At 42.9% G+C, this 72,089-nt stretch overlaps 3 protein-coding genes and 1 pseudogene across 3 annotated transcripts; 1 reads left to right on the forward strand and 3 right to left on the reverse strand.

Moving 5' to 3' along the window:
- The first annotated feature begins 34,164 nt into the window (after window positions 1-34,164).
- LOC137345339 (histone H3-like) lies at window positions 34,165-34,575 on the forward strand. The gene has a single exon (XM_068008833.1). It carries the CDS (start codon window positions 34,165-34,167, stop codon window positions 34,573-34,575), a length of 411 nt encoding a protein of 136 aa, XP_067864934.1.
- Window positions 34,576-35,318: 743 nt separating this feature from the next.
- Window positions 35,319-35,690, reverse strand: LOC137345242 (histone H2A-like). The gene has a single exon (XM_068008710.1). The coding sequence runs from the start codon at window positions 35,688-35,690 to the stop codon at window positions 35,319-35,321; it is 372 nt and encodes a 123-aa protein (XP_067864811.1).
- A 27,881-nt stretch (window positions 35,691-63,571) lies between these two features.
- On the reverse strand, window positions 63,572-63,982 carry LOC137345340 (histone H3-like). Its single transcript, XM_068008834.1, has one exon. It carries the CDS (start codon window positions 63,980-63,982, stop codon window positions 63,572-63,574), a length of 411 nt encoding a protein of 136 aa, XP_067864935.1.
- A 703-nt stretch (window positions 63,983-64,685) lies between these two features.
- Window positions 64,686-67,339, reverse strand: LOC137345243 (histone H1-like; annotated as a pseudogene).
- Window positions 67,340-72,089: the final 4,750 nt, after the last annotated feature.

Here is a 72,089-nt window from a genome sequence, read left to right on the forward strand (position 1 = left end):
GCAACAGCCCCGACAAACAAATTTCTCTGCAGCACCTGTGGAAGAGCCTGTCACTCCAGAATTGGCCTTTATAGCCACTCCAGGCGCTGCTTCACAAACCACTGACCACCTCCAGGCGCATATCCATTGTCTCTCGAGACAAGGAGGCCCAAAAGAAAAAGAAAAAAGAAATGTAAAAAAGTATACTTGCCATAGATGGAGTGTAAATGAAGGTTTACCAAGCGAAATCCTGGGATGGAGGGATTTCCCTATGAGGAGAGATCAAATAGACTGGGCCTGTATTGACTTGGGTTTAGAAGAATGCGAGGTGATCTCATTCAAACATACACAATTCTTACAGGGCTCGACAGGTTGAGGCAGGAAGGATGTTTCCCCTGATTGGGAATCTAGAACCAGGGGACACAGTCTCAGAATAAGGAGCAGGCTATTTAGGATTGCGTTGAGGAGGAATTTCTTCACTCAGAGGCTGGTGAATCTTTGGAATTCTCTACCCCAGAGGGCTGTGGAGACTCAGTCATTGTGTATGTTCAAGACGGAGATTGATAGATTTTTACATATTAAAACATCAAGGATTCCAGGGATAGTGCAGGAAAATGGTGTTGAAGTAGATCAACCATGATCTCATTGAATGGTGGAGAGGCCTCAAAGGGCTGAATGGCCTACTCCTGTTCCTAGTTCTTATGTTCTTGTGCTGTGGTCAGGGTAAGGGGAAACAAAACTGTGCTGCTGTACTGCAGTGCTGTCCAACACTGACACTTTGTATCACCGGGTTCCCACTGTGGAAATGACAATGATGAAACTGTAAAGTTCTAACCCTCACCTGTTCTTGTCTTACAAGGAATACTTCTCCTTTGTGCAGGAACCAGAATAGATGTGATGTTTCCCAGTACCAAGGAATCGTGCAGCCCAGCTCCTTCTAACAAGCAGTAGGTACGTGATCATTCCCAGAGTGTAAAGACACAGACAGCTCACCAGTTCCACTGTCAGGGACACCAGAAGGAATCAGTCTCACACTGATCCCATGAGCCAGACACACATTTTCAACCCCAACAAGGTAAACAGAGCTCGAAAAATAGACATTGTATCCAGTTCAATCTAATTCAGTAATGCTGACAGGTAGAGACATGAATCCCAGGTCAACTATCAGATTGAAACAGAGTCATGGAGTCATTTGCAGCACAGAGGAGGCTATTCGGCCCATTGACTGCATGTTTACTCTCCACAAAGCAATGCAGTCAGTCCCACTCCCCGGCTCGATCCGCATAGCCCTGCAAGTCTATTTCTCTCAGGTGACCATCCAACATCCTACTGAAGTCAGTGATTGTCTCCGCTTCCACCTCCCTTGTGGGCAGTGAGTTCCAGGTCATTACCACCCCCTGTGTAAAACAGTGTTTCCTCATATTCCCCCTGAATCTCTGGTCAAAAACATTCAATCTGTGTAACCTAGTCCTTGTACTATTTGTTAATGGGAACAGTTTTTCCCTTTCTAGCTTCCCTGTTAAAATCCTGTACACTTCTGTTAAATCTCCCCTCAATCTCCTTTGTTCTGAGGAGAACAAGCCCAGCTTTTCCAACCTTACCTTGTAACTAAAATCCTCCATTCCTGAAACCGTTCTGGTAAATCTCCTCTGCACCCTCTCAAGGACCCTCCCATCCATGCTGAGGTATGGTGACCAGATCTGGACAGAGTACTCCAGTTGGGGTCTAACCAGAGCTTTATAAAGGTTCAGTATAACTTCCCTGCATTTGTACTCAATGCCTCTGTTTAGAAAGCCCATGATCCCATATGCTTTACTATCCACTCTCTCAATATGTCCTGCCAGTTACAAAGATCTCTGCACTTGCACCCTCAGGTCCCTCTATTCCTGCAAACTCTTTCGAACTGTGCCAATAATTATATATTGCCTCTGCCAATTCCTTCTGCCATAATGCATCACCTCACACTTGTCAGTATTAAATTCCATCTGCCATCTCTCTGCCCATTCTACTAGCCTGTCTATGTCCTGTTGCAGGCGGTTCACATCATCCTCTCTGTGTTCCTCACCTCCATGTTTGGTGCTGTCAACAAATTTTGAAATAGGCTCTGCGCAGGCTGAGCTACAAATTAAATATTAGATAGATCTGACACACTGTCTCCGATTGAGAGGTATAGAATTCATTCCAGGAAGGTGCCACTGGACTCAGATAAAAAAATAACACTTAACCTGTGTATCAGCAGAAACAATATTCATCTCAATCGTACAACCTCACAATCAGCTTGGATGCAAGTCCAAAATTCTGTGCAGTATCAGATTGAGTGATGCTGTAAAATAGTGAAACCCCGAGGGACAACTTTGATCACAGTTCAATAATCATCCACATTATACAGCTGCAAGATGTAGTATCAATTGTTTTTGGCCCAGAGCTACACATTACATCCCATTTCAAACTGAAAGATACAGTGTCAATTCCATCACTGTAGATTGAGCTCCAGGATACTTGCCAGTCTAAAAACCTCATGCACTATCATTAGTGCTGTAAAGGTTGGGTTAAAATTACGTATCACTGGTGTGTTTACAGGAGATTGAGTCAATAGTAGTTAAAAACATGTTCATATTAGTCATAATTTAAATTAAATGTGAAGTAAATACCTACTGAGGTATTAATGTTAAATATATTCGAGAGACCAAAGTGAGATACAGATGAAATACATCTGACAAAAGAGCAGCAGATGTACAAACACTCCCCGTAGCCCTGCAAGTCTATTTCTCTCAGGTGACCATCAGGGAATGACAGATCCCTCATTCGAACAGTACCACAGACTAATAGGTAAAGACTGAATGCCACACTCACACTCTACTGAGATAGACAAAATGAACAACACATTCACACACAGTACCAGAGACTGAAAAGTACAGAATTAATCCCAATTGTACCCAATAACAGATTCTGACAGAGAATGAATTTATCTCTCTCTCTCTCTCACTGAAAACACACACACACACATTCAGATGCAGTATGACAGACTTACAGATAAAGAAGATAGTGCCCAGCAACATCAAACAACATAGACTGACAAATACTGAATGAATTCTACATTCGCAAACAATACCAGACACTGAGAAATACAGAATTAAACTCAAACTTATACACAGTAACAGAGAATGACACAGACAGCATTAATCACTCACTCATACTTTAGTACAAACTGACACAGGCGGAAAAAATTCCAACACACAGAAACAGTACCAGTGACTGAGAGATACAGAATGAACCTCACATTCACAAACAGTAGGAGAGACAGACAGGGAAAGAATCCAACACTCTCATAGAGTAATGAACACTGAGAATGAATCCAAAACACACATAAGCGCGCACACACAGACATAGGCTTTACCATAGATAGACAGATACAGATTGAATTTGACACTCACAGTAGCAGAGACTGGTATATATATAAATATAAAACAGATGCCATGCGCACATACTGTAACACAGACTGACAGTAACAAAATTAATCCCACACATGTATCTAATACCAGAGACTGACAGATGCAGGTAAAATAAAAATACCCACACAGGCACAGATATTGTGTGATACAGAATTAATCTCTCATTCATATTGTCTCAGAGTGTCAGAGGCAGAATGAATATCACACTTACAAACTGCAGCAGGGACTGATAGATCAGAATCAATTTCTCTCACACAAAGATACAATAGCAGAGACAGTCAGCTACAAAATGAATCCGGATTCCCATTGAGTGGCAGATACAAATTGAACCACTCACTAACATACTATAGCAGAGCAGAGTGAATACAGAATAAATTCCACTCACAGAAAATAACAGAGAGAGATCCAGAACTAATTTCACACTCACACACAGTAACAGATTATGAGAGATAGAGACTTAGAACCGAACCACATAATGTGCGAGAGAATGACAGACAGAGAACTAATCCCACACTCACACACAGTAACAGACACTGACAGAGACAGAATTACTCTCACACTCACACACAATAACAGACACTAGAGATACAGAATTAATCCCATACTCGCACACAGTAACAGACACTGACTGATACAGAATTAATCCCACATTCACACACAATAACAGACACCAGAGATACAGAATTAATCCCATACTCGCACACAGTAACAGACACTGACAGATACAGAATTGATCCCACAATCACACATAGTAACAAACAGTGAAAGAAACAGAATTAATCCCACACTCACACACAATAACAGACACTACAGATACAGAATTAATCCCATACTCACACACAGTAACAAAGAGTGACAGATACAGAATTAATCCCACACTCACACGCAATAACAAACACTACAGATACAGAATTAATCTCACTCACACACAGTAACAGACACCGACAGATACAGAATTAATCCCACACTCACACACAATAACAGACACTACAGATACAGAATTAATCCCACACTCACACACAATAACAGACAAAGATAGATACAGAATTAATTCCAAACTCACAAGCAGTAACAGATGCAATGTGAGTGTGTGGGATTAATTCTGTCTCTGTCAGTGTCTGTTACTGTGTGTGTGAGTGTGGGATTAATTCTGTATCTGTCAGTGTCTGTTACTGTGTGAGTGCGGGATTATTTCAGTGCCTGTCAGTGTATGTTAATGTGTGTGTGTCTGTGGGATTAATTGTGCATCTGTCAGTGTCTGTTACTGTATGTGAATGTGGGATTAATTCTGTATCTGTCAGTGTCTGTTACTGTGTGTGAGTGTGGGATTAATTCTGCATCTGTCAGTGTCTTTTACGGTGTGTGAGTGTGGGATTAATTCTGTATCTGTCAGTGTCTGTTACTGTGTGTGAGTGTGGGATTAATTCTGTATCTGTCATTGTCTGTACTGTGTGTGGGTGTGAGATTAATTCTGTATCTGCCAGTGCCTGTTACTGTATGTGAATGTGGGATTAATTCTGTATCTGTCATTGTCTGTTACTGTGTGTGGGTGTGGGATTAATTCTGTATCTGTCAGTTTCAGTTACAGTGTCTGAGTGTGGGATTATTTCAGTGCCTGTCAGTGTCTGTTACTGTGTGTGTGTGGGGGGGATTAATTCTGTATCTGTCAGTGTCTGTTACTGTGTGTGAGTGTGGGACTAATTCTGTATCTCTTAGTGTCTGTTACTGTTGGTGAGTGTGGGATTAATTCTGTATCTGTCAGTGTCTGTTACTGCGTGTGAGTGTGCGATTAATTCTCTATCTGTCAGTGTCTGTTACTGTGTGTGAGTGTGGTATTAATTCTGTGTCTGTCAGTGTCTGTTACTGTGTGTGAGTGTGGGATTAATTCTGTATCTGTCAGTGTCTGTTACTGTGTGTGAGTGCGGGGTTAATTCTGTATCTGTCAGAGACTGCAAGTGTGTGAGTGTGGGATTAATTCTGTACCTGTCAGTGTCTGTTACTGTGTGAGAGTGTGGGATTAATTCTGTATCTGTCAGTGTCTGTTACTGTGTGTGAGTGTGGGATTAATTCTGTATCTGTCAGTGTCTGTTACTGAGTGTGAGTGTGGGATTAATTCTGTATCTGTCAGTGTCTGTTACTGTGTGTGAGTGTGGGATTAATTCTGTATCTGTCAGTGTCTGTTACTGTGTGTGAGTGCGGGGTTAATTCTGTATCTGTCAGAGACTGCAAGTGTGTGGGTGTGGGATTAATTCTGTATCTGTCAGTGTCTGTTACTGTGTGTGAGTGTGGGATTAATTCTGTATCTGTCAGTGTCTGTTACTGCGTGTGAGTGTGGGATTAATTCTGTATCTGTCAGTGTCTGTTACTGTGTGAGAGTGTAGGATTAATTCTGCACCTGACAATGTCTGTTCCTGTGTGTGAGTGTGGGATTAATTCTGTATCTGTCAGTGACTGCAAGTGTGTGAGTGTGGGATTAATTCTGTATCTGTCAGTGTCTGTTACTGTGTGTGAGTGTGGGATTAATTCTGTATCTGTCAGTGTCTGTTACTGTGTGTCAGTGTGGGATTAATTCTGTATCTGTCAGTGTCTGTTACTGTGTGTGAGTGTGGGATTAATTCTGCCTCTGTCAGTTTCTGTTACTGTTTGTGAGTGTGGGATTAATTCTGTATCTGTCAGTGTCTGTTACTGCGTGTGAGTGTGGGATTAATTCTGTATCAATCAGTATCTGTTACTGTGTGTGATTGTGGGATTAATTCCGTATCTGTCAGTGTCTGTTACTGTGTGTGAGTGTGGGATTAATCATGTATCAGTCAGTGTCTGTTACTCTTTTTGAGTGTGCTATTAATTCTCTAACTGTCAGTGTATGTTACTGTGTGTGAGTGTGGGAATAAGTCTGTATCTGTCAGTGTCTGTTACCGTGTGTGATTGTGGGATTAATTCAGTATCTGGCAGTGTCTGTTACGGCGTGTGAGTGTGGGATCAGTTCTGTATCTGTCAGTGTCTGTTACTGTGTGTGAGTGTGGGAATAATTCTGTATCTGTCGGTGTCTGTTACGGCGTGAGAGTGTGAGATTAATTCTGTATCTGTCAGTGTCTGTTACTGTGTGTGAGTGTGGGATTAATTCTGTATCTGTCATTGTCTGTACTGTGTGTGGGTGTGAGATTAATTCTGTATCTGCCAGTGCCTGTTACTGTATGTGAATGTGGGATTAATTCTGTATCTGTCATTGTCTGTTACTGTGTGTGGGTGTGGGATTAATTCTGTATCTGTCAGTTTCAGTTACAGTGTCTGAGTGTGGGATTATTTCAGTGCCTGTCAGTGTCTGTTACTGTGTGTGTGTGGGGGGGATTAATTCTGTATCTGTCAGTGTCTGTTACTGTGTGTGAGTGTGGGACTAATTCTGTATCTCTTAGTGTCTGTTACTGTTGGTGAGTGTGGGATTAATTCTGTATCTGTCAGTGTCTGTTACTGCGTGTGAGTGTGCGATTAATTCTCTATCTGTCAGTGTCTGTTACTGTGTGTGAGTGTGGTATTAATTCTGTGTCTGTCAGTGTCTGTTACTGTGTGTGAGTGTGGGATTAATTCTGTATCTGTCAGTGTCTGTTACTGTGTGTGAGTGCGGGGTTAATTCTGTATCTGTCAGAGACTGCAAGTGTGTGAGTGTGGGATTAATTCTGTACCTGTCAGTGTCTGTTACAGTGTGAGAGTGTGGGATTAATTCTGTATCTGTCAGTGTCTGTTACTGTGTGTGAGTGTGGGATTAATTCTGTATCTGTCAGTGTCTGTTACTGAGTGTGAGTGTGGGATTAATTCTGTATCTGTCAGTGTCTGTTACTGTGTGTGAGTGTGGGATTAATTCTGTATCTGTCAGTGTCTGTTACTGTGTGTGAGTGCGGGGTTAATTCTGTATCTGTCAGAGACTGCAAGTGTGTGGGTGTGGGATTAATTCTGTATCTGTCAGTGTCTGTTACTGTGTGTGAGTGTGGGATTAATTCTGTATCTGTCAGTGTCTGTTACTGCGTGTGAGTGTGGGATTAATTCTGTATCTGTCAGTGTCTGTTACTGTGTGAGAGTGTAGGATTAATTCTGCACCTGACAATGTCTGTTCCTGTGTGTGAGTGTGGGATTAATTCTGTATCTGTCAGTGACTGCAAGTGTGTGAGTGTGGGATTAATTCTGTATCTGTCAGTGTCTGTTACTGTGTGTGAGTGTGGGATTAATTCTGTATCTGTCAGTGTCTGTTACTGTGTGTCAGTGTGGGATTAATTCTGTATCTGTCAGTGTCTGTTACTGTGTGTGAGTGTGGGATTAATTCTGCCTCTGTCAGTTTCTGTTACTGTTTGTGAGTGTGGGATTAATTCTGTATCTGTCAGTGTCTGTTACTGCGTGTGAGTGTGGGATTAATTCTGTATCAATCAGTATCTGTTACTGTGTGTGATTGTGGGATTAATTCCGTATCTGTCAGTGTCTGTTACTGTGTGTGAGTGTGGGATTAATCATGTATCAGTCAGTGTCTGTTACTCTTTTTGAGTGTGCTATTAATTCTCTAACTGTCAGTGTATGTTACTGTGTGTGAGTGTGGGAATAAGTCTGTATCTGTCAGTGTCTGTTACCGTGTGTGATTGTGGGATTAATTCAGTATCTGGCAGTGTCTGTTACGGCGTGTGAGTGTGGGATCAGTTCTGTATCTGTCAGTGTCTGTTACTGTGTGTGAGTGTGGTAATAATTCTGTATCTGTCGGTGTCTGTTACGGCGTGAGAGTGTGAGATTAATTCTGTATCTGTCAGTGTCTGTTACTGTGTGTGAGTGTGGGATTAATTCTGTATCTGTCAGTGTCTGTAAATGTGTGTGATTGTGGGATCAATTTTGCATCTGACATTGTCTGCTACTGTGAGTAAGAGATTAATTCTGTATCTGTCAGTGTCTGCAAGTGTGTGAGTGTTAGATTAATTCGGTATCTGTCAGTGTCAGTTACTGTGTGTGAGTGTGGGATTAAGTCTGTATCTGTCACGTGTCTGTTACTGTTTGCGATTGTGGGATTAATTCTGTATCTGTCAGTGTAGTTAATCTGTTTTAGTGTCGGATAAATTCTCTATCTGTCAGTGTCTGGTACTGTATTTGAGTGTGGGATTAATTCTGTCTCTGTCAGTGTCTGTTACTGTGTGTGAGTGTGGGATTAATTCTGTATCTGTCATTGTCTGTCCTGTGTGTGAGTGTGGGATTAATTCTGTATCTGCCAGTGTCTGTTACTGTGTGTGAGTGTGGGATTAATTCTGTATCTGTCATTGTCTGTTACTGTGTGTGGGTGTGGGATTAATTCTGTATCTGTCAGTTTCAGTTACAGTGTCTGAGTGTGGGATTATTTCAGTGCCTGTCAGTGTCTGTTACTGTGTGTGTGTGTGTGTGTGGGATTAATTCTGCATCTGTCAGTGTCTGTTACTGTGTGTGAGTGTGGGATTAATTCTCTATCTGTCAGTGTCTGTTGCTGTATGTGAGTGTGGGATTACTTCTGTCTCTGTCAGTTTATGGTACTGTGTGTGAGTGTGGGATTAATTCTGTATCTGTCAGTGTCTGTTACTGTATTTGAGTGTGGGATTAATTCTGTATCTGTCAGTGTCTGTTACTGTTCGTGAGTGTGGAATTAATTCTGTATCTGTCAGTGTCTGTTACTGTGTGTGAGTGTGGGAAGAATTCTGTATCTGTCAGTGTCTGTTACTGTATGTAAGTGTGGGATTAAGTCTGATTCTGTCAGTGTCTGTTACTGTGTGTGAGTGTGGCATTAATTCTCTATCTGTCAGTGTCTGTTACGGTGTGTGAGTGTGGGATTAATTCTGTATCAGTCAGTGTCTGTTACTGTGTGTGAGTGTGGGATTAATTCTGTATCTTTCAGTGTCCGTTATTGTGTGTGAGTGTGGGATTAATTCTCTATCTCTCAGTGTCTGTTACTGTGTGTCAGTGTGGGATTAATTCTATATCTGTCAGTGTCTGTTATTGTGTGTGTGTGTGGGATTAATTCTGTATCTGTCAGTGTCTGTTACTGTGTGTGAGTGTGGGACTAATTCTGTATCTCTTAGTGTCTGTTACTGTTCGTGAGTGTGGGATTAATTCTGTATCTGTCAGTGTCTGTTACTGCGTGTGAGTGTGGGATTAATTCTGTATCTGTCAGTGTCTGTTACTGTGTGTGAGTGTAGGATTAATTCTGCACCTGACAATGTCTGTTCCTGTGTGTGAGTGTGGGATTAATTCTGTATCTGTCAGTGACTGCAAGTGTGTGAGTGTGGGATTAATTCTGTATCTGTCAGTGTCTGTTACTGTGTGTGAGTGTGGGATTAATTCTGTATCTGTCAGTGTCTGTTACTGTGTGTCAGTGTGGGATTAATTCTGTATCTGTCAGTGTCTGTTACTGTGTGTGAGTGTGGGATTAATTCTGCCTCTGTCAGTGTCTGTTACTGTTTGTGAGTGTGGGATTAATTCTGTATCTGTCAGTGTCTCTTACTGCGTGTGAGTGTGGGATTAATTCTGTATCAGTCAGTATCTGTTACTGTGTGTGATTGTGGGATTAATTCCGTATCTGTCAGTGTCTGTTACTGTGTGTGAGTGTGGGATTAATCATGTATCAGTCAGTGTTTGTTACTCTATTTGAGTGTGCTATTAATTCTCTAACTGTCAGTGTATGTTACTGTGTGTGAGTGTGGGAATAAGTCTGTATCTGTCAGTGTCTGTTACCGTGTGTGATTGTGGGATTAATTCAGTATCTGGCAGTGTCTGTTACGGCGTGTGAGTGTGGGATCAGTTCTGTATCTGTCAGTGTCTGTTACTGTGTGTGAGTGTGGGATTAATTCTGTATATGTCGGTGTCTGTTACGGTGTGAGAGTGTGAGATTAATTCTGTATCTGTCAGTGTCTGTTACTGTGTGTGAGTGTGGGATTAATTCTGTATCTGTCAGTGTCTGTAAATGTGTGTGATTGTGGGATCAATTTTGTATCTGTCATTGTCTGCTACTGTGAGTAAGGGATTAATTCTGTATCTGTCAGTGTCTGCAAGTGTGTGAGTGTTAGATTAATTCGGTAGCTGTCAGCGTCTGTTACTGTGTGAGAGTGTGGGATTAAGTCTGTATCTGTCACGTGTCTGTTACTGTGTGCGATTGTGGGATTAATTCTGCATCTGTCAGTGTAGTTAATCTGTTTTAGTGTCGGATAAATTCTCTACCTGTCAGTGTCTGGTACTGTATTTGAGTCTGGGATTAGTTCTCTATCTGTCAGTTTCTGGTACTGTGTGTGAGTGTGGGATTAATTCTGTCTCTGTCAGTGTCTGTTACTGTGTGTGAGTGTGGGATTAATTCTGTATCTGTCATTGTCTGCACTGTGTGTGAGTGTGGGATTAATTCTGTTTCTGCCAGTGTCTGTTACTGTGTGTGAGTGTGGGATTAATTCTGTATCTGTCATTGTCTGTTACTGTGTGTGGGTGTGGGATTAATTCTGTATCTGTCAGTTTCAGTTACAGTGTCTGAGTGTGGGATTATTTCAGTGCCTGTCAGTATCTGTTACTGTTTGTGTTTGTGTGTGGGATTAATTCTGTATCTGTCAGTGTCTGTTAATGTGTGAGTGTGGGATTAATTCTCTATCTGTCAGTGTCTGTTGCTGTGTGTGAGTGTGGGATTAATTCTGTCTCTGTCAGTTTATGGTACTGTGTGTGAGTGTGGGATTAATTCTGTATCTGTCAGTGTCTGTTACTGTATTTGAGTGTGGGATTAATTCTGTATCTGTCAGTGTCTGTTACTGTTCGTGAGTGTGGAATTAATTCTGTATCTGTCAGTGTCTGTTACTGTGTGTAAGTGTGGGATTAAGTCTGTATCTGTCAGTGTCTGTTACTGTATGTGAGTGTGGGATTAAGTCTGTATCTGTCAGTGTCTGTTACGGCGTGTGAGTGTGGGATTAATTCTGTATATGTCGGTGTCTGTTACGGTGTGAGTGTGTGAGATTAATTCTGTATCTGTCAGTGTCTGTTACTGTGTGTGAGTGTGGGATTAATTCTGTATCTGTCAGTGTCTGTAAATGTGTGTGATTGTGGGATCAATTTTGTATCTGTCATTTTCTGCTACTGTGACTAAGGGATTAATTCTGTATCTGTCAGTGTCTGCAAGTGTGTGAGTGTCAGATTAATTCGGTATCTGTCAGCGTCTGTTACTGTGTGTGAGTGTGGGATTAAGTCTGTATCTGTCACGTGTCTGTTACTGTGTGCGATTGTGGGATTAATACTGTATCTGTCAGTGTAGTTAATCTGTTTTAGTGTCGGATAAATTCTCTATCTGTCAGTGTCTGGTAAAGTATTTGAGTGTGGGATTAGTTCTCTATCTGTCAGTTTCTGGTACTGTGTGTGAGTGTGGGATTAATTCTGTCTCTGTCAGTGTCTGTTACTGTGTGTGAGTGTGGGATTAATTATGTATCTGTCATTGTCTGTACTGTGTGTGAGTGTGGGATTAATTCTGTATCTGCCAGTGTCTGTTACTGTGTGTGAGTGTGGGATTAATTCTGTATCTGTCATTGTCTGTTACTGTGTGTGGGTGTGGGATTAATTCTGTATCTGTCAGTTTCAGTTACAGTGTCTGAGTGTGGGATTATTTCAGTGCCTGTCAGTGTCTGTTACTGTGTGTGTGTGTGTGTGGGATTATTCCTGTATCTGTCAGTGTCTGTTAATGTGTGAGTGTGGGATTAATTCTCTATCTGTCAGTGTCTGTTGCTGTGTGTGAGTGTGGGATTAATTCTGTCTCTGTCAGTTTATGGTACTGTGTGTGAGTGTGGGATTAATTCTGTATCTGTCAGTGTCTGTTACTGTATTTGAGTGTGGGATTAATTCTGTATCTGTCAGTGTCTGTTACTGTTCGTGAGTGTGGAATTAATTCTGTATCTGTCAGTGTCTGTTACTGTATGTGAGTGTGGGATTAAGTCTGTATCTGTCAGTGTCTGTTACGGCGTGTGAGTGTGGGATCAGTTCTGTATCTGTCAGTGTCTGTTACTGTGTGTGAGTGTGGGAGTAATTCTGTTTCTGTCGGTGTCTGTTACGGTGTGAGAGTGTGAGATTAATTCTGTATCTGTCAGTGTCTGTTACTGTGTGTGAGTGTGGGATTAATTCTGTATCTGTCAGTGTCTGTAAATGTGTGTGATTGTGGGATCAATTTTGTATCTGTCAGTGTCTGTTACTGTGTGTGAGGGATTAATTCTGTATCTGTTAGTGTCTGCAAGTGTGTGATGGTAGATTAATTCGGTATCTGTCAGTGTCAGTTACTGTGTGTGAGTGTGGGATTAAGTCTGTATCTGTCACGTGTCTGTTACTGTGCGCGATTGTGGGATTAACTCTGTATCTGTCAGTGTAGTTAATCTGTATTAGTGTCGGATAAATTCTCTGTCAGTGTCTGGTACTGTATTTGAGTGTGGGATTAGTTCTCTATCTGTCAGTTTCTGGTACTGTGTGTGAGTGTGGGATTAATTCTGTCTCTGTCAGTGTCTGTTACTGTGTGTGAGTGTGGGATTAATTCTGTATCTGTCATTGTCTGTACTGTGTGTGAGTGTGGGATTAATTCTGTATCTGCCAATGTCTGTTACTGTGTGTGAGTTTGGGATTAATTCTGTATCTGTCATTGTCTGTTACTGTGTGTGGGTGTGGGATTAATTCTGTATCTGTCAGTTTCAGTTACAGTGTCTGAGTGTGGGATTATTTCAGTGCCTGTCAGTGCCTGTTACTGTGTGTGTGTGTGTGTGGGATTAATTCTGCATCTGTCAGTGTCTGTTACTGTGTGTGAGTGTGGGATTAATTCTCTATCTGTCAGTGTCTGTTGCTGTGTGTGAGTGTGGGATTAATTCTGTCTCTGTCAGTTTATGGTACTGTGTGTGAGTGTGGGATTAATTCTGTATCTGTCAGTGTCTGTTACTGTATTTGAGTGTGGGATTAATTCTGTATCTGTCAGTGTCTGTTACTGTTCGTGAGTGTGGAATTAATTCTGTATCTGTCAGTGTCTGTTACTGTGTGTAAGTGTGGGATGAATTCTGTTTCTGTCAGTGTCTGTTACTGTATGTGAGTGTGGGATTAAGTCTGATTATGTCAGTGTCTGTTACTGTGTGTGAGTGAGGCATTAATTCTCTATCTGTCAGTGTCTGTTACTGTGTGTGAGTGCGGGATTAATTCTGTATCTGTCATTGTCTGTTACTGTATTTGAGTGTGGGATTAATTCTGGATCTGTCAGTGTATGTTACTGTGTGTGATTGTGGGATTAATTCTGTATCTGTCAGTGTCTGTTAATCCGCGTGATTGCCGGATTAGTTCTCTATCTGTCAGTGTCTGTTACTGTGTGCGAGTGTGTGATTAATTCTGCATCTGTCACTGTCTGTTACCGTGTGTGAGTGTGGGATTAATTCTGACTAGACAGTGTCTGTTACTGTGTGTGAGTGTGGGGTTAGTTCTCTATCTGTCAGTGTCTGTTACTGTGTGTGAGTGTGGGATTAATTCTGTATCAGTCAGTGTCTGTTACTGTGTGTGAGTGTGGGATTAATTCTGTATCTTTCAGTGTCCGTTATTGTGTGTGAGTGTGGGATTAATTCTCTATCTCTCAGTGTCTGTTACTGTGTGTGAGTGTGGGATTAATTCTATATCTGTCAGTGTCTGTTATTGTGTGTGTGTGTGGGATTAATTCTGTATCTGTCAGTGTCTGTTACTGTTCGTGAGTGTGGGATTAATTCTGTATCTGTCAGTGTCTGTTACTGCGTGTGAGTGTGCGATTAATTCTCTATCTGTCAGTGTCTGTTACTGTGTGTGAGTGTGGTATTAATTCTGTGTCTGTCAGTGTCTGTTACTGTGTGTGAGAGTGGGATTAATTCTGTATCTGTCAGTGTCTGTTACTGTGTGTGAGTGCGGGGTTAATTCTGTATCTGTCAGAGACTGCAAGTGTGTGAGTGTGGGATTAATTCTGTATCTGTCAGTGTCTGTTACTGTGTGTGAGTGTGGGATTAATTCTGTATCTGTCAGTGTCTGTTACTGCGTGTAAGTGTGGGATTAATTCTGTATCTGTCAGTGTCTGTTCCTGTGTGTGAGTGTGGGATTAATTCTGTATCTGTCAGTGACTGCAAGTGTGTGAGTGTGGGATTAATTCTGTATCTGTCAGTGTCTGTTACTGTGTGTGAGTGTGGGATTAATTCTGTATCTGTCAGTATCTGTTACTGTGTGTGATTGTGGGATTAATTCCGTATCTGTCAGTGTCTGTTACTGTGTGTGAGTGTGGGATTAATCATGTATCAGTCAGTGTCTGTTACTCTATTTGAGTGTGCTATTAATTCTCTAACTGTCAGTGTGTGTGAGTGTGGGAATAAGTCTGTATCTGTCAGTGTCTGTTACCGTGTGTGATTGTGGGATTAATTCAGTATCTGGCAGTGTCTGTTACGGCGTGTGAGTGTGGGATCAGTTCTGTATCTGTCAGTGTCTGTTACTGTGTGTGAATGTGGGATTAATTCTGTATCTGTCGGTGTCTGTTACGGTGTGAGAGTGTGAGATTAATTCTGTATCTGTCAGTGTCTGTTACTGTGTGTGAGTGTGGGATTAATTCTGTATCTGTCAGTGTCTGTTACTGTGTGTGAGTGTGGGATTAATCATGTATCAGTCAGTGTCTGTTACTCTATTTGAGTGTGCTATTAATTCTCTAACTGTCAGTGTATGTTACTGTGTGTGAGTGTGGGAATAAGTCTGTATCTGTCAGTGTCTGTTACCGTGTGTGATTGTGGGATTAATTCAGTATCTGGCAGTGTCTGTTACGGCGTGTGAGTGTGGGATCAGTTCTGTATCTGTCAGTGTCTGTTACTGTGTGTGAATGTGGGATTAATTCTGTATCTGTCGGTGTCTGTTACGGTGTGAGAGTGTGAGATTAATTCTGTATCTGTCAGTGTCTGTTACTGTGTGTGAGTGTGGGATTAATTCTGTATCTGTCAGTGTCTGTAAATGTGTGTGATTGTGGGATCAATTTTGTATCTGTCATTGTCTGCTACCGTGAGTAAGGGATTAATTCTGTATCTGTCAGTGTCTGCAAGTGTGTGATTGTTAGATTAATTCGGTATCTGTCAGCGTCTGTTACTGTGTGAGAGTGTGGGATTAAGTCTGTATCTGTCACGTGTCTGTTACTGTGTGCGATTGTGGGATTAATTCTGTATCTGTCAGTGTAGTTAATCTGTTTTAGTGTCGGATAAATTCTCTATCTGTCAGTGTCTGGTACTGTATTTGAGTCTGGGATTAGTTCTCTATCTGTCAGTTTCTGGTACTGTGTGTGAGTGTGGGATTAATTCTGTCTCTGTCAGTGTCTCTAACTGTGTGTGAGTGTGGGATTAATTCTGTATCTGTCAGTGTCTGTTACTGTGTGTGAGTGCGGGGTTAATTCTGTATCTGTCAGAGACTGCAAGTGTGTGAGTGTGGAATTAATTCTGTATCTGTCAGTGTCTGTTACTGTGTGTAAGTGTGGGATGAATTCTGTATCTGTCAGTGTCTGTTACTGTATGTGAGTGTGGGATTAAGTCTGATTATGTCAGTGTCTGTTACTGTGTGTGAGTGAGGCATTAATTCTCTATCTGTCAGTGTCTGTTACTGTGTGTGAGTGCGGGATTAATTCTGTATCTGTCATTGTCTGTTACTGTATTTGAGTGTGGGATTAATTCTGGATCTGTCAGTGTATGTTACTGTGTGTGATTGTGGGATTAATTCTGTATCTGTCAGTGTCTGTTAATCCGCGTGATTGCCGGATTAATTCTCTATCTGTCAGTGTCTGGTACTGTATGTGAATGTGGGATTAGTTCTCTATCTGTCAGTTTCTGTTACTGTGTGCGAGTGTGGGATGAATTCTGTATCTGTCAGTGTCTGTTACTGTGTGCGAGTGTGGGATGAATTCTGCATCTGTCACTGTCTGTTACCGTGTGTGAGTGTGGGATTAATTCTGACTAGACAGTGTCTGTTACTGTGTGTGAGTGTGGGGTTAGTTCTCTATCTGTCAGTGTCTGTTACTGTGTGTGAGTGTGGGATTAATTCTGTATCAGTCAGTGTCTGTTACTGTGTGTGAGTGTGGGATTAATTCTGTATCTTTCAGTGTCCGTTATTGTGTGTGAGTGTGGGATTAATTCTCTATCTCTCAGTGTCTGTTACTGTGTGTGAGTGTGGGATTAATTCTATATCTGTCAGTGTCTGTTATTGTGTGTGTGTGTGGGATTAATTCTGTATCTGTCAGTGTCTGTTACTGTTCGTGAGTGTGGGATTAATTCTGTATCTGTCAGTGTCTGTTACTGCGTGTGAGTGTGCGATTAATTCTCTATCTGTCAGTGTCTGTTACTGTGTGTGAGAGTGGGATTAATTCTGTATCTGTCAGTGTCTGTTACTGTGTGTGATTGCGGGGTTAATTCTGTATCTGTCAGAGACTGCAAGTGTGTGAGTGTGGGATTAATTCTGTATCTGTCAGTGTCTGTTACTGTGTGTGAGTGTGGGATTAATTCTGTATCTGTCAGTGTCTGTTACTGCGTGTAAGTGTGGGATTAATTCTGTATCTGTCAGTGACTGCAAGTGTGTGAGTGTGGGATTAATTCTGTATCTGTCAGTATCTGTTACTGTGTGTGATTGTGGGATTAATTCCGTATCTGTCAGTGTCTGTTACTGTGTGTGAGTGTGGGATTAATCATGTATCAGTCAGTGTCTGTTACTCTATTTGAGTGTGCTATTAATTCTCTAACTGTCAGTGTATGTTACTGTGTGTGAGTGTGGGAATAAGTCTGTATCTGTCAGTGTCTGTTACCGTGTGTGATTGTGGGATTAATTCAGTATCTGGCAGTGTCTGTTACGGCGTGTGAGTGTGGGATCAGTTCTGTATCTGTCAGTGTCTGTTACTGTGTGTGAATGTGGGATTAATTCTGTATCTGTCGGTGTCTGTTACGGTGTGAGAGTGTGAGATTAATTCTGTATCTGTCAGTGTCTGTTACTGTGTGTGAGTGTGGGATTAATTCTGTATCTGTCAGTGTCTGTAAATGTGTGTGATTGTGGGATCAATTTTGTATCTGTCATTGTCTGCTACTGTGAGTAAGGGATTAATTCTGTATCTGTCAGTGTCTGCAAGTGTGTGATTGTTAGATTAATTCGGTATCTGTCAGCGTCTGTTACTGTGTGAGAGTGTGGGATTAAGTCTGTATCTGTCACGTGTCTGTTACTGTGTGCGATTGTGGGATTAATTCTGTATCTGTCAGTGTAGTTAATCTGTTTTAGTGTCGGATAAATTCTCTATCTGTCAGTGTCTGGTACTGTATTTGAGTGTGGGATTAGTTCTCCATCTGTCAGTTTCTGGTACTGTGTGTGAGTGTGGGATTAATTCTGTCTCTGTCAGTGTCTCTAACTGTGTGTGAGTGTGGGATTAATTCTGTATCTGTCAGTGTCTGTTACTGTGTGTGAGTGCGGGGTTAATTCTGTATCTGTCAGAGACTGCAAGTTTGTGAGTGTGGGATTAATTCTGTATCTGTCAGTGTCTGTTACTGTGTGTGAGTGTGGGATTAATTCTGTATCTGTCAGTGTCTGTTACTGTGTGTGAGTGTGGGATTAATTCTGTATCTGTCAGTGTCTGTTACTGCGTGTGAGTGTGGGATTAATTCTGTATCTGTCAGTGTCTGTTACTGTGTGTGAGTGTGGGATTAATTCTATATCTGTCAGTTTCTGTTATTGCGTTTGAGTGTGGGATTAATTCTCTATCTGTCAGTGTCTGTTATTTTGCGTGAGTTTGGGATGAATTCTCTATCTGACAGAGTCTGTTGTTGTGTGTGAGTGTGGGATTAATTCTGTCTCTGTCAGTGTTATTTATTGTGTGTGAGTGTGGGATTAATTCTGTATCTGTCAGTGTCTGTTACTGCGTGTGATTGTGGGATTAATTCTGTATCTGTCAGTGTCTGTTACTGTGTGTGAGTGTGGGATTAATTCTGTATATCTCAGTGTCTGTTACTGTGTGTGAGTGTGGGATTTATTCTGTATCTGTCAGTGTCTGTTACTGTATGTGAGTGTGGGTTTAATTCTGTCTCTGTCAGTGTCTGTTATTGTGTGTGAGTGTGGGATTAATTCTGTATCTGTCAGTGTCTGTTACTGTGTGTGAGTGTGGGATAAATTCTGTATCAGTCAGTGTCTGTTACTGTGTGTGAGTGTGGGATTAATTCTGTATCTGTCAGTGGCTGTTATTGTGTGTGAGTGTGGGATTAATTCTCTACCTGTCAATGTCTGTTACTGTGTGTGAGTGTGGGGTTAATTCTGTATCTGTCAGTGTATCTTACTGTGTGTGAGTGTGGGATTAATTCTCCATCTGTCAGTGTCTGTTACTGTGTGTGAGTGTGGGGTTAGTTCTGTATCTGTCTGTGTCTGTTACTGTGTGTGAGTGTGGGATTAATTCTCTACCTGTCAGTGTCTGTTATCGTTTGTGAGTGTGGGATTAATTCTGTATCTGTCGGTGTCTGTTACTGTGTGTGAGTGTGGGTATAATTCTGTCTCTGTCAGTGTCTGTTACTGTGTGTGAGTTTGGGGTTAGTTCTCTATCTGTCAGTGTCTGTTACTGTGTGTGAGTGTGGGATTAATTCTCAATCTGTCAGTTTCTGTTACTGTGTGTGAGTTTGGATTTAGTTCTCTATCTGTCATTCTCTCGTCCAGTATGTGGTTTGGTTCTAATTCTGCAGCTGTCATAATCTGTTACTGTGTGTGAGTGTGAAATTAGTTCTGGATCTCTCTCTGGTATTTTCTGTGAGTAGAATTCATTCTATATTCACTCTGCTCTTCCATAGTATATTAGTGTGTGTTTCAATCTGTGTCTGCCACTCTGTGGGAATCCGGATTCATTCTGTATCTGACTGTCTCTGCTATCGTATCTTTGTGTGAGAGAAACTGATTCTGGATCTCTCAGTCCCTGGTGCAGTTTGTAAGTTTGAGATTCATTCTCTCTCTGGCACTCTGATTCAAGATGAATGAGAGATTAATTCTGTATCATACACTGTCTGATCCTGTATGGTTATTTGTATTTTACTTGCATCTGTCAGTCTCTGGTATTATATACATGTGTGGGATTAATATTGTTACTGTCAGTTTCTGTTACAGTATGTGAGCATGGAATGTATTCTATATTTGACAGTCTCTGCTACTCTGTATGGTTGTAGGATTCAATCTATATCTGTTGGCCGATGGTACTCTGTGTCTATGTGTGTGTGTGTGTGTGGTAGAAACTATATTTCATGCCAATGTCTCCCTTACTGTATGTGAAGGTGGGTTTCATTCTCTATCTCTCTGTCACTGGTACTGTTTAAGTGTATTGGATATTCTCTACCTGTATCAGTTTGTGCTAAAGTATGAATGAGTGATTAATGCTGTTTGTGTCATTCTCTGTTACAATGTATAAGTTTGAGTGTAATTCCTTATTTCTCAGAGTCTGATATTGTTTGTGAATGTGGGATTCAATCAGGATTTGTCAGTCTCTGTTGTTTGATGTCAGTGTGTGCTATCTTCTTTATCTTTAACTTTCTGGTACTGCATCTGAATGTGGGTGTGTGTGTGTTTGGGTGTGAGTGTGTTCAGTGAGAGTGAGAGATAGTGATAGAGAGGAATTCATTCTCTGTCAGAATCTGGTATTGTGTACAAGTGGGATTAATTCTGTATTTTTCATTGTCTCGCACTGTATGTGAATGTGTGGCCCGTTTTGCCGCTCTCAGTAGTGTGTGAGTGTGGCATTCTGTCTGTACCTATCAGTCTGGGGTACTGTTTGAAAGAGGGATCTGTCATTCCCTGCTACTGTGTGCAAGCATGTGATTCATTCTGTATTTGTCTGTTTGTGGTACTGTCTGGGACTGTGAGATATAGTCAGTATCTGTCAGTCTCTTGTATGTTTGTTCATCTGATGTTCATTTGTCATATGCATTTCATTTGCATCTCACTTCTGGTCTCTGAAATAATATATTTAACATTAATACCTTAATCTACAGTGATGGAATTGACACTGTATCTTTCAGTTTGAAATGGGATGTAATGTGTAGCTCTGGGCTGAAAACAATTGATACTGTATCTTGCAGCTGTATAATGTGGATGAATGCTGAACTGTGATCAAAGTTGTCCCTCAGGGTATCACTATTTTACAGCATCACTCAATCTGATACTGCACAGAATTTTGTTCTTGCATCTAAGCTGGGTGTGAGGTTACACTATTGGGATGAATGTTGTTTAAACTGATACTGCAGGTTAAGTGGGTGACATTTTAATTTGTGTCCTGGAGCATCTTCCTGGTATGAATTCGATACCTTTCAATCGGGTACATGTGTCAGATCTATCTAATATTTAATTTGTAGCTCAGGCTGCACAGAGTCTATTTCAAAATTTGCTGACAGCGCCAATCTTGGATGTGAGGCAAACAGTGAGGATGATATGAACTGCCTGTAACAGGACATAGACAGGCTAGTAGAATGGGCAGAGAGGTGGTAGATGGAATTTAATACTGACAAGTGTGAGGTGATGCATTTTGGCAGAAGGAATAAGGAGAGGCAATATATAAGTATTGGCACAGTTCTAAAGAGTTTGCAGGAATAGAGTGTCCTGAGGGTGCAAGTGCATAGATCTTTGTAACTGGCAGGACATACTGACAGATTGGATAGTAAAGCATATGGGATCTTGGGCTTGATAAACAGAGGCATTGAGTACAAAGGCAGGGAGGTTATGCTGAACCTTTATAAAGCTCTGGTTGGACCCCAACTGGAGTAGTGTGTCTAGTTCTGGTCACCATACCTCAGCATGGATGGGAGGGTCCTTGAGAGGGTGCAGAGGAGATTTACCAGAATGGTTCCAGGGATGGAGGATTTTAGTCACAAGGTTAGGTTGGAAATTCTGGGCTTGTTTTCCTCAGAACAAAGGAGATTGAGGGGAGATTTAACAGAAGTGTCCAAGATTTTAACAGGCAAGCTGGAAAGGGAAAAACTGTTGCCATTAACAAATGATACAAGGACTAGTTTACACAGATTGAATGTTTTTGACCAGAGATTCAGGGGGAATATGAGGAAACACTGTTATACACAGGGGGTGATAATGACCTGGAACTCACTGCCCACAAGGGAGGTGGAAGTGGAGACAATCACTGACTTCAGTCGGATGTTGAATGGTCACCTGAGAGAAATAGACGTGCAGGGCTACGGGGATCGAGCAGGGGAGTGGGACTGACTGTATTCTTTTGTGGAGAGTAAACATGGAATCAATGGGCCGAATAGCCTCCTCTGTGCTGTAAATGACACTGTGACTTTATTTAAATCTGGTAGTTGACCTGGGATTCATGTCTCTCCATGTCAGCATTACTGAATTGGTTTGAACTGGATACAATGTCTGTCTCCCCTGCTCTATTTACCTTGTTGAGATTGAAAATGTCTGTCTGGATCCTGGGATCAGTGTGAGATTGATTCCTTCTGGTGTCCCTGACAGTGGAACTGGTGAGCTGTCTGTGCCTTTACACTCTAGGAATGATCACGTACCTACTGTGTGTTAGAAGGAGCTGGGCTGCACGGTTCCTTGGTCCTGGGAAACATCACATCTATTCTGGTTCCTGTACAATGGAGAAGTATTCCTTGTAAGACAAGAACAGGTGAGAGTTAGAACTTTACAGTTTCATCATTGTCATTTCCACAGTGGGAACCCGGTGATACAAAGTGTCAGTGTTGGACAGCACTGCAGTACAGCAGCACAGTTTTGTTCCCCCTTATCCTGTCCACAGCACAAAAACATAAGAACTAGGAACAGGAGTAGGCCATTCAGCCCATCAAGCCCTCTCCACCATTCAATGAGATCATGGTTGATCTACTTCAACACCAGAACCCTGCACTATTCCTTTAACCCTTGATGTTTTTAGTATATAGCAATGTATCGATCTCCATCTTGAACATACTCAATGACTGAGCATCTACAGCCCTCTGGGTAGAGAATTCCAAAGATTCACCAGCCTCTGAGTGAAGAAATTCCTCCTCATCTCAGTCCTAAATGGCCTGCTCCTTATTGTGAGGCTGTGTCCCCTGGTTATAAATCCTCAGTCCGGGGAAACAGCCTTCCTCCATCTGCCCTATCGAGCCCTGTAAGAATTTTGTATGTTTGAATGAGATCACCTCTCATTCTTCTAAAATCCAGAGAGTAAAGGCCCAGTCTGTTTAATCTTCCCTCATAAGGTAATCCCTTCATCCCAGGAATTAGTTTGGTGAACCTTCATGGCACACCCTCTATGACAAGTATATCTTTTTATAGGTAAGAGACAAAAACTGCACACAATACTGCAGGTACAGTCTCACCAAGTCTCTATTTCATTGCAGCAAGACATCTTTACTCCTATACTCATCTTCTGTCAGATCATTAGTCTACAGTACTGCAGATTCCCAGTGCTGTCTGATCATTAGTCTACAGTACTGCAGATTCCCAGTGCTGTCTGATCATTAGTCTACAGTACTGCAGATTCCCAGTGCTGTCTGATCAATAGTCTACAGTATTGCAGATTCCCGGTGCTGTCTGATCATTAGTCGACAGTACTGCAGATTCCCAGTGCTGTCTGATCAATAGTCTACAGTACTGCAGATTCCCAGTGCTGTCTGATCAATAGTCTACAGTACTGCAGATTCCCAGTGCTGTCTGATCATTAGTCCACAGGACTGCAGATTCCCACTGCTGTCTGATCAATAGTCTACAGTACTGCAGATTCCTAGTGCTGTCTGATCAATAGTCTACAGTACTGCAGATTCCCGGTGCTGTCTGAACATTAGTCGACAGTACTGCAGGTTCCCAGTGCTGTCTGATCATTAGTCTACAGTACTGCAGATTCCCGGTGCTGTCTGAACATGAGTCGACAGTACTGCAGATTCCCAGTGCTGTCTGAACATGAGTCGACAGTACTGCAGATTCCCAGTGCTGTCTGATCATTAGTCCACAGGACTGCAGATTCCCAGTGCTGTCTGATCATTAGTCTGCAGTACTGCAGATTCCCGGTGCTGTCTGATCATTAGTCTACAGTACTGCAGTTTCCCGGTGCTGTCTGATCATTAGTCTACAGCACTACAGATTCCCGGTGCTGTCTGATCACTAGTCTACAGTACTGCAGATTCCCGGTGCTGTCTGATCATTAGTCTACAGTACTGCAGATTCCCGGTGCTGTCTGATCATTAGACTACAGTACTGCAGATTCACAGTGCTGTCTGATCATTAGTCTACAGTACTGCAGATTCCCGGTGCTGCGTTGATCATTAGTCTACAGTACTGCAGATTCCCGGTGCTGTCTGATCACTAGTCTACAGTACTGCAGATTCCCGGTGCTGTTTGATCATTAGTCTACAGTACTGCAGATTCCCGGTGCTCTCTGATCATTAGTCTACAGTACTGCATATCTACAATACTGTTTGATTGAAGACTTCTGGTTGATCAGCATACACATAATGGCCAGCACCTCAAATAGCCTACAAAACAAAACAAAACATATATGTTAATGTTGACAAAGTATGTTGAACAATTTCGATCATTAACATTTGATACAATTTTATATAAAGCTTCCTATCACTTTTTTATCAAATAAAAAAATTCTTAGCCTCGATTATTTGATGTCATGGGTGAATGTCAGCCCTCCAAAGCTTTCAGATTGTCCATCTATCCTTTGAGATCTTTGTAAGTTTTTGTAGTACTGCCAGATAAACAATTAGCAAGTGCTGCTTGTTCATTGCTTTTACACACTGGACTGCCCTGTTCCTCAAAAAATTACAGTTCAGTCTTAGAAGAGATAAAACATCCCAGAAACCCTGATGTTAACAAAGAATAGTACAGCACAGGAACAGGCTATTCGGCCCTCCAAGCCAGACATCTTGATGCCTGCTGAAACTAACACCTTCTGCACTTCTGGGGCCCATATCCCTCTATTCCCATCCTATTCATATATTTGTCAAGATGGCTCTTAAACGTCGCTATCTTATCTGCTTCCACCACCTCCCCTGGCAGCAAGTTCCAGGCACTCACCAACCTCTGTGTAAAATACTTGCCCCGCACATCCCCTCTAAACTTTGCCCCTCGCACCTTAAACCTATGTCCCCTAGTAACTGACTCTTCCACCCTGGGAAAAAGTTTCTGACTATCCACTCTGTCCATGCGCTCATTACTTTGTAAACCTCTATCATGTTGCCCCTCCACCTCCGTCGTTCCAGTGAAATCAATCCGAGTTTTTCCAACCTCTCCTCATAGCTGATGCCCTCCAGACCGGGCAACATCCTGGTAAACCTCCTGTGTACCCTCTTCAAAGCCTCCACGTCCTTCTGGTAGTGGCAACCAGAATTGCACGCAATATTCTAAGTGGGTCCTAACTAAGTTTCTGTACAGCTGCAACATGACTTGCCAATTTGTATACGCTATGCCCCGACCGATGACGCCAATCATGCCGTATGCCTTCTTGAATATATTATCCACCTGCGTTGCCTCTTTCAGTGACCTGTGGACCTGTACGCCCAGATCTCTCTGCCTGCCAATACTCCTAAGGGTTCTGCCATTTACTGTATACCTCCCACCTGCATTAGACCTTCCAAAATGCATTACCTCACATTTGTCTGGATTAAACTCCATCTGCCATTTCTCCGCCCAAGTCTCCAACCGATTGATATCCTGTTGTAACCTCTGACAATCCTCATCATTATCCGTAACTCCACCAACATTTCTGTCGTCCGCAAACTTACTAATCAGACCAGCTACATTTTCCTCCAAATCATTTATATATACTACAAACAGCAAAGGTCCCAGCTCTGATCCCTGAGGAACAGCTCTAGTCACATCCCTCCATTCAGAAAAACACCCATCCACTGTTACCCTCTGTCTTCTGTGACTGAGCCAGTTCTGTATCCATCTTGCCAGCTCACCTCTGATCCCGTGTGACTTCACCTTTTGCACCAGTCTGCCATGCGGGACCTTGTCAAAGGCTTTACTAAAATCCATATAGACAACATCCACTGCCCTTCCCTCATCAATCATCTTCGTCACCTCCTCAAAAAAGTAAATCAAATTAGTAAGACACGACCTCCCCTTCACAAAACCATGCTGTCTCTCGCTAATAAGTTTGTTTGCTTCCAACTGGGATTAAATACTGTCCCGAAGAATCCTTTCCAATAGTTTCCCTACCACTGACGTCAGCCTCACCGGACTAGAATTTCCTGGATTATCCTTGCCACCCTTCTTAAACAAAGGAACAACATTGGCTATTCTCCAGTCCTCTGGGACCTCACCTGTAGCCAATGAGGATGCAAATATTTCTGTCAAGGCCCCAGCAATTTCTTCCCTTGCATCCCTCAGAATTCTAGGGTAGACCCCTTCAGTCCCTGGGGACCTATCTAACTTAATGCTGTGCAAGTATTAAAATGCAAAACAAATAATCTAATCGTGATCAAATACAGTTATGTATTTATTGAACATCTTTCTTCCAACTCCTTGAGTACATAAAATTAAAGATCCCAACTCGAGGAACCAAAATAAGTTTTTGTTGATAACTTAAAAATACACACAGTATTTATCTTTTCTGTCAGAAATATCAGCCTGTCTCTTCTGAGACTTTCAAACAACTTCTTGACTCCCTCCTGATTTTTACGCAGTCTTCTCATGAGATTATCCATTTTCTCTCCACAAAGAAAGACTTGCTCTTTTCCAGCACCTTTCACAATCTCAGGACGTCCCAAACCACATTCCACCCAATGAAGATCTTTGTGAATTGTCGTCACTGTTGTACAGTAGGAAACACAGCAGCCATTGCCCACAGCAAGTTCCCACAAACAGCACTTTGATAATAACCAGATAGAACAGAAACAAATTGTGTCAAACCATAGTTTAGTTTAGTTTAGAGATACAGCACCGAAACAGGCCCTTCGGCCCACCTAGTCTGTGCCGACCATCAACCACCCATTTATAATAATCCCATATCCCGACCACCTACCGAGAGAAGGGGCAATTTATAATGGCCAATTAAACAAACAACCTGCATGTCTTTGGCCTGTGGGAAGAAACCGGAGCACCCGGAGGAAACCCAAGCAGACACAGGGAGAACTTGCAAACTCCACACAGACAGTACCCAGAATTGAACCCGGGTCGCTGGAGCTGTGAGGCTGCGGAGCTAACCACAGCGCCACTGTGCCGCCCAAATAAATTAAAATAGATTAAAAAGAAAACTAATAGCCTACTCCAATGAGGCACCCAATCAGCAGTGAGGTGAACACTGGATTTAGTAGTCTCAGTTACAGACATAACAGGTCAGTCTTCCCATTCACAGAGATAGCAAGTAAGTAGTCTCAGTTACAGACAGAGCAAGTAAGTAGTCTCAGTTGCAGACAGAGCAAGTAAGTAGTCTCAGTTACAGACATAACAGGTCAGTCGTCCCATTCACAGAGATAGCAAGTAAGTAGTCTCAGTTACAGACAGAGCAAGTAAGTAGTCTCAGTTTCAGACATAGCAAGTAAGTAGTCTCAGATACAGACAGAGCAAGTAAGTAGTCTCAGTTACAGATTTAGCAAGTAAGTAGTCTCAGTTACAGACAGAGCAAGTAAGTAGTCTCAGTTTCAGACATTGCAAGTAAGTAGTCTCAGTTACAGATGGAGCAAGTAAGTAGTCTCAGTTACAGCCAAAGCAAGTAAGTAGTCTCAGTTACGGACACAGCAAGTCAGTAGCCTCAGATACAGAGATAGCAAGTAAGTAGTCTCAGTCACAGACAGAGCAAGTAAGTAGTCTCAGTTACAGACACAGCAAAAAAAACAAAAGGTCTTATAAATGGTCATGTAAAAAAAGAATAGAGTCAACAGTGGAAGGCTGAAGGACAGTCCTCCACTGGTTGATTGTCCTTCCAGCTACGCTGAAGTTCCTCTCCCTGATGCTACAGCTCGCCGGAATGCAAAGTATACTTCTAGCCAGCCTGGTCAATTTGGGGTATGTAACACTGTGTTCTTTCCACCAGCCCATCAGATCACGTTGGTTTTCCATCGCCTACACAGCAGGTCTCTGTGCTGTGTACTGCTGCACTTCATCATTTGTGTCTATCTCTTCATGAACATTCTCCCATTCTGCAAATGCTGTCACTGCTTTTTTGGCAGCTGTAGTTTCATTATCAACCATTGTCGTTTCCTTCACCGGGACTTCTGTTTTAATGTTATTGATAAGTCTGCGCACTTCAGAATAAACTTCTTCCCTATCATGGCTGGATAACATTCGTAGCTGATTAAATTTAGGCCAGAGAAATGTTGCTATCATGTGCTCGTCATTTATTTTAACTTTCTTCAGAAGCCACTGTCTGTTCCGTTCCCTGACAACTGCTTGCATTGGAGTATCTGAAGAATGTGGCATACAGAGACGTTTAAGTTTCTAAAACCACGGAATTACCAGGTTCAATGTAGGATATTGGTCTCCCTCGAGTTCCCTCTGAGCTTCATAAAATGGTCGGAGGAAATCCACCAAAAACTGCAAGACATCAGGGGTGATATTTTACAGCCTGGAGCTTTCCCCACGCTGTTCCAGTTTCTCGAGTAGCTCATGATAAATATCCTGCATTGAATTCAGTGTCAGATACACAGTACTGTACCTCATTTCTTCCATTGGATTTAAAGTTTTAGACAACTGTGCAGCAAGACCAGACTATTTAATATATTTCACCAAGTCTTTGGCATGATGTATAGTTTCTACAACATCCAAAGCTTCAGAAGCTAATTCCTTTGGATCAAGTGAATGTTGAAGGACCGTGTTATATACATGGCCCTGACAATCCAGACGTTGATGTGGTCTAAGAGAAAACACTATGTTCGTGCCTTGATCTGTCACCCATACTAGTTTATGTAAATTTGCTGGGTCGAATCCAAATGTATTCACGAGCAGATTTAAAATCTCCTGCCTGATGTTTCCGCCAGTTTTGACGTCCTCCAGTGGAAACATTGCTGTTGTTAAAACTTTGACATTAAGTTTAAAATCTGCTGTGATGTCATGACAAGTTATAGACATATAATGGATTTTATTGTAGTCGCCCTTCCACATGTCAGTTGTCATTCCCATATTCACATCCTTCAGTATGTCAGCAATCTGAGAAATTAGTTCTTTTCTCTTTTCTTTGACCACATCACGACACCTTCTTGAAACTGTACTTGGATTTGGTAACACACTTGATGCTGATACTTGACCATATGTTGCACCCACATTGATAAGCTCTTGTGCTAGCTCAACAAACCCTTCACCAGAGACAGTTTGGAAAGATCGAATATCTTTGCAACAGAAACTCACGCATTTGCCTATAATTTCTGATTTCTTGTGAGTGGGTAAGTTTTTTTTTCTCTTGTCCGTACAAAGTAAGTTAAGTCTGACCGCCTTGGCCCTGCTGTGGTTCGAGTACATCCTTTTACAGTGTGCCGCTGCAAAGATGAATTTCCTGTCTTTTTGCTGTGATTTTTTAGTAGAAGTTTGCAAGATTTACATTGTACAAATCCACTTGAACTTTTACTATTGCGGAAAACAACAACATTGAAATGTTCCCACACAGAAGATTTACGTTTTCCGGCTACAGGACTTTCCACTGCTAAACATTCTCCAGTAGACAGCATTTGTTTTACATCCGTAGTGTACAGTAATGTAAAATCACCTTTGGACACATGTAGTCGGGTCTAGTCGTGTTTGGGTCAGGCAGCCAGGCTTCATGTCATATTTCTACTTCCAAGTCCTATTGTTGAAGGGAAAACAAGCAGACACTGTTTAAAATGTGTCCTTAAACTTCTCACCTAGTCTTTAAAAACCCGCCGCATCGTTATAGTGCAGCCATTTTTTTCTGCTGTTCACTGTCCAATCACAATGAACAGAGAGACTATGGATCTGAACCAGGAACATTCATTACAGTTGGGAGACAGAAAGCAGCAATGATTTTCAATAGAGCCTTCTTCTCATTCTGTCTCTCTCACCCTGTCCAGACACTGCCTGAGAAATACCTCTCTCTTTCCCCCAACTCACTCCATGTCCCAGGACCAGTACCTGCTAAAGGCCTGCTAACAGACCCGAACCCGACAGGACTTGACGACATGTGTCGGGTTTGGGTCGGTCACTCTTCTGGGTCGAGCTCTTGGGCTCGGGTCGGACAAACACAGTATTAATTGGACTTGAAAGGTTGTTTAAAAAGATGAAGATTGGAGCCGCGAAGCCAGTGATTGTTTGGTCATGAGTTAAACTGAAACCCATGGAGTTGTGTCCAGCCAGGTTGTGCCAAACTGTACCAGTATCTGTATTGCTTAAACTAAACACAGCAATTGCCAGAAGGCTCAGTAAATATCAATATAAATTACCTAGACTCCTGCTTTACAGGTTGAAATAATTGCTGCAAGTTTATCCAGTGAGCAGCTGAAATGCAAAGAGTGATTAATTATTACAAAATGATGATAAAATATACAGTATTTGTATTAAAACATATAACCTGTTCACTGTCAGGACTCTAGTCTACAGACACACACAGTACCTGACCGAACAACAGCGGACCCGAGCCCGACCCGACCATCCCTTCACTTCCCTTCCTGACACTCAACCTGCAAGACGCTACACCGCATGCGTGATGATGGCAAAGTGACGGCACCGGCTCACTGCGCAGACTCAGTTCCGACCCGGACTCCCAGCTCCGGTCAGTTTTTTTAAATTTCAATACTGACCAGCAGAGACTGACCGAGTGTGTTCGACCCGACCCGAACTGGACCCGAGCCCGAAAGCCGGAGCCGCAAGCTGGGCCCGAGCCGAGGCGGACACATGTGCTCGGGTCCCGATCGGGTTGGATTCGGGTATCCAGGCCTCTGGTGCACATTCCACACAGTCCCCGACTCCCGCTGAACTTCCCCGCTATTCAATGTTAATCTCTGAACACATCTGCAGACTCGCTCCCAAACCTGATGTTGCTGCAGGAAGCAGATGTTGTTTGTTCACTTACCCCGGGACCCGGATGTCTCCATTCGCAGCTGATTTAAACAATCTTCCGCTCACTCACTGAATGACGCTCAGAGACAGTGTTGGGGGAAGGGGAGCGGATGCGCTTTTCCCATCATTATGACGTCATCAGTGGGCGGAGCTACACCGCGCGTACGCAGATCGCTGCAACAGAATTCAATGGGAACTTTCCCCATTCCACCCTCATCAATGTGTGAACAATGAAACTGAACAAGGGGTGAGGGTGGAGGGAGGGTGGGGAGGGGTGGAGGGAATCTATAACCTCGAAAGCCAGGAGCTGATCCCATTTAGATGTTCAAATTGCCGTCTCTCCCTGCAGGGTGTTTGTTATTATTGAGACCCTCCTCTCAAAACAATCGGACAGAAACATTGGAGGAAGGAGGGAGTCGTTGTGTTTGCTGGGACCTTGTAGAATTCATTTCAGCCAGCAATGGTTTGTCTAACCGGAGTGAAACCAACGGTCAATGTGAGTAATACCGAATGGCGATCTTCATCGTTTCATTCTAAACAAGAGACACGGAGCTGCCGCGATTACACCGGGCACACAAACACAGTGACAATGGAGCCCGTCCCAGAGTTTCATCTCCCGGTTGTTAAATGTCCTCATGTGCACAGTCTTTGCTGTGAATTTTCAGGGCTCAGTTGCCGATGTCTCGGGCTCTGTCCCTTAAACACACGGAACCATGAGATCCTCACACTCCATTTTGAAAGATTTATGGACAGGAATTTTTCCAGCCTTTGATCCAGTCGATCATAACCTGCTGTTCAAACATAGTATTGTTCAAACAATTAATGTGAAATTCTGTTCACTATCGGGCCTTGAACTCGGTTTGAGCAGACCAACCACTGAAAGATTCAGCATCTTTCCAGATATAGCAGCCAGAGCTGGATAAAGGGACTCAGGGTTTAATCTTGCACACACACAACAGAAGGAGTGACAGTCACACAGGAATGGGAACTGGTCTCGTTTCTGTCGCCTACTCACCCAGCAGGTAGAGTTAGAAACTGATTAAACATCCAACACACTGCAATTCTGTCCTGGAGAAATACAGAGGCTCTTCCATTCCATCCTTCCCTCCCGTACACTCGGCAGATTGACAGCACAAGGCCTTTCAGGTATCATTTCCGTGACCAAGAGTTTCACTCCGTTGATATTAAACAGAGACTATCAGATGTTTATCCTTCATCCTGGAAATACTCGGACTCACTCTTGCACTTCTACCACAATGTTTTGGACAATTGAGGAGCCGCCCCTGCACCCGCTCTCCTGCCTCATTCAGACAACCTTCCAGTCTCAGCCTCACACACCTTACCAATAATTTGCTTTTGATCAATATGACTCAAAGATTGTTTGCAGCGCCAATCACTTAAATAATAATGGCAGTGATTTGTACAAATATCCCATATCCTCGACATCACCATAATTCCAACCAGACAGAATAGTGAGAGTACAGGTAGAAAAACAAAACATGTTTCTAAAAGAGTATAAGAAAATATTAATGAGTAGCAACCAAGAGAAACAAAAATAATTTATAAGTAAAGAAAAATGTAAAATGATAGTGCAAGAAATTGCGGAGCTTTTCGGGATAAAGAAATGAAATCTCCTTGTGTTGGAAAAGGTAATGAATGAGAGCGTTATATGTCTGTTCACAAAAGCAAGGATGAAGTTAATGTCTCGGTAGAGGAGAGGTACAGAGGTATTGGGTAGAATGAAAATAGACAGAAAGGAGGTTCTCAACAGATTGGTATCACTTTAAGTTAATGAGTCCAGATAGAAAGCATCTCAGATTGCTGAGGGAGATAACAGAAGTCCTGACGACAATGTTTGGATATTGAAGTAGTTCCAGTCGACTGAAACAGTGCAAATGTTACACTCCTGTTCCAGAAATGGGAAGGAAAAAGCTGGTGACTGCAGACCAATTAATTTTATCATCAGTGGTCGAAAACAATTGGAGACAAGTGTCAAGGATCAAATGAACTTCAACTTGAAGAATGATGAGTTAATAAGGGACAAGCAGTACCGATTTACTAAGGACAAATCATGTGCAAATAACCTGATTGAGTTCTTGGGGTTGACTTTGCTGAAGATAGTGCTGTAGATATTGGATATCTGATTTTTGAAAGGCATTCGATCAAGTAGTCCATAACAGAGTTACACAGAAATTAGAAGTTCATGTTAAATATTGATACTGGTATGCTGAGATGGTAGTTGGCTAAAGGATCGGAGACAGAGTGTAGTAGTGAACTGATGTTTTTTTAATGTGAAGAAGTATGCAGCAGGGTGACACAGAAATCTTTATTAACAACATTGCTTTTATAGAGACCATAATTTGGAAGTTTGAGGAGGACAAAATACATAGCAATGTATGTGAATAGTAAAGAGCTGTAAGTTTCAGGTAGATGTTACCTGTACAGAGGTGAGACAGAGAATACCCAACCCGTCTCACCTTGAGATTCTTGGCCAAGATGGACCTACAAGGTTCTGTGATCAAGTCAGAGAGTTTATTTGGCTTAACTAAGATGCACAAAGTTAATCCGTAACAACAACAATAAGTATACAGTAACACTCAGGACTGGTTCTTGCTTCTGAGCTTGCTGGGACATGGACTTCTCTCCTTCTTCTTCTCTTGCTGTGTTGACCATAGTGTATCTTCTCCTTCTAAGTGTGCCAACAATGTTCTGTTCACACCTTGCTAAGTGAACCGATGACATCCCATATCACCCTTTATTTTACGCTTCTCGGTGTACTGGGATCTGACCATATTAGGTTCTGAATTGTTGCGGGTATCCTAATTGGTTCAATCTACACACTTTACAGATGCTTCCTGTGTCTTTCACTTTTAGCAAGGATCCTTGTGTTCCCAGGTTCTAGTCTCTCTCATAAGGGGAAACATCCTCTCAGTATCCACCCGGCCAAGTGCTCTCAAGATCTTATGCATTTCAATAAGATCACTTCTCATTCTTCTTAATTCTAATGGCTACAGGCCAACCTGTCCAGCCATTTCCCAGAAAATAACTCCTTCATCCGAGCAATCAGTCGAGTGAATCTTCTCTGAACTGCTTCCAATGCAATTTATTTGTTTTCATCAGTAAGGAGACCAAAACTGTACACATTATTACGGATGCAGTCTCACCAATACCCTGGACAACTGTAGCAAATCTTCCTAACTTTAATAGTCCAATCTCCTTGCAATAACTGACATCATTCCATTTGCCTTCCTAAACTCATGCTGTACGTGCCAACCAACTTTTTTGTGATTCATGTACCAGGATACCCAACTCTGTCGCGTTGTTTTACTGTATGTTTCTGTTCCGTGTTGATTCAGTGCGTCATGAATTAAACGGTTGCATTTGATAATGTATTCGTGAAGGCCGATTCAAACCGAGTTGGAAGACAGATGGGGGATCTCAGCCGATATAAATGAAGCTACAAAAAGTCAGATTTCATAATTCTTCCGGCCAAATTAGTTTCTTTTAATCTTTGCCTTGATTGCTAATCGGAAATTGGCGGGCTTTTTGAAATTGATTAAATTTCAGTTACAGTTCAACCAATCAGGGCCCAGCATTTGCCGCCGCCCTTTTCCTACCCAGAGCTGGTTGCAAACTTGACTGATGGACGGGGCTGCATCCAATCACAACACGAGGGCGGTCCCTCTATTGTCTTAAATAGACAGTCCCTGAGCAGTCTCAACATTTACAGTGTCTTTGTTCCACATCTTCTACCATAATGGCCAGAACCAAGCAGACAGCGCGCAAATCGACCGGAGGGAAAGCTCCCCGCAAGCAGCTGGCTACCAAAGCGGCCCGCAAGAGCGCTCCAGCCACGGGTGGAGTGAAGAAGCCTCACCGTTACAAACCCGGCACTGTGGCTCTGCGGGAGATCCGCCGCTACCAGAAATCCACCGAGCTGCTCATCCGCAAACTGCCCTTCCAGCGCCTGGTGCGGGAGATCGCGCAGGACTTCAAGACAGACCTGCGCTTCCAGAGCTCGGCCGTCATGGCCCTGCAGGAGGCCAGCGAGGCTTACCTGGTGGGGCTCTTTGAGGACACCAACCTGTGCGCCATCCACGCCAAGCGAGTCACCATCATGCCCAAAGACATCCAGCTGGCCCGCCGTATCCGCGGGGAGCGCGCCTAAACTCACCCTGCCCCGAACTGAGTTTGGCATCAAATAACACAACGGCTCTTTTAACAGCCACCAAACCGGCAAAACAAAGAGCTGCGATCACCTGTTGTCAGAGAACTGTGGTCTGGAGCAGGTCATTTTATTAGAGAGCCGATCATTGTGTAAAAGCTTTCGTTTGTATAAACGGTAGATATGCTAAAATGACTGACAAATATTGCAAGAGGCGAGCAGTTAAATGCCCGAATCCAGTACTGAGAAGGCTGAGGGAAGATCTGATTAAAATGTACAACATTTTGGCGGGACTGGAGAGAGTGGAGGTGAAGAGTCTTAGCAGAGAGGTCAGTGACTATGGGGCATATGTTTAAAGAGATAGGTATAAAAATTAGAGGGAAAACGAGAATTTTATTTTCACCCAGAGGGTGATGGGCGTCTGGAACTCACTGCCTGAAATGATAGTTGAGGCAGAGACCACCAACTCATTCAAAAGGAATCTGGATATGCATCTCAAGTGCTGTAATCTGCAGGGCGACGAACTGAATGCTGGAAGGTGGGATTAGAATAGGTGGGTCGTATTTCGGCCGGCACCAACAAGATGGGGCAAGTGCCCTCTTTCTATGCCAATACAAAGCAGCGCTAGCATTATAAAATTGCCTTCTCAGACAGCAAGCAGCCCTTTAACAGATAAAGTGGGTGGCTCTGAAAAGAGACTTTGGGTTCGCAGATTTAAGTCAGGCAGCTTCACTTGCTCTTGGTGCTCAAGCGATGGATTTCTTGGGCAGCAGCACAGCCTGGATATTAGGCAGCACCCCGCCCTGAGCGATGGGCACCCCTCCCAGCAGCCTGTCGAGCTCCTCGTCGTTGCGGACGGCCAGCTGGAGGTGTCTGGGGATGATGCGGGTCTTCTTGTTGTCCTGCGCCGCGTTGCCGGCCAGCTCGAGGATTTCAGCTGTCAGATACTCGAGCACAGCAGCCAGATGGACCGGGGGTCCGGCACCCACACGCTCAGCATAGTTCCCCTTTTTAAGGAACCTGTGAACACGGCCCACCGGGAACTGCAGTCCAGCCCGGGAGGAGCGAGACTTGGCCTTGGACCGAGCTTTACGACCGGTCTTCCCTCTTCCAGACATTTCCACAATCTGACAAACACTTTCAGGAAGAATGCTGAGAACCGCCCACAATCGTCCCATTTATACCTTCGGGAGGAATGGTGTCGGGGGCACTGGGGATTGGTCACTCTGCACTGGGTGTCATTGTGCTCGTCATGTGACCAATCAGAGAACTGCTTAATTCACCAATCCGGAGACGCCAAGGAGATGAGGGCGGAAAATAACGGCGCGAAATTGTCAGACTGCAAACGATTTCTCAAATTTGAAAAGCCCGCCAATATATTTGTAAAACACCGAGTGGCTACAATATAGATCATCACATTTTTAGGTAACTTGGTTTTACCGCAAATATTTTTTATTCATATTGTATTTTTCTGCATTTGATAACAAGTTACAGATTCGCTTTCACATTCCGCCATCTATTCGGGTTTACTCTCTATCCTTTTTGAAACATTGTATAACCAGCGGACAGAAAGCCTCTTTCACAGCATTCTGTAACCATTTCAGCTCAATGTTCCTAATGATACCGCATCACTGACTATAGATTGATCCCTATTGGTGAGAGACAACAGCGGAGTGTATAATCTTAGTGTCAGGTGTCAAAGAGTGAGACTGAGGTTCCCACACCACCGGGGTTTCTCGATAATGTGCTGATTACTTATTGAGGACAAATTTGATCTCGGGATATGAGTGACTGAGAAATGATGCCTGTGCGTTACATCAGATTTTATTGTCGAAATACAGCAGAGGGGCCGAATATGAACGCGTCCGTGAACAAACCTCACAAATGGTCAGTAATTAATGATCGGGACATTATTAAGTAGAGACAGGAAGATCGCACGGGCAGTGAAACTGCATTAACCAGAATCTGTGGGATTAAAACAGAGATCACAAAGGCAGTTAGAAAATACTTGCTAAAAATATCAAAACAAATTGATATTATAGAGATAATGTTGTAGCTTTTTGAGAGACGTTGTGGGTGGCTCTTAAAGTTCGAAACTGGCATTTTATACACATCCCCAGAGCTCTATGTTAATGAAGGATGGGGTGAAAACCATGTTCGTAATTGGCTGGTTTACAATGAAGTCAATTCTTGAGATTCTGTATTTATCTGATTGGGTATCTAAAGTAACCAATCAAATTTAGTGTTCGGCGAAGCCAAAACATTCGCCGCAGTCATCTCAGTCCATTGCTCTTGCCTGTCACCTATCCACCGATATCCCTGACTTTCTCAATCCCTCTGTTACTGTCTCTTCAACTGTTTCAGTTTTGTTGGCACCAGCCCGTCACCTTTTTCATTCTGCATGGATCATTCCTCCGCACTTCAGCTTACTCACAGAAGACAAGGTGGCCGAGTGATTAAAACGATGAACTGCTAATCTGTTGCACTCTGCATGCGTGGGTTTCAATTCCATACTCCTTGTTTCTGAATGTTTAAAATAAGAGCACCGGCTTCGTGTTCCATTCGAGTGTGCTGCTTCTTTTTAAAGAAGGCATACGGATGTGTAAAATAAACACAGTGACGGTGTTGTAGTGGAGTATTGCATCCAGTTCTGGTTATTTGAGGGTACAGAGGAGATTTATCAGAATGTGTGAAGTCGGTAGAGATGGGTTTGTTCTGCATTGAATCAACAACATTGAAACAGTTGAAGAGACAGTAGCAGAGGGAGTCAGAAAGTCGGGGATATTGGTGGATAGGTGACAGGCAAGATCAGTGGACGAGCTTACTGAAGGGAGATTTACAACAAGTGTGAAACATCATGACAAGTGAGACAAGGATAAACAGTTCCCATTAGCTCATTGTACAAGGACATAGTGACAGAAATTGCGGATTTTGGGCAGGAGATTTGGGGCGAACACGGAGTGAGTGGTTTTGCACTCACTTCCCACAAGGGTGTTGGAAGTAGAGACAGTCAATTACTTCAAGAGATTATTGACACAGCAGTTGAAGGAATTAAACTTGCAGTGCGACAGGGATCGAGCGGTGGAGTGAGTGTGACTGGATTGCACTCTGGAGAGCTGTCATGGACTCAATGGGCCAAATAGCCCCCTTCTGTGCTGTAAATAACTCTATGTTTACTATTAGTTTCAGACTGAAAACTGATCAGTTTAAAGGCTATTTCAAATCTAAAGTTATTCAAAAAAAAAGATAAATTTCCGGGAGACGTACATGGATGATGAGAATCATTTTATAAATTGCATTGACTTGTTGAGTTTTAAAACTGTTTTTTTTTTTTGTATTTTGTCTGTGTTTAGCTTGCACTCTGTCCCCGTCAGTTCCTGGTCTGTGAGTGTGAGTTTACCTTATATTATTTCATTCTCTGTTATCTGAGTGTGGGTTCAATCTTTACCCAGAGCACCGTTTGTGAACTGAACTTTACCTATCTCCCTTTTTATTATTATTTAACAAAGATCTGCACACTCTTGTTTCTGACTGTGAACTCATTTATTAGTTTAAAGGACATGTCTTCTTTAACATAAATTTCATTGAAAGAAAATTGAAGTTCAGCATTGTGGGAGATGCACATGGATGATGAGAGTCTTTTGTAAGTTTTAATTTGGAAATCACATTGATCATTTTTAAGTTATAAAATGAAGCTTCATGATACCAGAATTGAGGTCTGACCCGCAGTAGAGAACTCAGGTCAACTGCTTGGAAAGCAGATATTCTCAGCACTATACCACCATCACTATGTGAGTTTAACGTATGTAAATGAGTACATTATTCTGTATCATTTATTTTCTGTTATGTGACTATGTCTGGTTCCAGTTCATCATGTCAGCTTCTGGTACTCTGTATGAGGTGGGATTAATGTGGTGTATGTCAGTTTCTGGTACAGCCTGTGAGTGTGAATATATTTCTGTATCCATCAGTCTCTCAAACTGAATGTGAGTGTGGATTAATTCATTTATCATCCGTCTCCACAACTGACAGTGAGAATGTGATTCATTCAGTATCTCTCTGTTTCTGGTATTGTTTGTGAATGTGTTGCTTATTCTGTGTTTTTCTGTGACTGGTAGAGTTTGTGAGTGTGGCATTCATTCTGTACCTGTTAGGAAATATTATTGAATGGCATTGTGGACTCAGTGTTTTTTAGGCACTCCTACACTATGTGATTCAGATTTGTACTGTGTCCGTCTGTTTCACGTCATGTAATTGAGTGTGGGATGCATTATATAGCTGTCAGTATCTGGCTGTGACAGATAGATAGATAGATAGACAGACAGACAGATAGACAGATAGATAGATAGATAGATAGATAGATAGATAGATAGATAGATAGATAGATAGATAGATAGATAGATAGATAGATAGATAGATAAGTAGACAGACAGATAGATAGATAGATAGATAGATAGATAGATAGATAGATAGATAGATAGATAGATAGATAGACAGACAGATAGACATTTGATCTACAAGGCAGTAAAGGGTTATTGGGACGGCCGGGAAAGTGAAGTTAAACAGAATCAGATCAGCCATGATCATATTAAATGGCAGAGTAGAGTGGGGAGGCCAAATGGCCTACTCTTGGTCATATTTGTTATGTTCTTAAGCTCTTCTCTTACTTGACATGATTGTGGGCCACATTCTGTATCTTTAAATCCCTGGTCCTGTGTGTCAATGTAGGTTCATTCTGAATTTGGCAGTCTCTGGTACAGAATGTGTGTTTGGAATTAATTCCTTATGTATCTGTCTCTGGGGGAGTGTGCAAGTGTGAGATTAATTCTGTATCAGCCAGCATCCGTACTGTGTATGCATGTTGGACTCATTCAGTATATGTAAGTAAGGGGTACTGTGTCTGTATATGTGATTCATTTTCCATCCAATAGGCTCTGGTACCCTGTTTCAGTGTCGGATTCAATTTGCATCTATGTGTCTCTGTGTTGTATGTGTCTCTGTGATCCTACTGTATCCTGTACTTAATATGTACCTCAAGCATTCTGTTGGCTACTGTTTCATATTTTTGTGTATCAATATTTGTCCCTTGTGTTTAATTTAAAATATGGATTAACTATTTCATCGCGGCCTGTTTTATTCAATTCTTGTACATGAGTTGTGAATTGGTATCCAATTCATAGCTCTTCCAAATTAACTGTGAGTGTTAATCTTTCAATCTGATACATGACCTGGTATGTACAGTCAAATTTCTCTGTATTGTAAAAAAATTGAATGAATACTGTATGTTTCTGTCTGACCCATAGTGAAATGTTTGGAATTGTTTGTAATGTGTAACTCAGTTAAAATTGTGGGGGACATATTGGGACTTATTTTCCAGCTTTCAATCAGGTAAATTTTGCCTGTTCTAGTTAAGATATCTTATTTGAAATATAGTCAAATTGACAGAGTGTATTTAAATCTGATAATGAGTGTGTTTTTAGACTGGGTTTGATGTATCTACCAGTCAGCTGCAGTGAAAGAGAAACAACTTCAATCTCTCCTGCTCTGCTTGACTGTTGGACTGAAAATGTGTCTCTTGATCTTGGGATCAGTGTGGGTCTGACTACTTCTTTTGTCTGTTGCAGTAGAAAAGATCAGCTGGCTGTGTCACTGTGCTTTGTGAGTGACACTGTATCTACCTACTGTGTGTTGGAACAAGCTGGCTGCTCTTTTCCTTGTGTCCAGGAGTCAGGGCTTTCATTCTGGTTCCTTCAAATGTTTGCCTGCAGGAAGAAAAAGTAATTCTTAGACTTGAAGAAAGGTCAGTGACAAGAATCACAGAATCATTACAGTGCAGAAGGAGGCCATTTGGCCCATCGTGTTTGCATCGGTTCTCTGAAAGAGCAACTCCCTCAATTCCATTCCCCTGCCTTCTCTATATGACCCTGCAAATTCTTCCCTTTCATACAACTGTCTAATTCCCTTTTGAATACTTCAGTCAAACCTGCCTCCACCAAATTCTCAGGCAGTGCATTCCAGACCCTAACCACTCGCTGCATGAAAACGTTTTTCCTCATGTACCTTTTGCTACTCTTATCAAATACTTTAAATTTTTGCCCTCTCGTTCTCGATCCTCTCATGAGTAGGAATTGTTACTCTCTATCTACTCTACCCAGACCCCTCATGATTTTGAATACCTCTATCAGATCACCTCTCAGTCTTCCCTTCCCCAAGTCAAACAGTCCTAACTTCTCCAATCTATCTTCATAACTGAAATTTCTCATCCCTGGAACCATACTTGCAAAGTTTCTCTGTACTCTCTCTGATGCCCTCAGGACTTTCCTCATGTGAGGTGCCCAGAATTGGACATAACACTCCAGCTGAAGCTCAATTGGTGTCTTACAGAAGTTCAACATAACTTCCTTGCTCTTGTACTTTATTCCACTATGAATGAAGCCTCGGATGCTGTATGTTTTATTAAACACATTCTTAACCTGTCCTGACACTTTCAATGATTTATGCACAGACACACCTCAGTCCCTTTGCTCCTGCACCCCCTTTAGAATTGTACCTTTGATTCTATATAACTCCTCCATGTTCTTACTACCAAAATGAATCACCTCACATTTCTTTGCATTGAACTTCATCTGCCACCGGTCTGTCCATTCCACCAACTTGTCTATGTCCTTTTGAAGTTCTGCACTATCCACCTCACATTTCACAATGCTTCCAAGTTTCGTATCATCTGCAATCTTTGAAATTGTGCACCAAGGTCTCGGAGATTAACCTATATCAGGAAAAGCAAGGGTCCAAACACTGATCCCTGGGAAACTCCATCACAAGCTTCTTCCAGCCAAAAAACATCCATTAACCACTGATCTTTGTTTCCTGTCACTCGGGCAATTTCGTATCTCGTTGCGACCGTCCATTTTATTGCACGAACTACATGTTTGCTCACAAGTCTGTTGTGTGGCACTGTATCAAACGCCTTTTGAAAGTCCATGTACACCACATCAACAGCATTGCCCTCATCAACCGTCTTTGTTACCTCCTCAAAAGACTTCAGCAAATTGCTTAAATATGATTTTCCCTGAAGAAATCCCTGCTGCTTTTCCTTAATTAACTCACATTTGGCGTCATAGAGTTCTACAGCACATAAATAGGACCTTCGGCCCATCACGTACATGCCGGCCATCAAGTACCTAAGTATTCTAATCCCATTTTCCAGCACTTGGCCAGTATCCCTGTATGCTATGGCAGTTCAAATTTCATCCAAATACTTCTTTAATGTTGTGAGGGTTTCTGCCTCTACCATCTCTTCAGACAGTGTGATCTACATTTCAACCATCTTCTGGGTGAAAATATTTTTCCTCAAAGCCCCTCTAAACCTCCTGTTCCTTACCTTAAATCTATGTCCCCTGATTATTGACATCTCTGCTCAGGGGGAAAAAATCTATCCTATCTATGCTCCTCTTAATTTTGGTTCCCTCAATCAGGTCCCTCCTCAGCCTTTTCTGCTTTAATAGTCCCTGTGACTATTGATTTTGCCCCTAATAATTTTTTCTCGACCTTTTCCCAACACTGAATTTAAACTAACAGGCCTGTAGTTGATTGGTTTATATTTGCACCCTTTTTTGAACAAGCGTGTAACCTTTGCAATTCGGTAGTCCTTTAGTACCACCCCCGAGTCTAAGGAAGAGTGAAAAATTATGGCCAGATCCTCTGTGATTTCCACCCTCACTTCCCTCAGTTTCCTTAGATGCATCTCATCTGGCTCTGGTGCTTTATCCACTTTAGGTACAGACAGACTATCTAATATTTCTTCTTTATCAATTTTAAAACCCTTTCATATCTGACTTATCTGCTCTTTCAACATGACCAAGGAAGAAGATGCAGCCCAGCCAAAGACAGATGCAAAGTATTCCTTTAATGCCTCATCTATGCCCTCTGCCTCCATGTGTAAATCCACGTTCTGGTCCCTAATCGGCCGCACTCCACCTTTTCCCACCTTTTTACTATTTATATGCTTATAGAAAACGTTGGGATTTCCTTTAATGCTCGCTGGCAATCTCATTTCATGTTCTCTCATTGCTTCTCCTATTTTTTTTTTCCCTTCCCCTCTAGACCTTCTATATTCAGCCTGGTTCATACTAATATTTCCTACCTTGCATCTCTGAGAAGCACACTTTTTCTTCTTTATCTTAATCTCTACTTCTTTTGCCATCCAATGAGTTCTGGATTTGTTTGTTTTAATTTTCCGCTTCAAGGGAACATTCATCGACTGTGCCTGAACTATCTCTTCTTTGAAGGTAACCCAATGTTCATCTACCTGTTTTACTGCCAGCTTTTGACTCCAATTTATTCACCCCAGCTCCATCCTTACCCCGTTGAAGTTGACTTTCCCCCAGTTAATTATTCCTACCTTGGACTGCTCTTTGTCCTTTTCCATAGTCAACATAAACCGTATGATACAATGATCACTATCCCTTAAATGTACTCCTCATGATACTTGATCCACTTGGTCCACCTCATTCCGAAGAACCAGGTCCAACAGTGCCTCCTTTATCGTTGGACTAGCAACATACTGTTGTAGAAAATTTTCCTGAACATACTCTCGGAAATCTTGCCCCACACTGCCCTTTACACTACTATTATCCCAGTCTATGTTTGGATAATTAAACTCTCCCATTATAACTACCCTACAATTTTTGCACCGTGCTGTAATTTCCTTGCAAATTTGTTTTTCCATGTCCTACCCACTAGCTGGTGGCCTATAGACAACACCGAGCAATATATCTGCAGCTTTTTTGTTCCTTCGCTCGAGCTAAATTGATTCTGTCCTCGACCCCTCTGGGACATCCTTTTTCTCCAGCACTGAAATACTCTCCTTAATCAAAACTGACACCCCTCCCCCTTTATTCCCGTTCATGTTTTCCCTGAACACCTTGTATCCAGGAATATTTAACACCCAGTCCTGTCCTTCTTTGAGCGAGGTCTCTGTTGGAGCCTATTTTTCATCTTATTTCCACATGACAATCTCCGCCTGTACCTCACCAGTCTTATTAACCACACTCCGTGTGTTCACATACATGTACCCTGAGACAGACTGCATTACTTTCTCCCTTATTCTGACCCCACCTGATAGCCTTTTATTCCCTACTGTTGTGTTATCAGTCTCGCCCAGTGTTCTGTACATCTCGGTATCCCTCTCTAATACCTGAGGCTGGTTCCCACACCCCTGACAATTAAATGACATAATACAAAAGTGATCAATGCAATCTTTTCAATAATCATCATTATGAACAATCGGAAACGGAAAACCAGCAACTTAAACAGTGTCTGTCTCCTGCAGCACTCTGCTTCTGCTTCCCACCTGTTTGCAGCGGTTGTGCAACGGTTTGTCACATTCAGAAACAAGCTATGCCCCTCACCGCTCCATGAAGCGGACTTCCCGATGAAGTAGTGACGTCTCCCTTCCCCCCTGCTCACTCCATGTTCCGAGACCAGTTTCTGCTCCACAGTGCACATTGCAAACAGACCCCGTCTCCAGCTGAACTTCCCCGCTGTTCAATGCTAATCTCTGAGCACATCGACACAAGCTCCCAAACCTGGTGTTGCTGCAGCAAGCAGATGCTGTTTGTTCACTGACCCCAGGAACCAGATGTTTCCTTTCGCCGCTGATCTAAACAATCTTCCGCTCAATCGGTGAATGGAGCTCACAGGCAGAGCTGGGGGAGGGCTGCGCATGCCGTCTTCGCCTCATGATGACGTCATAGTGGGCTGCGTTACATCGCGCGTGCGCAGATCTCTGCAACAATTCAGCTTCAAAATTCAATGGGAACTTTGGTCACTGACCCGAAACGTTAACTCTGCTTCTCTTTCCACAAATGCTGCCAGACCTACTGAGTGGTTCCAGCATTTCTTGTTTTCATTTCAGATTTCCAGCATCTGCAGTATTTTGCTTTTATTTGAGGGAACTTAGCCCATTTCACACACATCAATGTCTGAACAATGAAACTGAACATGGGATCTGGGTGGAGGGAGGGTGGGGAGGGGTGGAGGGAATCTATAACCTAGAAAGCCGGGAGCTGATCCCATTTAGATGTTCAAATTGCCGTCTGTCCCTGCAGGGTGGTTGTTATTATTGAGACCCTCCTCTCAAAAAAATCGGACAGAAACATGGGAGGAAGGAGGGAGTCAGTGTGTTTGGTGGGACCTTGTAGAATTAATTTCAGTCAGCAAAGGTTTCTCTAACCGGAGTGAAACACGCGGTCAATGTGAGTAATACCGAATGGCGATCTTCATCGTTTCATTCCAAACAAGAGAGACACGGAGCTGCCGCGATTATACCGGACACACAAACACAGTGACAATAGAGCCCAACTGAGAGTTTCAGCTCCCGGTTGTTAAATGTCTTCATGTACACAGTCTTTGCTGTGAATCTCTGGGGTTAGTTGCCGATGCAAAGCCCTGCATCCCTGAAACACTCGGAAGCAGGAGATCCTCACAGTCCATTTTGAAAGATTTATGGACAGGAATTTATCCAAACTTTGGCTGAGTCGATCATAACCTGCTGTTCAATCATAGTATTATTCAAAGAATTAATGAGACATTCTGTTCACTACTCGGGTCCTGAACTCGGTTTGAGCAGATCAAAAAGTGAAAGGTTCAGCATTTTTCCAGATATAACAGACAGAGCTGGATAGAGGGACTCAGGGTTAATCCTGCACACACAGGGCAGTTTGTGTGACAGTCACACAGGGACGGGAAATGGTCTCGATTCCGTTGCCTACTCACCCAACAAGGACAGTTCGGGACTGACTAAACATCCAACTCACTATAATTCAGTATTGGAGAAAGACAGAGGCTTGTCCACTTCATCTTTCCTTACTGTATCTGGGACATCATGTAAGGGAAAGTGTTCCAATGCCTCTCACTCTCAGACAGCAACTGACATGTGTTCAGACAGTCAGTGTTAGTCTTTCACTTACCATGAATAGGCGCCTCTCCAAGAACCTGTAAATCCAATATCCCGAAGCAGCTGTTCTACTCAGAACTTGGTCATGGTAGGAGAACCCCAGGAGGACAGTGGAAACACTTCAGAATTGTCCTCAAATCATCCCTCATTTGGGAAGACATTGTAATCTTCAGCGATATTTGTCAGGAACATGCAAAGGCGAACTCGACGCAGCGAAGGCAGCGAAGGCAGCACCCACACCTCCGATGCAGTGATTTACCTGACCCTTCCAGCACCACCTGTCCCCGATGTGACAGAGTCTGCAGATCATGCATTGGACTTATCAGCCATTTCATAACCCATCAAACTGGAGTGGAAAGAAGTCATCCCTGATAGTGAGGGACTGTCTGAGGTGGAAGAGAATAAATAGGCCAATATAATGATCAGTAATAATAATGAACTGGATAGGGAGGAGATCGAGAGTAGGGAGATAGAATAAGGAGGGGAAGTGGCCTGTGACGTTTATATAATGGAACACATTGACAGAGATCCTGTCCTATTTGGGTAAAGACTTATTCAAGATAGAAAAATGTAAACTACTCTCTCGCTGACATAGTGTACCAGAGACAACCTCTCTATTATTTCCAAACTCAAAACTGGACCAGATTATGAACAAATACGGTATTTCACACTGAACCACTTTTACCTGTTGGACTCTCTGCAGATTCGCAGGACAAGGCCATTCAGATATATTTTCAGTCACTAAGAGATTCATTCTGATGACATGAAGCAGAGACTAGCAAATGTTTAACTTTCATCCCTCAAACACTCGAACTCACTTTTAGATTTCTACGAGATCCGTTTGGCCAGGTTAGGAGCCGCCCACTCACTCCTTCCTCCGCTTTATTCCGACCATCTTCCAGTCTCACTGTCACACACGTTAACATTAATTTGCTTTTGAACAATATAATTCAAAGGTTGTTTGCAGCGCCAATCATTGAAATAATGATGACAGTGATTTGTACAAAACATCCCATATCCACCCTATCACCATGATTGCAACCAGACAGAATAGCGAGAGTGCAGGTGGGAAGCGAAACCAGTTTAGAAGAGACAGTATGAGAAAATATTAAAGGGTAAAACCAAAGGAAATCAAAAATCATTTATAAACAAACAAAAATTCAAATGACAGTGCAAAAAATTGTGCTTTGTTTATGGGTAAAGAAAGAAACGCTCATGTGATGGGAAAGGTAATGAAATGGTGTAATAATATAAAAGCAAAATACTGCAGATGCTGGAAATCTGAAGTAAAAAAAAGAAATGCTGGAACCACTCAGCAGGTCTGGCAGCATCTGTGGAAAGAGAAGCAGAGTTAACGTTCCGATGAAGGGTCACTGACCCGAAACATTTACTCTGCTTCTCTTTCCACAGATGCTGCAAGACCTGCTGAGTGGTTCCAGCATTTCTTGTTTTTGTTCATGAAATGGTGTGTTATATGCATGTACACAAAAGAAAGGGGTGAAGTTAATATCCCGATATAGGAGGGGTGCAGAGTTATTGGATAGGATGAAAATGTTCTGGATAGGTTGACATCTCTTTAAGTTAATAAGTCCAGAAAGGAAGTATCCCATATTACTGAGGGACATACCAGAAGCTCTGAGAAAAATCCTTGAATATGGAAGATGTGCCAGGTGACAGAAGGATTCCACTCCTGTTCTGGAAAGGAGAAATAAAAATCTGGTAACAAAGACCATTATTTTTGACATCAGTGGTGAATTAATAAAGGACAACCAGTACGGATTTGCTGAGGGCAAATCATGTGCAACTAACATGATTGAATTCTTGTGGTTGAAGTTACTGAAGGTAGTACAGTAATTATTGGATATATGCTCTTCCAAAGGCATTCGATCAAGTAGTGAATAACAGACTTACATGGAGAATAGAAATTCATGTAAAAAATTGACACTGGCATCCTGAGATGGTAGTTGGTTAAAGGATAGGAGTTCATTGCAGCAGCTTTTTCGGGAGCAGAGTGTGAGCGAGTGAGCAGCTGGGAAGGACAGTTTGAAAGTAAATTTAATTTCCTTTTGTTTTTCGGCGGAGGACAGGGGGCTGCTGGGTAAGTAAAACACTATATATTTGGGCGGTTTAAAATAACTTTCCTTTCATTGCAGCAGCTTTTTCGGGAGCAGAGTGTGAGCGAGTGAGCAGCTGGGAAGGTCAGTTCGAAAGTAAATTTAATTTCCTTTTGTTTTTCGGCGGAGGCCAGGGGGCTGCTGGGTAAGTAAAACACTATATATTTGGGCGATTTCTGAACCCGAGACACCACACTTGTCGTGTCTCCCACCCGCCCTCCTCCTCTAACCAAAAAAAAAGGACTCGGTGGGGTGTTTATAAGGTAAGACTTTTTCGATTTCTCTGGTAAAAACTTTTCGTTCCTTTTTCATTTAACTAAGTTAAGCTTAAGATTAAAAATGGCAGGAGATCTCAGACCCGTGTCATGCTCCTCTTGCTCAATGTGGGAGCTCAGGGACATGGCTGATGTCCCTGACTCCTTCACGTGCAGGAAGTGTGTCCAACTGCAGCTCTTGTTAGACCGCATGACGGCTCTCGAGCTGCGGATGGACTCACTTTGGAGCATGCGCGATGCTGAGGAGGTCGTGGATAGCACGTTTAGTGAATTGGTCACACCGCAGATTAGGATTGCTGAGGGAGAAAGGGAATGGGTGACCAAAAGGCAGAGAAAGAGCAGGAAGGCAGCGCAGGAGTCCCCTGCGGTCATCTCCCTCCAAAACAAGTATACCGTTTTGGATACTGTTGAGGGAGATGGCTTACCAGGGGAAGGCAGCAGTAGCCAGGTCCATGGCACCGTGGCTGGCTCTGCTGTTCAGAAGGGCGGGAAAAAGAGTGGAAGGGCTATAGTCGTAGGGGATTCGATTGTAAGGGGAGTAGATAGGCGGTTCTGTGGTCGAAAACGAGGCTCCCGAATGGTATGTTGCCTCCCAGGTGCACGGGTCAGGGATGTCTCAGATCGGCTGCAGAACATTCTAAAGGGGGAGGGTGAACAGCCAGTTGTCATTGTGCACATAGGCACTAATGATATAGGTAAAAAACGGGATGATGTCCTACAAGCAGAGTTTAGGGAGTTAGGAGCCAAGTTAAAAAGTAGGACCTCAGAGGTAGTAATCTCAGGATTACTACCAGTGCCACGTGATAGTCAGAGTAAAAATGAAAGAATTTTCAGGATGAATGCGTGGCTTGAGAGATGGTGCAGGAAGGAGGGGTTCAGATTTTTGGGACATTGGGACCGGTTCTGGGGGAGGTGGGACTATTACAAATTGGACGGTCTACACCTGGGCCGGACTGGAACCAATGTCCTTGGAGGTGCTTTTGCTAACGCTGTTGGAGAGGGTTTAAACTAATGTGGCAGGGGGATGGGAACCAATTGAGGTCAGTTGACAGTAAGGAGGTAGTAACAAAAGCCTGTAAGGAACTAGATAATGAAGTCAGTGTGACTAAGGGGAAGAGCAGGCAGGGAGCAGATGATGAATATAAAGGGACTGGTGGTCTGAGGTGCATTTGTTTTAATGCAAGAAGTGTAGTAGGTAAGGCAGATGAACTTAGGACTTGGATTAGTACCTGGGAGTATGATGTTATTGCTATTACTGAGACTTGGTTGAGGGAAGGGCATGATTGGCAACTAAATATCCCAGGATATCGATGCTTCAGGCGGGATAGAGAGGGAGGTAAAAGGGGTGGAGGAGTTGCATTACTGGTCAAAGAGGATATCACAGCTGTGCTGAAGGAGGGCACTATGGAGGACTCGAGCAGTGAGGCAATATGGACAGAACTCAGAAATAGGAAGAGTGCGGTAACAATGTTGGGGCTGCACTTCAGGCCTCCCAACAGCGAGCGTGAGATAGAGGTACAAATATGTAAACAGATTATGGAAAGATGTAGGAGCAACAGGGTGGTGGTGATAGGAGATTTTAATTTTCCCAACATTGACTGGGATTCGCTTAGTGTTAGAGGTCCATATGGAGCAGAATTTGTAAGGAGCATCCAGGAGGGTTTTCTAGAGCAGTATGTAAATATCTCCAACTCGGGAAGGGGCCATACTGGACCTGGTGTTGGGGAATGAGCCCGGCCAGGTTGCTGAAGTTTCAGTAGGGGACTACTTTGGGAATAGTGATCACAATTCCGTAAGCTTTAAAATACTCATGGACAAAGACGAGAGTGGTCCTAAAGGAAGAATGCTAAATTGGGGGAAGGCCAACTATACCAAAATTCGGCAGGAGCTGGGAAATGTAGATTGGGAGCAGCTGTTTGAAGGTAAATCCACATGTGATATGTGGGAGGCTTTTAAAGAGAGGTTGATTAGCGTGGAGGAGAGACATGTTCCTGTGAAAATGAGGGATAGAAATGGAAAGATTAGGGAACCATGGATGACAGGTGAAATTGTGAGACTAGCTAAGAGGAAAAAGGAAGCATACATAAGGTCTAGGCGGCTGATGAAAGACGAAGCTTTGAAAGAATATCGGGAATGTAGGACCAATCTGAAACGAGGAATTAAGAGGGCTAAAAGGGGTCATGAAATATCTTTAGCAAACAGGGTTAAGGAAAATCCCAAAGCCTTTTATTCATATATAAGGAGAAAGAGGGTAACTAGAGAAAGGATTGGCCCACTAAAGGACAAAGGAGGAATGTTATGCTTGGACTCAGAGAAAATGGGTGAGATTCTAAACGAGTACTTTGCATCGGTATTCACCGAGGAGAGGGACATGACGGATGTTGAGGTTAGGAACAGATGTTTGATTACTCTAGGTCAAGTCGGCATAAGGAGGGAGGAAGTGTTGGGTATTCTAAAGGGCATTAAGGTGGACAAGTCCCCAGGTCCGGATGGGATCTATCCCAGGTTACTGAGGGAAGCGAGAGAGGAAATAGCTGGGGCCTTAACAGATATCTTTGCAGCATCCTTAAACACGGGTGAGGTCCCGGAGGACTGGAGAATTGCTAATGTTGTCCCCTTGTTTAAGAAGGGTAGCAGGGATAATCCAGGTAATTATAGACCAGTGAGCCTGACGTCAGTGGCAGGGAAGCTGCTGGAGAAGATACTGAGGGATAGGATCTATTCCCATTTGGAAGAAAATGGGCTCATCAGTGATAGGCAACATGGTTTTGTGCAGGGAAGGTCATGTCTTACCAACTTAATAGAATTCTTTGAGGAAGTGACAAAGTTGATTGATGAGGGAAGGGCTGTCGATGTCATATACATGGACTTCAGTAAGGCGTTTGATAAGGTTCCCCATGGCAGGCTGATGGAGAAAGTGAAGGCGCTTGGGGTCCAAGGTGTACTAGCTAGATGGATAAAGAACTGGCTGGGCAACAGGAGACAGAGAGTAGCAGTAGAAGGGAGTTTCTCAAAATGGAGACGTGTGACCAGTGGTGTTCCACAGGGATCCGTGCTGGGACCACTGTTGTTTGTGATATACATTAATGATTTGGAGGAAAGTATAGGTGGACTGATTAGCAAGTTTGCAGACGACACTAAAATTGGTGGAGTAGCAGATAGTGAAGGGGACTGTCAGAGAATACAGCAGAATATAGATAGATTGGAGAGTTGGGCAGAGAAATGGCAGATGGAGTTCAATCAGGGCAAATGCGAGGTGATGCATTTTGGAAGATCCAATTCAAGTGTGAACTATACAGTAAATGGAAAAGTCCTGGGGAAAATTGATGTGCAGAGAGATTTGGGTGTTCAGGTCCACTGTTCCCTGAAGGTGGCAACGCAGGTAAATAGAGTGGTCAAGAAGGCATACGACATGCTTTCCTTCATCGGACGGGGCATTGAGTACAAGAGTTGGCAGGTCATGTTACAGTTGTATAGGACTTTGGTTCGGCCACATTTGGAATACTGCGTACAGTTCTGGTCGCCACATTATCAAAAGGATGTGGATGCTTTGGAGAGGGTGCAGAGGAGGTTCACCAGGATGTTGCCTGGTATGGAGGGCGCTAGCTATGAAGAGAGGTTGAGTAGATTAGGATTATTTTCATTAGAAAGACGGAGGTTGAGGGGGGACCTGATTGAGGTGTACAAAATCATGAGAGGTATAGACAGGGTGGATAGCAAGAGGCTTTTTCCCAGAGTGGGGGTTTCAATTACTAGATGACACGAGTTCAAAGTGAAAGGGGAAAAGTTTAGGGGGGATATGCGTGGAAAGTTCTTTACGCAGAGGGTGGTGGGCACCTGGAATGCATTGCCAGCGGAGGTGGTAGATGCGGGCACGATGGAGTCTTTTAAGATGTATCTAGACAGATACATGAATGGGCAGGAAGAAAAGAGATACAGAACCTTAGAAAATAGGCGACATGTTTAGAGAGAGGATCTGGATCTGCGCAGGCTTGGAGGGCCGAAGGGCCTGTTCCTGTGCTGTAATTATCTTTGTTCTTTGTTATTCTGTGACCTTGTCTTATTTACACCTTCTCCTTTGTTATCTCTTGCCCCACCCCCACTTTACTTGCTAATAACCTTTTGCAACTCTAATATTTGCTCGTTCTGAAGTAGGGTCACTGACCTGAAACGTTAACTCTGCTTCTATCTGCAAAGATGCTGCCAGACCTGCTGAGTATTTCCAGCATTTCTTGTTTTTATTTCAGATTTCCTGCATCCGCAGTATTTTGCTTTTATTTTAGAGTTCAGTAGTGAACTGATCCTTTCTGCTGACTGGGCAGAACTATGCAGTGGGGTGACGCAGAAAACTGTACGAAGAACATTACTTCGATAGGGCCGACAATGTCGAAGTTTGAGGATGACAGAATACATAGCAATGTATGCAAATAGTAAAGAGCTGTATGTTTCAGGTAGATGTTACCTGAGCAGAGGTGAGACAGAGAATACCCAACGCATCTCACCTTTAGATTCCTGACCAAGATAGACCTACAAGGTACAAACTCAAGTTATGTGACCAAGTCAGAGAGTTTATTAGGCTTAACTAAGATGTACAAAGTTAATATTTAACAATGGTAATAGATATGCAGCAACACACAACACCCGTTCTTGTTTCTGTGCTTGCTGCGGCACGGACGTCTCTCCTTCTTCATCCCTTGCTGTGTTTTCTTGACTGCACTCTATCTTCTCCTTTTAAGTACCAACGATCTTCTGTTGAACCCTGTCCAAGTGTGATGACGATGTCCTGTAAAACCCTTTCTTTTATCCTTTTTGTGGTGCAAGGATGTTACCATATTAGTTTTGAATTGTTCTAAGTGTCCTAATTGGTCCAGGTTGACATCATTGTTTGACACTAGTTAGTTAATAGTTGAATCTACACACATTACAGATGCTTCCCGATTCTTTCTATTTTAGCAAAGATCCTAAAGGTTACATTCCTGCTGATCCCAGACATTTTTTCTTTAATTCTGCCTTTATCTCTTCTCTCTCCCTGCAAGGAGTGCTGGTGTCTCTCCCATTGTTCTCACACAAAGGTTTAAACAAAGGATAGCCTTGAAAACAAATTTCATAATAAAGCAAGCAACAGATCAAACAGACTTCAATAAATTGATGTACAAAGCATATCATTAATCCTATTATTTTAGTTGTTCTTATTTGTCACAAACGTAAAATATTTCACGGTCCATTGCCCCCACATTGTGGATCCCCCTCCAGCTACATGACTTGCCTTTTTTTTCCTATGGCTACGTGCATCTTCCACACTGACACCACTCTCAACATGACATTTTGACGTAGTTCAGTGAAGATGACCGTCAGGCTTTACAATCCTACATTGACATTGCAGTTCTTGTATAAATGTAAGCCATGAAAATACTCTAAACTTTACACAGCGGTGAGCAGTGTTCAGGTGATACAGAAAATCTGGTGCGTTGGGCAGAGACAATCAGTTGATCTATCAAAGTCTCTTGATGTTATGCTCCTATCGATACTACTTACAACACAACTGTTCTTTTGTTATTGAAAAGCTTGGATAGATGGCTCTGGATTGTGTTATCTAAGTAAGTGGTTGTTCTCCTTACAGAAATGTGGATTGAGGGGATATCTGATGCAGGTGTAGGTAAGTTAGACAAGGATAACCCGTTCCCATTAGTTGATGGTACAAGGACCAGGAGACACAGATTGATGGTTTTGGGAAAGAGATGCAGGGAAATTTGAGGAAGCACTTTTTGCTTCACCTGCGACATTGCAACTGCAATGTCTGTCCACAAGTGTGGTGGAAGCAGAGACAATCAATGATTTCAATAGGAAATTGGAGAAACACTTGAAGGAAACAAACTTGCTGCAGGGCGACGCTGATCAAGCAGGAGAATGAATCTGATTGGATGATGAGAATATTTTATCAACTTCAATTCTGTCAAGGCTTTGAAACTTTTTCGTTTGTAAAATACTGCAACATAAAGTAAACATGCAATTTAAGATTGCGATGGCCGAGAATCCAAAGCAGGCCAACTGCTTGGAAGGCAGCTGTGCTCACCACTATAGCACCATCGCTTACAGCACAGTTTCTTTCCGGCGTTTTGATTAATAGAATGCTGTACAATGATTTCAACTTGTAACTGAGCAATCCGTTCATGTTAATAAAAATACAATACTGTGAATGCTGGAAATCTGAAATAAAAACAGACAGTGCTGCAAATATTCTGATCAAAGGTCACTCACCTGAAACGTTAACTCTGCTTCTCTCCACACAGATGCTGCCAGACCTGCTGAGTATTTCCAGCATTTCTTGTTTTCAACTTCTATTCTGTAATGGCTTTGACATTTTTTTCCTTTGTAAAATACTGCAACATAAACTTGACCTGCGATTGGACATGGCGGTGACCAAGCACAACAGCTCCTTGCAGATCTCCACAATATACCAAAATAAAGCACCAAGCACATCGGCTCTTTTAAGATCCACTGACAGCCTCTCTGAAAGAATCGATTTACTGCAGTTATTTGAATACCAACTGCTCACATTTCAGCTGAAGGTAACTTCGAGATCTCCGACAGGAACGTTCATGGATCGGTTCGATCATTGCGTCACTTTTTAATTCCCTGCCTTAAAATAACTACCGGCCAACGATCTGTATTGTACCTGTCAGTTCATGGCATGTGAATGTTGATTTTACTCTGCACCTGTCAATTCCTGGTATGTGAATGTTGATTTTGCTCTGCACCTGTCAGTTCCTGGTATGTGAATGTTGATTTTGCTCTGCACCTGTCAGTTACTGGTATGTGAATGTTGAATTTACTCTGTACCTGTCAGTTCCTGGGATGTGAATGTTGATTTTACTCCGTACCTGTCAGTTCCTGGTATGTGAATGTTGATTTTACTCTGCACCTGTCAATTCCTGGTATGTGAATGTTGATTTTGCTCTGCACCTGTCAGTTCCTGGTATGTGAATGTTGATTTTCCTCTGTACCTGTCAATTCCTGGTATGTGAATGCTGATTTTACTCTGTACCTGTCAGTTCCTGGTATGTGAATGTTGATTTTATACTGCACCTGTCAATTCCTGGTATGTGAATGTTGCTTTTACTCTGTACCTGTCAATTCCTGGTATGTGAATGCTGATTTTACTCTGTACCTGTCAGTTTCTGGTCTGTGAATGTTGATTTTACTCTGTACCTGTCAGTTTCTGGTGCATGAACGTTGATTTTACTCTGTATCTGTCAGTTCCTGGTTTGTGAAGGTTGATTTTACTCTGTATCTGTCAGTTTGTGCAATGAGAGGGGCCAATAGAAGATCGTTAGCACTTAGAAGGAGAAGGTAGAACACAGTCAAGAAAACACAGCAAAGGAAGAAGAAGGAGAGAGGTCCGTGCCGCAGCAAGCACAGAAACAAGAATGGGTGTTGTGTTTTACTGAATATCTATTGCCTTGTTAAATATTAACTTTGTGCATCTTAGTTAAACCTAATAAACTCTCTGACTTGGTCACATAACTTGAGTTTGTACCTTGTAGGTCTATCTTGGTCAGGAATCTAAAGGTGCGACGGCTTGGGTATTCTCTGTCTCATTTCTGTTCAGGTGACATCTACCTGAAACTTACAGCTCTTTACCATTTGCATACATTGCTATGTATTTTGTCCTCCTCAAACTTCGACATTGTGGGCCCGATAAAAACATTGTTCTTCGAACAGTTTTCTGCGTCACTCCACTGCATAGTTCCGCCCCAGTAAGCAAAAAGTATCAGTTCACGACTAAACTCTAAAATAAAAGCAAAATACTGCGGATGCTGGAAATCTGAAATAAAAACAAGAAATGCTGGAAATACTCAGCAGGTCTGGCAGCATCTGTGGAGAGAGAAGCAGAGTTAACATTTCAGGTCGGTGACCTGACTTCAGAACGAGCAAATATTAGAATTGTAAAAGGTTATAAGCAAGTAAAGGGGGGGGGGGGGGTGTGGGGCAAGAGATAACAAAAGAGAAGGTGTAAATAGGACAAGGTCACAGAATAGCCTCCTATCCTTTAACCAACTACCATCTCAGGATCCCAGTGTCAATTTTAACATGCATTTCTATTCTCCATGTAAGTCTGTTATTCACTACTTGATTGAATGCCTTTGGAAGAGCATATATCCAATAATTACTGTACTACCTTCAGTAACTTCAACCACAAGAACTCAATGATGTTAGTCGCACATGATTTGTCCTGAGCAAATCCGTCCTGGTTGTCCTTTATTAATTCACCACTGTTGTCAAAAATAATGGTCTTTGTTACCAGATATTTCCTTCTCCTTTCCAGAACAGGAGTGTAATCCATCAGTCACCTGGCACACCTTCCATATTCAAAGATTTTGCTCATAGCTTCTGGTATCTCACTCAGTAATATGGGATACTTCCTTTCTGGACTTATTAACTTAAAGAGATGTCAACCTATCCAGAACTTTTTCATCCTATCCAATAACTCTGCAGCCCTCCTCTCCCGTGATATTAACTTAACCCTTTTCTTTTGTGAAAATACATGTAACACACCATTTCATTACCTTTTCCTTCACATGAGCGTTTCTTTCTTTATCCATAAACAAAGCCCAATTTTTTGCACTGTCATTTGAATTTTTGTTTCTTGATAAATGATTATTGATTTCCTTTTTGTTTCCCCATTAATATTTTCTCATACTGTCTCTTATAAACTTGTTTCCCTTCCCAACTGCACTCTCACTATTCCGCCCGGTTGGAATCATGGTGATCGGGTGGATATGGGATATTTTGTACAATTCACTGCCATTATTATTTCAATGATTGGCGCTGCAAACAACCTTTGAATTATCTTGATCAAAAGCAAATTAATGGTACTTTGTGTGACACTGAGACTGGAAGAGGTTCGGAAGAAAGCGGAGGAAGGGGTGAGGGGGCGGCTCCTAAACTGGCCAAACGGATCTCGTAGAAGTGTCAAAGTGAATCCGAGTGTTTGAGGAATGAAAGTTACAGTCTCTGCTTAATGTCATCAGAATGAATCTCTTAGTGACTGAAAATATATCTGAATGGCCTTGTCCTGCGAATCTGCAGAGAGTCCAACAGGGAAATGTGGGTCAGTGAGAAATATAGTATTTGTTTACAATCTGGCCCTGCTTTGAGTTTGGAAATAATAGAGAGGTTGTCTCTGGTACAAAATGTCAGCGAGAGAGTAGTTTACATTTTTCTATCTTGAATAAGTCTTTACCCAAATAGGACAGGATCTCTGTCAATGTGTTACATTATATAAACGTCACAGGCCACTTCCCCTCCCTATTCTATCTCCCTGTTCTCGATCTCCTCCCTATCCAGTTCATTATTATTGCTGATCATTATATTGGCCTATTTATTCTCTTTCATCTCAGACAGTCCCTCGGGATCAAGGATGACTTTTTTCCACTCCAGTTTGATGTGTTCTGAAATGGCTGTTAAGTCCAATGCATGATCTGCAGACTCTGTCTCATCAGGGACAGGTGGTGCTGGAAGGGTCAGGTAAATGACTGCTTTGGCGGTGTGGGTGCTGCCTTCGCTGCGTCGAGTTCGCCTTTGCATGCTCCTGACAAATATCCCTGAAGAGTACAATGTCTTCCCAAATGAGGGATGATTTGAGGACATCTTGATGTGTTTCCACTGTCCACCTGGGGTTCTCCTACCACGACCAAGTTCTGAGTAGAGTAGCTGCTTCGGGATATTGGATTTACAGGTTCTTGGAGAGTCGCCTATTCATGGTAAGTGAAAGACTAACACTGACTGTCTCAACACATGTCAGTTGTTGTCTGCGAGTGCGAGGCACTGGAACACTTTCCCTTACATAATGTCCCAGATACAGTAAGGAAAGATGGAGTGGACAAGCCTCTGTCATTCTCCAGCACTGAATTGCAGTGAGTTGGATGTTTAGTCAGTCCCGAACTGTCCTTGTTGGGTGACTAGGCAACGGAATCGAGATCAGTTCCCGTCCCTGTGTGACTGTCACTCAAACTGCCCTGTGTGTGTAGGATTAACCCTGAGTCCCTCTATCGAGCTCTGTCTGCTATATCTGGAAAAATGCTGAACCTTTCACTTGTTGGTCTGCTCAAACTGAGTTCAAGGCCTGAGTAGTGAACAGAATGTCTCATTAATTCCTTAAATAATACTATGATTGAACAGCAGGTTATGATCGACTCAGCCAAAGTTTGTAAAAATTCCTGTCAATAAATCTTCCAAAAGGGAGTGTGAGGATCTCCTGGTTCCGAGTGTCTAAGGGATACAGGACTAGGAATCAGCAACTAACCCCAGAGATTCACAGTAAAGACTGTGTAAATGAAGACATTTAACAACCGGGAGCTGAAACTCTGGGACGGGCTCTATTGTCACTGTGTTTGTGTATCCGGTATAATCGCGGCAGGTCCGTGTCTCTTGTTTAGAATGAAACGATGAAGATCGCCATTCTGTATTACACACATTGACCGCGGGTTTCACTCCAGTTAGACAAACCTTTGCTGACTGAAATTAATTATTCAAGGTCCCACCAAACACACCGGCTCCCTCCTTCCTCCCATGTTTCTGTCGGATTGTTTTGAGAGGAGAGTTTGAATAATAACAAACACCCTCCAGGGAGAGGCGGCAATTTGAACATCTAAATGGGATCAGCTCCCGGCTTTCTAGGTTATAGATTCCCTCCACCCCTCCCCACACTCCCTCCACCCTAACCCCATGTTCAGTTTCATTGTTCAGACATTGATGAGGGTGAAATGGGCAAAGGTCCCTTAAATAAAAGCAAAATATTGCGGATGCTGGAAATCTGAAATAAAAACAAGAAATGCTGGAATCACTCAGCAGGTCTGGCAGCATCTGTGGAAAGAGAAGCAGAGTTAACGTTTCAGATCAGTGAACAAATTTCCCATTGAGTTTTGAAGCTGAATTGCTGCAGAGATCTGCGCACGCGCGATATAACCCAACCCACTATGACGTCATCATGAGGCGAAGACGGCATGCGCACCCCTCCCCCAGCTGTGTCTGTGAGCGCCATTCACCGAGTGAGCGGAAGATTGTTTAGTCATGTCAAGCAGGAGAAGATCTTAAGAACATAACAAAGATGACCAAGAGTAGGTTATTTGGCCTCTCCACCCTACTCTGCCATTTAATATGATCATGGCTGATGTGATTGTGCTTTACTTGACTTTCCTGGCTGTCCCAAAAACGCTTTACTGCCTTGCAGATCAAAACTCTATCTATCACAGCCATGGACTAACAGTTATATAATGCACCCCACACTCAATTACATGACGTGAAACAGATGCACACAGTACAAATCTGATTCACATCGAGTAGGAGTGCCTAAAAAACACTGAGTCCACAATGCCATTCAATAATATTTCCTAACAGGTACAGAATGAATGCCACACTCACAAACTCTACCAGTCACAGAAAAACACAGAATAAGCAACACATTCACAAACAATACCAGAGACACAGAGATACTGAATGAATCACATTCTCACTGTCAGTTGCGGAGACGGATGATAAATGAACTAATCCACACTCACATTCAGTTTGAGAGACTGATGGATACAGAAGTATATTCACACTCACAGGCAGTACCAGAAACTGACATACAGCACATGAATCCTACCTCATACAGAGTACCAGAGGCTGACATGATGAACTGGAACCAGACATAGTCGCATAACAGAAAATAAATGTTGCAGAATAATGTACTCATTTACATACGTCAAACTCACATAGTGATGATGGTATAGTGCTGAGAATATCTGCTTTCCAAGCAGTTGACATGAGTTCTCTACTGCAGGTCAGACCTCAATTCTGGTATCATGAAGCTTCATTTTATAACTTAAAAATGATCAATGTGATTTCCAAATTAAAACTTACAAAAGACTCTCATCATCCATGTGCATCTCCCACAATGCTGAACTTCAATTTTCCTTCAGCGAAATTTTTGTTGAAGAAGACATGTCCTTTAAACTAATAAATGAGTTCACAGTCAGAAACAAGAGTGTGCAGATCTTTGTTAAATAATAATAAAAAGGGAGATAGGGAAAGTTCAATTCACACACGGTGCTCTGGGTAAAGATTGAACCCACATTCAGATAACAGAGAATGAAATAATATGAGGTAAACTCACACTCACAGACCAGGAACTGACGGGGACAGAGTACAAGCTACACACAGACAAAATATTTTAAAAAAAACAGTTTTAAAACCGAACAAGTCAATGCAATTTATAAAATGATTCTCATCATCCATGTACGTCTCCCGTAAATTTATCATTTTTTGAATAAATATAGATTTAAAATAGCCTCTAAACTGATCAGTTTTCAGTCAGAAACTAATAGTAAACATAAAGTTATTTACAGCACCGAAGGAGGCTATTTGGCCCATTGAGTCCATGACAGCTCTCCAGGGTGCAATCCAATCACACTCACTCCACCGCTCGATCCCTGTAGCTCTGCAAGTTTAATTCCTTCAAATGCTGTGTCAATAATCTCTTGATTAATTGATTGTCTCTACTTCCAGCACCCTTGTGGGAAGTGAGTTCCAGATCATCACCACTCACTCCGTGTTCACCCGACATCTCCTGCCCAAAATCCTAAATTTCTGTCACTATGTCCTTGTCCAATGAGCTAATGGGAAGTGATTATGATTCGATTAGAGATACAGCACTGAAACAGGCCCTTCGGCCCACTGAGTCTGTGCCGACCATCAACCACCCATTTATACTAATCCTACACTAATCCCATATTCCCACCAAACATCCCCACCTGTCCCTATATTTCCCGACCACCGACCTATACCAGTGACAATTTATAATGGCCAATTTACCTATCAACCTGCAAGTCTTTTGGCTTGTGGGAGGAAACCGGAGCACACGGAGAAAACCCACGCAGACACAGGGAGAACTTGCAAACTCCACACAGGCAGTACCCGGAATCGAACCCGGGTCCCTGGAGCTGTGAGGCTGCGGTGCTAACCACTGCGCCACTGTGTTTTTCCTTGTCTCACTTGTCATGATGTTTCACACTTGATGTAAATGTCCCTTCAGTTAGCTCGTCCACTGATCTTGCCTGTCACCTTTCCACCAATATGCCTGAATTTCTGACTCCCTCTACTACTGTCTCTTCAACTGTTTCAATGTTGTTGATTCAATGCAGAACAAACCCATCTCTATCGACTTCACACATTCTGATGAATCTACTCTGTACCCTGAAATAACCAGACCTGGATGCAATCCTCCACGACAACACTGTCACTGTGTTTACTTTACACATCCGTATTTCTTGCTTTGAAAGAAGCAGCGAACTCGAATGGAACACGAAGCCGGTGCTCTTATTTTAAACATTCAGAAACAAGGAGTATGGAATTCAAACCCACGCATGCAGAGCACAACAGATTAGCAGTTCATCGTTTTAATCACTCAGCCACCTTGTCTTCTGTGAGTAAGCTGAAGTGTGGAGGAATGATCCGTGCAGAATGAAAAAGGTGACGGGCTGGTGCCAGCAAAACTGAAACAGTTGAAGAGAGAGTAGCAGAGGGAGTGAGAAAGTCAGGGATATCGGTGGATAGGTGACAGGCAAGACCAATGGACTGAGCTGACTGCTGTGAAATGTTGTGGATTCGCAGAACACTAAATTTGATTGGTTACTTTAGATACCCAATCAGATAAATACAGAATCTCAAGAATTGACTTCATTGTAAACCAGCCAATTACGAACATGGTTTTCACCCCATCCTTCATTAACATAGAGCTCTGGGGATCTGTATAAACTGCGAGTTCCGAATTTAAGAGCCACCGACAACGTCTCTCAAAAAGCTACAACATTATCTCTATAATATCAATTTGTTTTGATATTTTTAGCAAGTGACTTGTATTTTCTAACTGCCTTTGTGATCTCTGTTTTAATCCCACAGATTCTGGTTAATACAGTTTCACTGCCCGTGCGATCTTCCTGTCTCTACTTAATAATGTCCCGATCATTAATTACTGACCATTTGTGAGCTTTGTTAATGGACGCGTTCATATTCGGCACCTTTGCTGTATTTCGATAATAAAATCTGATTTAACGCGCAGGCATCATTTCTCAGTCACTCATATCCCGAGATCAAGTTTGTCCTCAATAAGTAATCAGTACATTATCTAGAAACCCCGGTGGTGTGGGAACCCTCAGTCTCACTCTTTGACACCTGACACGAAGATTATACACTCCGCTGTTGTCTCTCACCAATAGGGATCAATCTATAGTCAGTGATGCGGTATCATTAGGAACATTGAGCTGAAATGGTTACAGAATGCTGTGAAAGAGGCTTTCTGTCCGCTGGTTATAGAATGTTTCAAAAAGGATAGAGAGTGAACCCGAATAGATGGCGGAATGTGAAAGTGAATCTGGACATTGTTACCACATGTGGAATAATACAATATCAAAAAGATTTTAAAATATTTGCGGTAAAACCAAGTTACCTAAAAATGTGATGATCTATATTGAAGCCGCTCTGTGTTTTACAAATATATTGGCGGGATTTTCAAATTTGAAAAATCGTTTGCAGTCTGACAATTTCGCGCCGTTATTATCCGCCCTCATCTCCTTGGCGTCTCTGGATTGGTGAATTCAGCCGCTCTCTGATTGGTCTCATGAAGAGTACAATGACACCCATACAGAGTGACCAATCACCAGTGCCCCCGACTCCATTCATCTCGAAGGTATAAATGGGACTATTGTGGGCGGTTCTCAACATTCTTCCTGAACGTATTTGTCAGATTGTGGAAATGTCTGGAAGAGGGAAGACCGGTGGTAAAGCTCGGTCCAAGGCCAAGTCTCGCTCCTCCAGGGCTGGACTGCAGTTCCCTGTGGGCCGTGTTCCCCAAGAAAACCAGCGCTCGGAGCACCCAGAGCAAGTGACGTTGCCTGACTTAAATCTGCGAACCCAAAGGCTCTTTTCAGAGCCACCCACTTTATATGTTAAATGGCTGCTTGCTGTCTGAGAAGGCAATCTTATAATGCTAGCGCTGCTTTGTATTGGACTACAACGAGGGCACTTGCCCCATCGTGTATGCCCCGGCCGAAAAACGGCCCATCTATTCTCATCCCACCTTCCAGCATTCAGACCGTCGCCCTGCAGATTACAGCACTTAAGATGCATATCCAGATTCCTTTTGAATGAGTTGGGGGTCTCTGCCTCAACTACCCTTTCAGGCAGTGAGTTCCAGACCACCATCACCCTCTGGGTGAAAATAAAATTCTCGTTTTCCCAGATATTTTTCTACCTATCACTTTAAACATATGCCGCACAGTCACTGAACTCTCTGCTAAGACTCTTCACCTCCACTCTCTCCAGGCCCGCCAAAATGTTGCACATTTCAATCAGATCTCCCCTCAGTCTTCTCAGTACTGGATTCGGGCATTTAGCTGCTCGCCTCTGGCGATATTTGCCAGGGATTTTAGCAAATCTACCGTTTATGCAAACGAAAGCTTTTACACAATGATCGGCTCTCTAACAAAATGATCTGCTCGAAACCACAGTTCTCTGACAACAGGAGATCGCAGCTCTTTGTTTTGCCGATTTGGTGGCTGTGAAAAGAGCCGTTGTGTTATTTGATGCCAAACTCAGATCAGGGCAGGGTGAGTTTAGGCGCGCTCCCCGCGGATACGGCGGGCCAGCTGGATGTCTTTGGGCTTGATGGTGACTCGCTTGGCATGGATGGCGCACAGGTTGGTGTCCTCAAAGGGCCCCACCAGGTAAGCCTCGCTGGCCTCCTGCAGGGCCATGACGGCCGAGCTCTGGAGACGCAGGTCTGTCTTGAAGTCCTGCGCGATCTCCCGCACCAGGCGCTGGAAGGGCAGTTTGCGGATGAGCAGCTCGGTGGATTTCTGGTAGCGGCGGATCTCCCGCAGAGCCACAGTGCCGGGTCTGTAACGGTGAGGCTTCTTCACTCCGCCCGTGGCTGGAGCGCTCTTGCGGGCCACTTTGGTAGCCAGCTGCTTGCGGGGAGCTTTCCCTCTGGTCGATTTGCGCCCTGTCTGCTTGGTTCTGGCCATTATGGTAGAAGATGTGGAACAAAGACACTGTAAATGTTGAGGCTGCTCAGGGACTGTCTATTTAAGATAGTAGAGGGACCGCCCTTGTGTTGTGATTTGATGCAGCCCCGTCCATCAGTCAAGTTTGAAATCAGCTCCGGGAAGTCAAAGGGCGGCCGGAAATGCTGTGCACTGATTGGTTGAACTGTAACTGAAACTGAAATTTTATCAATTTCAAAAAGGCCGCCAATTTCAGATGAGCAAACAAGGCAAAGATTAAAAAACATCTAATTTGGCGGGAACAATTATAAAATCTCACTCCTTGTACCTTTATTTCTTTCTTCCTAGATCCCCCTCTGTGTTTTACAGCACAGTTTGAATCGTTTTCTCTGGCGGGAATAAAGCGCCAGTCATTACTTACTATAACGGCAGTAAATTCCGCTTCGTGCCGGCAGTTCAGACCCTCAGGAATAAATTATCAAATGCAAACGTTTAATTCATGTCGCGTTCGATAAATAATGAAGAGAAAAAGACAGTGAAATGTATGTGACATGTAAATTTACTGAGAGAATGTAATGATGTATAAACGCCGTTGTTGATAAAGATAAACAATATACAGATAACTTGATCTTATTAATTCAAGTTGCCATGTCACTGCTCTCTCGATGAGTCTTTGGGTGGCTCTTAGAAGAGCCTTTGTGTTTGGTACAAAGGGTGGATTTGTTTAGCCGCCGAATCCATAGAGAGTGCGGCCCTGGCGTTTCGGAGCGGACACCACATCCATGGTGGTGACCGTCTTGCGCTTGGCGTGCTCAGTGTTGGTGACCGCATCTCTGATCACATTCTCCAGGAAAACCTTCAGCACCCCGCGGGTCTCCACATAGATCAAACCCGAAATGCGCTTCACTCCACCACGGCGAGCCAGGCGGCGGATTGCTGGCTTGGTGATACCCTGGATGTTATCACGAAACACTTTGCGGTGCCGCTTTGCTCCGCCTTTGCCCAATCCTTTGCCTCCTTTACCTCTTCCAGACATGACGCTTCTTCACTCAACTCGTTGCTGAATGAGAAACGAGCTGTTTCTGCTGCCTTTTTTATGCAGCTCGCCCGGACCTGACTGAAAAACGGGCAGAGAGTGAGAGGCGGGGCAGGGAGGAAACTGAGTGACAGACAGAGCAGTGAAATGTCTTTCATCCTCCAGCTCCGCCTCCCACTTGCTTCAACCGCCAATTCAAAAACAAAACTCTCAACAATAGAGCTCAGCACAAAACTTCCAGACTCGGCCTTTATAGTCAAAGATAACAGAAACCCGGAGCTGTTAAATAAGTATCTATAACAATTAAAAGTTGATCATCTACCCGCCTAAGCACAGTGCTTCCGATCACAAGTCAACCCGTTTCCACACACCTCCCGTCCCAGACGGATTGAGTATTTTGCTAACACCTTACCCCAGCTGAATTAGAGAAACTCATGTATTGGGGTTTGAGTTGTGACGCGGGAATTCTCGCCAGTATTCCTGTGTTAGACCCTCTCACTCTGAATTAGTGAAAGGAGCATGAACTGAGACTGTACCGAACATATCCCCAGTTACAGTGAGGCCGGGACATCCCTCTGTTTTGTTACAGAGAGTGGGGGAAGGGCTGAGTGTAGTGTATGTCAGCGAGTCACCAGGGATCCTGCATTTACTTCCCATCATTTCTATGTGAAATGTGCACACGGCGGCGGGACAGGGATCATTTGATAGGGGGATCAGCTCTTTCCTGAGAGATGTGAGTGGCTCTGAAAAGAGCCTTTGGGTTCAGATGTCTGCAAGTTTCCCGTGCAGTTTCACTTCTTTCCAGGGGCTGCTTTCTGAGCCTTTGCTGCTTTCGGCTTGGTCTTGCCCCTTGATGATTGAACTTTCTTGAGCACCTTTCCGCACTCTTGGGTTTTTTGGCCTTCTTCACAGGAGACTTTTTCGGAAGCGCTGCTTTCTTCGCTGGGGATTTCTTTGCTACTAGTTTCTTGACTGGTAATTTATTGGCTGCTGATTTCTTTGCTGTCACTTTCTTGCCAGCTGTTTTCTTCACGAAAGTTTTTTTGCCTGCTCCTGACTTCACTTTCTTTCCCACATTTCCCTTGGTTCCCTGCTTAGGGATTCTGAAGGAGCCGGAGGCGCCCGTTCCACTGCTCAGCACCAGGGAGCCTTTGTTCACATTCCTCCTGATACTTTGCTTGATTTGGGTCCTGTACTTCCCCACATCCACACCGCTCCGACCCAGAGCATTCTTTATGGCGGGCAGTGAGGTCCCCTTGCGATCGGAGCAATCCGCCACAATCTTGAGGATCTTCTCGCTCAACGTGGGACCGGCTGACTTGTTCCGGGCAGCCGCTTTCTTCTTCTTGGGAGTCTTGACTTCAGCGGCGGCGGCTGGAGGAGCCGTTTCGGCGCCTGCTGTATCGGTCATGTCCGGGACTCTGCACAAATTCTCTCTGTCAGTCAGAACTGGGTCAGAAATGAAGCCGGTGGTGGCAGCACAGAGCAACTTAAAGGCAGTGAGCGGACGGGGGCGGAGACAACCTGCTGTTTCTCTCTGGTCCTAAACTCTCCAATTCCACTGAAATTCGGGTACTGCAGAGTCCCAGACTAGATCCTTCCTGTCTCTGACATCAGAATGCTTGCTGTCGAAAAGTTTGTACTTGAAGTAAAGACTCCATTTTTGACTGAAACCCGTTTTATTGCTGCACTGATGGCGCTCTCTCCCCCGATCGCTGACATGTTCTCCACTTTTGGACTGAAATCTTGAAATCAACAAAGAAACTTAACTGAATTCCCACTTTGGGGATGAGAAGGGGAGAAATGTGCTTCTTTGACTGGAAAATCTTTTTATTTTACACAAGAGGGACTCGGACTCGGACCCACAAACACAGTGACATTAGAATAACCCGTCAGCACCTTTAAACACTCTCTCCTACACAATATTCACATCTACACATTTTCATGTCGAACTGTTCGCTAAATGTAGAGTTCCCAGGACAGGTTTTGATCTCTCTGCTGAGGTCAATAGACCCTTCAGCTCCACTCTATCCAGGCCGTTCAACATTTTATACATTTCAATCAGATCTCCCGTCAGCCTTCTCTGTTCCAAGGAGAACAACCACAGTCTTTCCAATCTTTCCTCATAGCTGCATTTTTCAGTCCCAGCAACATCCTCGTAAATCTCCTCTGTCCCCTCTCTGGTGCAGTTACATCCTTTCTGTAATGAGGTGACCAGAACTGCACACAGGACTCAAGTTGTGGCCTAACCAATGATGATAAAGTTCCAGCATAACCTTCCTCCTCATATATTCTATACCTCGGCTAATAAAGGCATGGATTCCATATGTCTTCTTAACCATATTACCGCACTGCCCTGTCACCTTCAGGGATCTGTGGACATTTATTCCAAGGTCCCTCACCTCCTCTGCACCTCTCAGTATTTTCTCATTAATCGTGTATTCCTTTGCATTGTTTGACCTCCCCAAGTGCATCACGTCACACTTCTCCGGGTTGAATTCTATGCACCACTTTTCTGCCCTTCTGATCTGACCATAAACATCTTCCTCCAGTCCACAGCAATCCTCCTCTCTATCTACCACACGGCCAATATTGGTGTCGTCTGTAAACTTCTTGATCGTGTCCCTCAACATTTATGTCCAACCTGTTCATATAGATCATCAAAAAAACAGGGGACCCATTACTGAGCCCTGGGGAAAACCACTGGAAACAGCCCTCCAGTCTCAAAAGCAGCCGTCAACAATTACTCTGCGTTTCCTTCCACTGAGGCAATTTTGCATCCACCTTGCTGCATTTCCCTGTATCCCATTAAATTTTATTTTATAAAGAGTCTGCATTTTGGGGCCCTGTCAAAAGCTAAAATTCATGTAGAATCCATCAACTGCTCTACCCTGATCTATCATCCTTTTAAAAATTCAATTCAGTTGGTATGTGCCTTTCTAAGTGACAGTTTATCTTGTCTCAGAATAGATTTCAATAATTTACCCACTGCTGAGGTTAGACTGACTGGCCTGTAATTATTGAGTTTTAGGCTGAACTGTAAGATTCGTTTTATCTCGAAAGATCCGCCTGGGGAAACAGACGCTACAATCTGATTAAATTGATCTCTGACTGCAACTATCAGATATTAACTCCTGCCCCATTCCGGCAAACACATCGACTCCCTCGGAGGATCACTTTGAGAATTCGAGCTAATGAACAGCAAACATAGTGCAGAGAATGATCTCAAGTTGAGCTTGGTAAAGGGGTCATCTCCCAGCTGGAATCCTTCTCTAATCTTGCCCACAGTCCCGGTTCCATTGCTCAAAATCAGATAAAACTGAACTGGAGAAAGTTCCGATTGATTTTTGTTTTTCAAGCTGTTGCCGAATGAAGCGCATGCGCGGTACAGCCCCGCCTCCACCGGTGATTGTGAATGAGCGAACGAGCGCATGCGCGCTCCCCTATTCCAGCAAATCTGTTGAACGCCATTTACTCAGTGAGCGGGAAGAGTTTGTTTTTAACAGAGGGAATGGAGATATTGCAGCCTAGGGGTAAGGCAGTAAACAGCAATCTGCTTCCAGCAGCACATTGCTTTGGGATCCTGTCCGCAGTCTGGACCAGAGATCTCCATTGACTCCGAGGCAAGTTCAGGGGGCGTCGCGGGCTGTTTGTGAGAGGCAGTGTGGAGGATGAACTGATCCCGGAACATGGAGTGAGCGGCGGAATGGAGAGGCCTTTCTCGGCCTGTGTGTGCACTAGGTAAGTGAGACAGAACGTGAATAAGCTGCTGTTGAAAATCTTTGCTGTTTCCCGCCTCAGTTCTGTAATACATGTTCGTGGTTTAACTCCTGTTTCACGCTGTTTACTGTGAGTGTACCTTTCAAGAGTTCACCTGCCTCGGCTCAACTATCACCAGTAACCTGTCTGTAGATGCAGAAATCAACAAGCGCATGGGTAAGGCTTCCACTGCAATGTCCAGACTGGCCAAACCTGATCTGCACAAACATCACTCAGGTAATCGCAATCTTGGAAGAGTGCAGATGTTGCCTTGTTTCTGGATGTCACTAAATTGTTGTAAATCGGTTAAAACACCTGGTCAGCAGATGCTGAGATCTGCAGTGAAATCAGACACTGACATTCTTTGTATTTCTGGTGAGTATTTGTGGTTAGTAATAATGATTATTAATTTAAATGTTACATTAATCTCTTTTCTAGCTTCCACCTCAACTGATCTTCTGTTACAAGATATATTGTTCTTCCTTTCTGTCGGCAAATACTTCCAGGGAACAGAATGAATGTGATGATTCCCAGGCACAAGGAAATGTGCAGTCAGCTCCTTGCAACACAGAGTAGGTTTGTTATCACTCCCAGAGGCCATCAGTTAATTCCAGATTCACATGGAGCAGAAATAGTCAAACTCTCACTGATCTCAAGTTCAGAGACACATTTTCAATCCAGCAATCAAACAAAGCAGAAGAGACAGACATTGTTTCGAATCCATTCCAATTCTGTACTGCTGCAAGTTAGGTGCCTCAATCTCAATTCAAAAGCAAACCCACGATCAAATTGAAAGACACTATATCAATCTCACAAGAGGGACACATCCTGGAGACAGTAAGATAGAGAGTAAATCTCACCCTCACATACCTGAAACTGTGTGCAGTTCTGGTCACCTAATTACAGAAAGGATGTAACTGGACTGGAGTGTGTACAGAGGAGATTTATTTGGATGTTGCCAGGGCTGGAAAAATGCAGCTGTGTGGAAAGATTGGATAGGCTGCGGTTTTTCTCTTTGGAACAATGAAGGCTGAGGGGAGATCTGATTGAAATCTATAGAATTTTGAGGGACCTGGACTGTGTGGAGGTGAAGGGTCTATTCACATTAACAGAGAGGTCAGTGATGAAGGCCAGAGATTTAAAGTGATTGGTAGAAAAATTAGAGGGGAGATGAGGGAAAGAAAATCACCCAGAGGGTGTTGGGGGTCTGGAACTCACTGCCTGAAAGGAAAGTTGAGGCAGGAACCCTCAACTAATTCAGAAGTACTCTGGCTAGGCACCTCAAATGCATTCAACTGCAGGGTTCCAGACCAAATCCTGGAAGGTTGGATTAGAATAAGTGGCCTCTATCCGTGCCTTAGACTTTCTATGATTCTATGGAACTGATGATTAAAAGAAAATAAACACATTCCTATACTGTAAACAGACAGACACAGAGTGAAATTCACATTTACAAATTATTAAAGAGTTAAAGTAAAGATTAAAACCTCCAGCCACAGAAGGGAGACTGACAGCTCCAGAGAAGAAAATAAAACCACTCACATGCAAGAGACTGTCAGATAGAGTATAACACCAGAGTCACCTAACAGTGACAGACAGTTACCACGTAAAACACATGGACACATACCAGAGACTAAGAGGGACAAAGGAAAATCAATTCTCCAATAAGAGAAATTGAATGAGAGGAATAACACACATACATGTGTAGTAGACATTGATAGCTGCAGAACAAAAGAAAATGTGCACACACACCTATCAGGAACTGTAAGCTGCAGATTAAAACACACAGACCAAAAATAGAAAGGTTCAGAGAAAAGCCCCATATCACAGACTCGAGTTTGAAAGATACAGAATAAACCCACACTGTTATATATTAACTTTACAGGTGCAGCTTAACAGTGACACTCACATACCAGAAACGAACTGGTGCAAAGTAAAACTCACTCAAGTAACAGAAACTGACAGGTAAAGATCAAAAACCATAATTATATACAGAAAATGGCAGGTATAGAATAAAATAACAATCACATATTGGAAGTTGGCAGGTGGGGGGGGGGGGGGGCGGGGCGGGAACACCTTCATGTTCCATAAACTGACAGGTACAGAATAAAATAAATATTCATATACTATCAATGGACAGGTGCAGATTTAACCCCTCATTCAATTAACAGAAGCTGAAAGGTGCTCACTCAAATTCCAAAAGTGAAAGTAACAGAATAAACCCACATTCACACACCAGATACTGACAGGAACAGAACCCACATTCCATTCACAGAAACAGATAGGGACAGAACAAAGGCCACAATCACATACCAGAAACTGACAGGGAAAGATAAAAACCTTCACAAATTTCAGAAAGTAACAGGTGCAGGATAACTGCCTCCCTCACATATGAGAAACTGACAGTGACAGGTTGATACCCAGACTCTCATACTAGAAAATAACAGGTAAAGATTAAAATCTACATATACATATCAGAAAATAGCAAATGCAGTATAAAAGCCACACTCAACGAGCAGAGACTGACAGACACAGAGTGAAATCCACAGTGAATTCCAAGAAATTTACTGTTAGAGAGTGAAAATCTCTCATCCATAACTGACAGACACAAAGAAAACCCAACACTTGCACTTCACAATCTGACAGATGCAGAATAAAACACACACATAATTAAGAAGATTTATAAACCAGATACTGACAGAGACAGACTAAAACTCAATGTCACATAACATAAACTGACAGATGCAGAATAAATTCTGCAGTCACAGACCAGAGAATGAAATGTACAAAGTAAACCTCACAGACACATGTCAGAAATTGCCATGTACAGATTAAAAATCACACAAACATTCTGGAGAATGTAGACATGTGGTGTACAATCCAGACTCTAAAGCCAGACTGAAAATCGTACTTGTATACCAGAACATGACATAGACAGGTTAAAAACCATAAGTGCACATTAGAAATTTAAATGCACAGGTTAAAACTTAAATTTACAAACCAGACAATCAAAGATAAAGAGTGAACACCACTCATATACAAGAAAGTGTTCGATTAACAGTCAAACCCACATTCACATGCAATAAACTGAGGGGCACAAGTTCAAGAAACACAAACAAACATCAGAAACTGAAAGATACAGAATAAGATGTTTCTCACATAAAACAAAGTGACAGATACAGATAAACCCACACTCAAAATCAGAAACTGACAGAGATAAACTGTAGACTAGGGATTGAGAGAGAAAGAGTGAAACTTACACCCGTGTCCAAGAAACTGAATAATACAGCAAAAGAAGTGAAAAAAAACACTCACGCACGATAAAAGAATAAA

Source organism: Heterodontus francisci, chromosome 28 (genome assembly GCF_036365525.1).
Source record: "Heterodontus francisci isolate sHetFra1 chromosome 28, sHetFra1.hap1, whole genome shotgun sequence".
Taxonomy (NCBI): domain Eukaryota; kingdom Metazoa; phylum Chordata; class Chondrichthyes; order Heterodontiformes; family Heterodontidae; genus Heterodontus; species Heterodontus francisci.

Excerpts from the sequence above, each read along its gene's own strand:
- LOC137345339 (XM_068008833.1), top strand. The coding sequence starts at position 34,165 with ATGGCCAGAACCAAGCAGACAGCGCGCAAATCGACCGGAGGGAAAGCT.
- LOC137345242 (XM_068008710.1), bottom strand. The coding sequence starts at position 35,690 with ATGTCTGGAAGAGGGAAGACCGGTCGTAAAGCTCGGTCCAAGGCCAAG.
- LOC137345340 (XM_068008834.1), bottom strand. The coding sequence starts at position 63,982 with ATGGCCAGAACCAAGCAGACAGGGCGCAAATCGACCAGAGGGAAAGCT.